General features: G+C 35.7%; 3 protein-coding genes, 3 long non-coding RNA genes, 1 other non-coding gene and 1 pseudogene across 8 annotated transcripts in view; 4 read left to right on the plus strand and 4 right to left on the minus strand.

The window, feature by feature from the left end:
• The first annotated feature begins 13684 nt into the window (after positions 1–13684).
• On the plus strand, positions 13685–15243 carry LOC146937020 (F-box/kelch-repeat protein At3g23880-like). The gene has a single exon (XM_085757755.1). The coding sequence runs from the start codon at positions 13972–13974 to the stop codon at positions 15127–15129; it is 1158 nt and encodes a 385-aa protein (XP_085613881.1). The 5' UTR covers positions 13685–13971; the 3' UTR covers positions 15130–15243.
• A 4426-nt stretch (positions 15244–19669) lies between these two features.
• On the minus strand, positions 19670–34254 carry LOC146937021 (uncharacterized; annotated as a pseudogene).
• A 312-nt stretch (positions 34255–34566) lies between these two features.
• LOC146937022 (U5 spliceosomal RNA) lies at positions 34567–34681 on the minus strand. Its single transcript, XR_015033903.1, has one exon. It is a non-coding gene; the product is annotated as a U5 spliceosomal RNA (small nuclear RNA).
• A 62-nt stretch (positions 34682–34743) lies between these two features.
• On the plus strand, positions 34744–40950 carry LOC146937023 (putative disease resistance RPP13-like protein 1). 2 transcript variants are annotated; one of them, XM_085751534.1, is made up of 4 exons: positions 34744–38629; positions 38750–38894; positions 40118–40211; positions 40424–40950. In XM_085751534.1, the coding sequence occupies exon 1, from the start codon at positions 34768–34770 to the stop codon at positions 38611–38613; it is 3846 nt and encodes a 1281-aa protein (XP_085607660.1). In that variant the 5' UTR covers positions 34744–34767; the 3' UTR covers positions 38614–38629; positions 38750–38894; positions 40118–40211; positions 40424–40950. The 2 variants fall into 2 exon arrangements, with proteins under 2 accessions (XP_085607660.1, XP_085607661.1); XM_085751535.1 differs by having other exon boundaries at positions 38750–38847.
• A 2389-nt stretch (positions 40951–43339) lies between these two features.
• LOC146937024 (uncharacterized) lies at positions 43340–44192 on the minus strand. Its single transcript, XR_015033227.1, has 2 exons — positions 44100–44192; positions 43340–43798 (listed from the first exon to the last, which is right to left on the minus strand). It is a non-coding gene; the product is annotated as an uncharacterized LOC146937024 (long non-coding RNA).
• A 4227-nt stretch (positions 44193–48419) lies between these two features.
• LOC146937025 (uncharacterized) lies at positions 48420–49315 on the plus strand. The gene is made up of 2 exons (XR_015033228.1): positions 48420–48544; positions 49253–49315. It is a non-coding gene; the product is annotated as an uncharacterized LOC146937025 (long non-coding RNA).
• A 19409-nt stretch (positions 49316–68724) lies between these two features.
• LOC146937026 (uncharacterized) lies at positions 68725–69748 on the plus strand. The gene is made up of 3 exons (XR_015033229.1): positions 68725–68889; positions 69000–69041; positions 69241–69748. It is a non-coding gene; the product is annotated as an uncharacterized LOC146937026 (long non-coding RNA).
• Positions 69749–69966: 218 nt separating this feature from the next.
• Positions 69967–72089, minus strand: part of LOC146937027 (uncharacterized) — a 4451-nt gene continuing 2328 nt past the window's right edge. The window contains exons 7-9 of the mRNA XM_085749318.1: positions 70657–71669; positions 70150–70605; positions 69967–70064 (exon numbers count right to left, since the gene is read on the minus strand). Coding sequence (XP_085605444.1) covers positions 69967–70064; positions 70150–70605; positions 70657–71669 — 1567 coding nt within the window. The remainder of the gene's footprint in view (positions 70065–70149; positions 70606–70656; positions 71670–72089) is intronic.

Below are 72089 nucleotides of genomic sequence, written 5' to 3' on the forward strand. Positions count from 1 at the left end.
AAGCAAGTAAAAATACAAGCGCAAGCGTGGAAATAAAGACTAGGCGTAACTCTCGAATCCCCCCAGCGGAGTCGCCAGCTGTTTTATCTTGGTTTTCGGGTGTCAAACATTGATTACGTTTGAACCTTTTAAACCGGTGATATCTTATTTTTTCTTGGGAAGGGAAAAAGTAAGCAAAACCCTTGAGAATCGAGGTCCGGGAGTTGTTTTCGCTACGGAAAGGTGTTAGGCACCCATAACGACTATAGTAACCTATAGGAACCGTCTTTAATTTCTACGCGCGCGCTTTATTTTTTAAATGCTATTTTGAAAGAAAATATTAAGCCTAAGAGTGTCTAAGTGAAGAATTGGAGGGAGAAGAATGTGTTTGAATTTTTATTTTAGTTGAATTGAAGGAATTTTGTTCCTTGCCTACGTACCCGGTTAAGGGATCAAATCCACCGTAGTTCTTTCTCAAAAAATGTTTTTGTTTTTGTTGGTTGATTTTAAGTTTGAAAATGGGTTTTGAAGAATAGAAAGAAGCCTCAAAGGCATGAGATTAGGAAATAGTGAGGTTGAATTAGTGAATTGCAAAAGAAGTCAAAGTTTGATTATTTTCATTGAAATTTGATTAAGAAAATGGAAAAGAAAATACAATGAGATATTGGATCCCAAGGTTTATTAGGAAAAGATTTGTGTGAAGTTGTTCACATTTGTTTGAAAAATTGGTTTTTTCTAAGTATGAATCCTAGGCATTCATCTAAACATACAATCCTAAACATACATCTAAACATGCATATTCTAGCTACTTAGTGATGTGTGTGCATGTGTCGGTGCTTGTGTCGGTGTACATTTTTAGAGTCCATTGTCCTTTACATTATACCCTAGATACATTCTATGGCCTCTTTGCCAAGAGAAATAAAAGCATGAAAGAATATTACAAAAATTTCCTAAGTGTTTACATTCTAACTTTGGTACAAATCAAGTTGCAAGAAAGAAAATAGAGATGAAAATGGGATGCAATGATGGTGCTTATGGTGAATATGAAATATGAAAGGAAAATGGTTAGTAGCATAAGGCAATGTCAAAGAAGTGAAGTAAGAGGAATATTAGGATGTAAAAGGTAGAAAATAAGTGCAAACATGGCTAAAATTTGTTCATAAAATGCAAGAACCAAGTGACCTATAATCCTCACATTCCAATTACATTTTAAAGGTTTAGAAACAAGTATTGGAACGGGAATTAAGGCTACATGGTTTACTTGACATTTTAAAACAAGTTTGAAGCATATTTACATTATTTATTTGCTTAGTGACTTGCAAGCTAAGTAACCTACCAAGACTCACAATTATGCAACAATATTAAACACAAACAGCAGCTAAAACCTTATGAAATCAAGTGGCATAGGTCACTAAAATTTAGCAAGCACCTTGGATTGAAATCAAGCAAAAGATCCACTTATTTTTAGCACAAAATATGACAAAAATAGCAAGAAAAATGATACCTAATTTTTTTAACCAATTTTAACATGTGAAAATTGTCACAAAATACTACAAAAAATATCAAGAGATCTACATGATTTTTTTTGGAGATTTTTTAAAGATTTTTGGACTAAAAATTGCAAGAAAGTTGCTAATTCTAATAAAAATGAAGAAAAAATGCTATGCATATTTTTTCAAATTTTACCATGTAAAATGTCATAAAAAAAAAACTAGAATATCATCAAGAGCCTATGGAAATTTAATTGGAATTTCTAAAAGATTTTTGAACAGGCAGGGGGTGCAAATAACAAGAAACAGGGGTAAGAATAGCAACAAAGCAAGGAAACACGCAGGAAACTAAGCCCAAACCCAAGCCCAAGGGGTGAATGGATCCTGGATCCTTCAGGAATCAACGAAGGCCGCTGGATTGATCCAATTGGATCAACCCCTAGATCTAACGGCCAGGACATAAAGCTGGTGAACCAAAACTGAACCAGACCGGTTCAGTCACCTATACAAAGGCTATTGGACCGGTCCAGTCCATTATCACCATTCGTTTCTCTCTCTTCTCTCAGACTTCTCTCGTTCTCTCTTCTTCTTACCCTAACCCTAACGGCGCCGTTCATGGCTTTCACACATCAAACATGATTTTGGACTATGAACTATGAATCAATACACAAATCAAACATAGAACAGACATGAATCACTTCGATCTTGTTATTTTTCTGAAGAAAGTTGTTTGAACCGTTTGATTTTGATTTGATTTTTTGGAGAACAAGAGTTCGAAACGCTTCGATCTACACGTTCTTTGAAGACGAGCGTTCAAAACGTTTCGATCTACATGTTTCTACAGGTTTGATTTCGGATTCTTGTGTTTTTTAGGGTTTCAACTTTCTTTTCAAAATTTTTTGAACCAAAACCCTAATTCGAACTACTTTCTTCATTATTCATGGATTTGAAACTCAATTGATGAAATAAACGGTGAATTTTGGACGATTCATGTTTCTAGGGTTTCGTTCGAACTTCTTCGAATCTTTTTCAAAATCTTTCTTCAATTCACCGTTTATTCTTGATCTCAAACCTTCGATGATGATTTCGAAACAAAAACGAGAAGGTTTTTCATGAATATACCTGGATTTGTTTGGAGATTCGAACAAAAAGATCCACGCAGCTTTGAATTTTTCTGATAGGCTTCGAAACCGAAAATAAATCGGTGTTTTGATCTTTCTCTTCTTCGAACTGTGATCTTGCTTCAATTCCTCTTCTTCTCACTCTCTTCGAACTGTGATCGCACAATTGTGCTTGAATTGCAGTTTTTCAATTCGATGATGATGATTCCTTCGAATCTCTGAGAATTGCGAAACCAAATCACCTCAATCTTGAACTGTTTTCATTGTGCATTCGTTGAATTTGAGTTTTCTGTGATGAATTTCTATGGATTTTGGTTATGAATTGATGAATTTGAGAAACTTTGTGGCGGTGATTGATTTTGATTGCGGTGGTTTTAGTTTGTTACGGTGGTGATTGAATTCTGTTACGGTGGTGATTGGAGAGAGAAATTCTGTTAGAGATTTTTGATGGTGATGTGTCACTGAGTAATTGGGAAAAGTTCTGTGTAATTGGTGATGTGGCCTCAATTTATAGGCCAAGTGTAATGCTCTGGACCAATAGCCTTGTGACACCTGGACCTGGACTTGGAATAATTCGGCCTTGGACTATTTTTTGGACTGAGGGCCTTTCTGCAAAATTGAAAGTTACAAGGACCTATCTGTAAAAATAATAAAAGGACTGAAGAAATAAACTTGGACAAAAAGGACTAACTTGCAAAACTGTTAAGTTTCTGGACTAAAGGGTAATTGACCAAAAGATTTAAGAAGTTTGACTTAAAAAAAAAACAAATAAAGAAAAGGACCTAAAAGGAAATAGAGTGACTTAGGGGATTGGAATGCAATTTTTGGAATTTTAGGACTTAGGAAAAAAAACTAAAATAAAATTGGAATAAAAAAAGAAATCTGACTAAACGTAAAGTGAAACGTCTAAAATTGACAAAACGGACTAAAACGAACCAATGGCCTAAATGAGGTACTTTAAAGTACCTCTCTGCCGAAATTTCGTGTGAAATGACCAAAATGCCCCTGGGGCTAAAAACGACTAAAAATGACTCAGATGAAATTTTAAAAGGATTTTTATCAAGGAATTGAATCAAAGACTCCTACAAGCAAAATTAAAAGACTCAGAGACAATTTTTAGAGTTTAAACAGTGACTTGACACTTGAAAAGACTAAAATGCCCCTAGGGGCAAAACTGACCTAAAATGACTTCAAATGCAAATTTTGGAATGGATTTTGACATAGAATGAAACAAAGACTTATTCACCCTATTTGAAAGGACTCAAAACAAAATTTTGAAAGACTGAGAGAAATTTGACATAGGAAATGACTAAAATACCCTTACATGTGAATTTTGCAAATAACATTGAAATAAAATGCAGAGAAAGATGTAATTGATCAGAGACAGTTCAAATGACTTATAATGCAAGAAAAGAAAGATTGATTATTATTTTTAGGTCCAAAATTAGGGTATAACACCTCTGCGATAAATGCCAGCGACACGGGGACATGCACCTAGCACCTCCTGCTGAGCTAACATCCTTGGTCTCACCTTGGCCTTTCGCATGGTGGGGCATCGACCTTCTGGGACCATTCCTCAAAGCCGCTGGGCAACTAAAATATCTGGTCGTCGCAATCGACTACTAAACCAAATGGATCGAAGCAGAACCATTGGCCAAAATCACAGCTAAAAACGTACTCCGCTTCTTCAGAGAAACATCTTAGCAAGATTTGGAGTGCCAACATTAGTGATATCCGACAATGGTACACAGTTCACGGACCAACGGTTCCAGGACTACCTAAGGAATATCGGCATCAAACAAAGCTTTACCTCCGTCGAACACCCTCAAGCCAGCGGCCTCGCCAAGACTGCAAACAGGGTAGTTCTGCGAGGAATACGAAGGAGGCTAGACGCGGCCAAAACACAACGGGCGGAGGAATTACACGCAGTCCACTGGGCCTACAGAACTCATCCCCATTCCACAACTGGCGGGTCACCTTTTCAACTCACGTACGGGACAGAAGCGGTCTTACCCATTGAGTTAACTGAACTCACATGGCGTACGGACGCCAGCACTGACTTCCCAGCCAACACGGCAAATCTGCGTGAAGAGCTCGAATTCGTCGACGAAGTCAGGATAGGGGCAACCTTGCGAGAGGCAGCACTGAACCAGAAAATAGCTGCTCGCCACAACAAGAAAGTCATCAAAAGAGAATTCGAAGTAGGCGACCTCGTCCTTCGCCGATACCAGAAGGATTCCGAAGAAGGGAAGCTCGCCGCCAACTGGGACGGCCCCTTCAGGATCCGGATGAAGACCGGGACAAGAGCTTACGGACTCGAAGACCTCCATCAAAATGCAATTCCAAGGACTTGGAATACAGAAAAACTCAGAAAGTACTACACTTAGATGGCAAAACAACGCCAACTAACTCTAATGTACGTACTTAGTTCGATACAACGAAATCATCGCTCCCCGTTGAGCAAATAAACGGAAGAGGAAAGTCGTGCCACTCCGAATCCAAAAAGAAAAAGGATGAGAGGATTTTACATAACAAATTCTCTTACTCCTCAGTATGTACGCTTACCGCTGCGACATCACTGCTCGACATGTTAGGTAGAACCCCAGCTCGCGATGGGTGTTTCATGCCTCAGTGGAGGGAACTTAGAAAAAATTCTCTCGTTCATCCGCTGTTACACGTCCATAACTTTGGACACACATTCAGATAAACAATCTCTTGGATGTGCAAATACTTCTAACTAATACTCCGCGTAAACAGTTAGAAAACTTCTGGCCTGAGCTCTTCCTTGCAAAAACTACGCAAAGGTAAAAACTTTCCAAGCAAAGTAAATCATTACCTGGAAAGAAAAAGGCACAACTTTGATTTCATCAAGTCAAAGCCACAAAACGCTAGGCGGGCATGGAAGACTCTCCAGTCATTAAGTCACTTCGTCGAAATAATGGCTGCGAGGGGTAGCCCATCCCGCCACACTCAACTTAAAGAGCTTCGCAATCCGAAAGCATACAAGTTCACAAGTTAAACAACTAAGAGTGCACGAATTATTGCAATCTGTCAAAAACATAAGGCAGGTAGATAGTTCGCTCACGACAGCAGCTAAGAGCGTACGAATTATCGCAGTTTATCAAACATACAAGGTAGATAGATAATTCGCTCTCAAACAATACTTCAAACAGCATCAAAAAGCCTCACACAACGAGCATGCAAAATTCAAAACATCATACTTGAAAGTAAATCATGCATTTCAGAAACAAGTATAATTGAGAATAAAAAAATCATATTATAAAGGTGCTAAAACCACTAAGGGCGCACAATGTCATTACAAGATTTTGAAGATGATATTAATTACAAGGCCTCATCAGGCCTGGGCTTCATCAACATGCCCGTCTTCTTCCTCAGGAACAGGAGGCGGAACGATCACCCCGTCTTTCACCTCACTAAGAGGATGAATTCCTTCGACATTCAACTCAATGCCAGGGTTCGTCACCTTCAACTGGGCCACCGCCCGATCAAAGCCAAGCTGGAGGGCCTCCACCAAGCTTCCTTCCAGCTCACCAATCCTGTCCACAAGGCCGGCGTGCCGCATGACAGCAAGGTCTTCCGCCTCATCCTCTCCAGGGAGGTCCGCCTTCTTCAGAGCCTCCTCCAAAGACGCCTTCTCCTCCGCCAGCTTCCGGGAGGAGTCGGTTGCTTGTTCAAGAGCAGTCTGAGCTCCAAACAACTGCTCCTTCAAAGAAGCTAGCTGACGGTCACGCTCCTCAGTGACGGACCTCTTGCTCCTTTGATCCTCCTCAAGAGCGGCAACCTTGGCGGTCAAATCGTCCCTCTCCCGCACCAGAGCATTGGCCCGAACCTCACTGTCTAGAGAGGCGTTGTTCAGGGCAGCAGCAACCTCCAAAGCCTTCATAGTGGCAATAACCCCATCAGTTATTGCCTTGCTCCGGCCAGCTGGACCCAGATCCTGGATAATCCTTAACTCTGAATCATCCAAGAAAAGGGTTGACTGGGAGCCACACAGCTCCGGCTCGGACCACACCCTCGGCGACTGGAGGAAGTATCCCTTCTTAGAGCGAACAGGAATGGCCTTGATCGGCGTGATTGGATCCTCAGAAGGCACTCTCACCCTCTGCCTCATATGGCTCCTCCCCGTCCAAATCCACCACAGGACCAGGGGTTGAGGTAGGACCAGATCCAAAAATCAGATGCTCCAGGGACTGGACGTTCTTGTGCTTTTTCTTGGCCGAGATCTTTTTGCTCGCCGCATTTACAAGGGCTCTCAAATCCTTCTTCATTTTCTCTGCAAACACAAAGACAAAGGAGATTGTGTCAGTTAGGAGAAACAAGCAAGAAGGCAACAAAGGAGACATGAGCAAAAAGAAAGCAATAAACTACCAAGGCAGGTATCAGAATCGTCAGAGGTCAACAACTCATAAGTATTGATTAAGCGGGGCTCTGTTACTGGGTTCCCGTCCGCATTCATCAAAGGGTCCCCCCGTCGGTCAGTCTTAACCCTTTGGGGAAGGGACTCAATGAAAGCCCAGAGTTGCTGACGAAGGCCTTTCTCCTCGTCAGTCAGAGTGGCAACGGTTCGACCGAAGTCCTTCGGTTCATAAGCAAAATGGTCCTGAGACCAGCACAGGTGGAAAAAAGGACGGCGCTCCTGCCCGCCTTCCTTAGCAGCCTCCAAGAGATTTTCCAGAGCAGCCGTACTCTTAGGCCGAACCAGAAAGAAGCGCTCTTTGAAACTCCGGATCTTCCCAACAAAGGCCTCAAACATCTTCTGGGTCTTGCGAAAAGAAACCCAGTCTGTACCCCGTTGTACGGTGAAGAAGGAGAAAAAGACGTTCTTGGAGGCAGGGATGCGAAGATAATCGCACAACAGCTCAAAAACCCTCATGAAGGCATAAGAATTTGGATGAATCTGGGTAGGTGACAACTTGGTCCAGCGAAGCACCTCCCGCTGGAAGTTAGAGAAAGGGAGCCAAAAACCCATGTCCTTGAAAACCACTACATACATGGGAAATACGTAATTTTCATACTCCGAACACACCCGATTGGACGTGCTCGGCAGAATCAGCTCCCAATCTCTACCTTCACCAATGAGGTCAAAAGGTGCTCCGTTCACACCATCAGCGGTAAACACCGATTCAGTTTCTAAGGGTTCCTCTCCGGGCCTCATAACGACGGACGCAACAACTTCCTCGTCAGCCATAACAGATCTGGAAAAAGCAAGGGAAAAAGTGAATCTAACAGTCAGATCCACCCTTCCTTCACCTATCAGGTCGGTCATGGCAAGGAAGGGATCAAATCGCTACCATAAAAAAGCTAAGAGGTCTAGAAACTCAAACTCACGCATCGAGGGAATCTACCCTCAGCGAACAGACCTAAAGCTTATGGAAGGAACCGAAGCCTGTCGCCAATGTTTTTCTAAACACTAAACAGAAAACAGACAGCATATCTACAAAACTCTTTGATGCACGGTGGAAACCGCCTAAACCAACGGCGGAAACCACCGAGTCAAACTACTCCAGCCCTAGAAGCATGCATTCCTACGGTTTCTAAAGAAGAACAGAAACTAAAATACAGAAGTAAAAGAGACGAGTCAACAGAACTCTACCTGTGAAGAAGAAGAGATTGAAGTTACGGTTAGAATGCGAAAACTCGGAAGAACTTTGCTTTTGGAAACTGTGGGAAATCTCTGAGTCTCTGAGAAATTCAAAAATGCAGTGACTCTACAAACAACAGTGGAACTATTTATACCCATTTCACAAACCACCCAAAAGTCACAAAGTCTATCCGGTGCATCCCTTCACTCGCTACTCCTCCTCTAAAGCGCTGCTTCGACGGTCCAGATTCAATCATACCTCTTCATCCAAGGGCTATGATCCTTCACTACGGTTCCTCGAACGTCAGGATTCAATCAACGGTGATGATGACACCTCAGAAATACCACCCGAGAACACGCTGGAAACTATAGGTACTCAAGTGCTACTAACAGCGTGCACACGTGTCACTCAGAAACCAAAGGTCATGTCCCCTCAACTTCTCCCTCGAGACGTTGGCATTAATTACGGAATGACATCCGACCAAACTTCCTGGCGAGGGAATGTTTTCATCCGATCTCATACCGCCGGACATACCCACGTCGGAGTCCACCACACAGCTAGGCGAACTTACATCGTTAGAGGGAGAACAAACGCTTCGAGATAGGCGAGCCTAGTCGGCCCGAATTCTCAGCATTCTCAGTCCACCTCGCAAACAATTCTCCAAGTCAAGGCATGCATAAGTCCGCTAACGAGATCCATCTCTTCCTTTAGCACGGGGATACATACCAACTGAATTCTCCTTGAGGTCGGCTCCTGACGAGCAAAACGCCCGCACTTAAGTCATCACTCTTTATAAAGAGCAACGACTTGGGGGGCTACTGTTCTGGACCGGCCAAAGGGATTATTGGCCCATTTACTTAGGCCCAATATCACTCAAAGCCCAAACTCCACGTTTCGCATTATTGCTCGCAACATACCCCCTCTCTTGAAGGAGGGTGCACGAAGCAAAGAGACCGGTTCAAACGAACCCCAACGTCTCTCTTGCACGTTGTGCACGTTCTCGCAATAAAATCTCTGGCGGTTACACTTCCCACGATTTCGTAACCGCCAGAGCCAGGTGTGCCTCCTCAACGGCTCTGCAGCTCTCCACCTCTATAAATAGGGGACTCACCGCAGTCCCCAATGTAGAACTCTTCTCTTCCTCTAAGCCCTCACTCTCTGATCTCAACTGGCTTGAGCGTCGGAGTGCCTGCAGGTACACACCCCCCATCCGCTCCAAGAAGCATTCTGACGTATTCCACCACCGTCACATCCACCGCATTCAAAGCGCCGACAGTCTCCTTCTGATCAGGTACGATCATAATTCTATGTACGTTTGAATGAAATTTTGGCATATGTCACTTTCACATAGTGTATCTATCTAGATTTCAAATCATCATTCTAATGTAATCTGGAAAATTTATTTTCTCTTTTTTTTTTTTTGAGGGATCTTTTTTTTATCTATAACAAGTATAAACACATGTGCTATCGTGTGGGTTTGTTACATATTACAGTGTTTAATTATTCAAAAATTATGAAATTCGTAATATGTTTGATTAATTAATGAGTGAAAAATTGATGCCACATTAAGGAAACTACGGGAGAAATCAAAAGGAAAAAAGAAAAAACAATTCATTAAGGAAACAAATGCTCATCAAAAGAATCTTAAAAAAAAAGTCATAAAAACCTACTTGGGTTGGTCAGACGGTATTGACTTGACCTTTTCAAGTTCCATTTAGGAAAATTGTTGTTCACACTTCAAGGAATGCTAAGAAACACCAGTAAATTACCGGTTTAACCCTTCAGTAGTTAACTCCATCGGTTAGTTCCATTGATAATTAACTACCGAAGTTTATTTCGGCAGTTAATTGAAATTAGTGGTCAATTTGTAAATTTCAAAAAAATTTAGGGGTCAATTTATAATTTTTTGGGCCAAATTGAAGGTTTTGAAAAAATGTAGGTCCAAAATGCAAAATTTGAAAGATTATAACAATGAAATTTTTTGAAATTCTTACCTTTTAGGTTGGAGCTCCAATAATAAAGAAAAAAGAAAGAAACTAAGTAATGAATTTTTTAAAAGGGCATGAATCAATGATTTGTTATAATATTGTTAATTCTTAATCAAAAAAGATGTCTAGATAAATTTAGAAGAAGGAATAGAAGAGGACCAGGATACTATCTACCAAAAAGGGGAAGTTCCCGTGATTTAAGGTTTCTGGATATCCTACCCTCCCTAAGACGAGAGGGTTGGGCTTAGAACAAGACCCAAGAGGAATGGGAATGTTCATATTATATTCCGGATGGATGGTTCTAGTAATGCCATCCCGTGGACGAGTGAGCTTGAGCTTCGTGTTCCAAAGTACATACGAAAAATTTCTATCAATGGTAATCCTTCTGGTTTTAATTGACATCTAATAAGAATTTTAATTAATTAATTAATATACTAATAACAAGGGTTGAATATGTTTATAGTTCTAATTGAATGAACAATGTTGTTGAAAGGCTATAGACTAGGGGTCCTTTAGCCTGGACTCTAGAACTGAATACCACAACTTAGACCCTATAGAAACCTTTCTAAGGTATAACCTCAAGGTCTCTCGTTCAAGTCCAGAATGGCCCAGCTGCACCAAGGAAAAGAATAAAAGCTTGATTTGACTCCTTCATGCATGCTCCAACTTGGCTCGGGGGGATATAGCTCAGTTGGTAGAGCTCCGCTCTTGCAATTGGGTCGATTTGAAATTCTCTAAATTTAACTTGAACAAAATACTTCAGAAATTCGAATCATTTTGAAAATTCTTCAACCAAACAATTAATCGAATTCACCTCAAAGTATTTGAATTCCCTCATAACATTACATTCTCTCAAAACATTCCCCCATCCAAACACACTCTTAGGGTTTTATGTAAGGAATTAGGGAACACTTCATAAGATTACTAGACCTACATCAGTGCGACGCACGGGTTGGATCTTGGATCTGATGTATTAACTAATATTATTTTTTGATTCATTATTTATAAAAATACTAATGTTTTTGTTTATATTAAACTTACATTTGGTGATAAACAGAAACAACAAAAATTACAAATATATATAGGTAAACATGATTGGTCACATATTTCTAAAAATTTATCTGTAAATTCGTGCGACACACGGGCTTTTCTAAACCCTGAGATAAATTAAAAAATTTAGCCCATCAGAGTTTAGCATTACAAATTACAACAGAAATTTCATGCAGACATCCCGCTAGAGTTTGTTTCCAACAATAATCATAGACAATATTGTTCCAAAAAAAAAAAAAAGTAATCATAGACAATATATGAATTGATAGTGTGTTATTACATATTTTGTTCAAGAAGATTTGTTGTCATGATAAACCGTGTATCCTTGCATTTCTAATGTCAACGATGTTGATAGTAGCTTGGGTTCATATCAAATTCAATTACAAAATAGACAATTCAATTGTGATTTTGTAATAATAAACTATAGGGATTTAAAAAAAAGTAGTTACACACCAATACATCAATTCATTCACTCAATTGATGCATTTCTAAAAGTATACATTTTAGAAGTATATTTTTTGAAATTCTATTTATTAATGAAATCCTCTAGAAAAAATAAAAAATCTCAAACCAATTGAATTACACAATCTCTCTATATTTTTTTTTTTAAAGATAAAGGAAATTGTAGCAGCAGCTACAACCATATTCGATAAAAAAAGAGAAGCAAAAAAAGAACAAAAGGGGGGACAACAAACCAAAACCCTCAAGGAGCTAACAAAATCTAAAATTAGGAAGACCTAATCTATTCCTAGAAAAGTCTAGCCCAATTTGAGAAGGCAGCTGAGTAAACCAAAAGTGAGAAGACACAGATAAACCAATGTTAGCTAAGAAAAACCAATTTGAGAAGGCACAGAGATATAAACCAATGTTAGCTAAGAAAAACCAATTTGAGAAGGCACAATCTCTATATTTAACATTTGTTTCTCTAAGAAAAATTTAAATCCACCGGATATCCATTAGAATTCTTTACTTACACAAAAGGAAATATTAGAACATTCTATTTATTTTATAAACAATTGTTAAAATAGTTACCAAAATATAAAAACACATAGCAGCTACCTTGTTGTCTTCATCAATCAAATCTTGAACTTTGCTACAAAAAAACTGATTTAGTACTCGATCAAACAACACAAAGGAAAAAACTAAAAACACAAAAATCATAGATCATATAAATGGAAAACATGAAAGAAAAAATATATGGAAAATAGTGATATTCATACCTTTTAGGTATAATTGTAACAAAAAAAAATACATTTTAGGTATAATAACCACTTTGTTGCACCAAAACTTTCACATAAAATGTGTATTTCTACTTGGTATATTTACATTGTTAAAAAAAATTTATCAAAGTTTTTCGGAGTGTTGGTCTATATGACCAATAAAATTATAAGCTAGAGGGGAAGTGAATAACGCTTTGAAAAAGTTTTTCGGAGTTTTAGTAAAAAGTGAATTGAATTAAATTGACTATTGGATACACACACGAACAATCACAACAATAATCAAAAAAATAAAACTATGAGCTAATAAGATTCAATGTAGAATTGAGTGATTCCCAATACAAATCTTATTACAATCAAAACTTAATGTTACTTGAACAATTTGCAAAACTTTAGACAATTTCAAAACCAAACCTACATAAAAATATACCAAGCTATCAATTAAAAATACAATGCATATGAAATTGAAGAATTGAATAGAAATTGAACTCAATTGATCCAAGCAAAAATTGTTCAAAACCTAATTCAACGATTTAGATTAATCTTTTGAAGAAAAACAACTTAGATCAATACAAGCTTCTATCCTAACAATTATTCAATTAACATATGCAATAATCAAAAGTAAAGAGTACAAGGAAGAGAGATAACATCGATATTTTTATAGTAGTTCACTCTTTTCATGCTCGCTAGATCTACGTCTACTCTTGTTGATGAAGTACGCCTTCACCAAGGTCATCCACTAATAGTAACAATGTTAATTATAATGTGTTTACAAGAATTCTTTGAAATTAACCTCAACTTGAATATGCTTCTAAACCTTGTGATTTTTAGCGTTTTTTTGAGTTTTCATCACAATCAATAGAGCAAAATTACGTCAATCTTCACTAAACTGGATGATGTCTATTTGTTATACAAAAAAAAAACAGGATAAGTGGTCAACAATCTGGTAGTTATCTACCAGAGGTACATAATGGAATTTTTAAAATGAACATCTGACAGTTAGACAATGAAACTTTTTAAAATCAACATCTGGTAGTTATCTATCGGATATACAAAATGATATTTTTTTTAAAATTAACATCCGGAAGTTATCTACAATATGTGTTATTAATGGCAATTTTAGGAAGCCTAAAGAGATATTTTAGGGGCCTAAAACGAAATCCTCAGAAAACAAATGCTTATCAAAAGAAATTGAAGAATGAATGTAAAAATTAAATGATAAGGAGGGCAATTTTGAAATTGTTAACGATATGTTGGGGTGAAGGAACAAACGTATAGATATAGGATATAATTTCCTTTGTTAATAAATAAAAAATAAAAAAAATAAACCGTTTTCACTCTTAAAAGAAAAAAAAAAGAAAGAAATATACCCGTCTCTATTCCTTTTCAGTGTTAAAAAAAATTTTTTTGACAAATTTTCGGTGTTAAAACTTAAAAGTGTTTGTGTTTGTCTTATTTCATGATTACGCTGAAAACGGCGGAACAGTGACCTAATTGACGCCATTTCTTCTTGTTGTTCTTCAATGGAGAAAACAGCCACCACCACCACGAAGAAGAAACATTTGAGCACCTTTATCAGAACCCTAACGTCACTCTTACCTTCACTCTTCCTCTCCTTCAACCCACCGCTACTACTCACTCTTCCATTTGATCTCGTTGTTGAAATTCTTTGTAGGCTCCCCGTCAACGTCCTTTTACAACTTCGATGCGTTTGCAAGTCATTCAATACCTTCATCTCAGATCCTGATTTCGCTAAGATATACCTTCACATGTCAACCACGCGCCACCACCTCATCTTAACCTCCACAGATGTGTTAAATGTAATATCTTACCCACTTCACTCCATTTTCAACTCCGATACGATTAAAGCCAACCAACTACATTTCCCTTTCAACAATCAATCCTATTACGTGGTCGGCTCTTGCCACGGTATCCTTTGTTTGGTTCATGACCGATCATCTATTATTTTATGGAACCCTACCATTAGGAAATTAAAAAAATTACCTTCTATGGAAATTTCAATAAAGTGTGATTGTGCTACCTATGGTTTCGGTTATGATTCTTCAATGGATAATTATAAGGCGGTTGCTGTTTTTAGCTATGTCTATGGTTATGGAGTTCCAAAAGCTAAAATAATGGTCCATACTTTAGGTACTAATTCTTGGAGAATGATTGACGGGGATTTCCCGGTTTCGTCTGGTTTATCGCTTAAATACGTGAGTGACACACTTAATTGGTTGGAATATATTGATAATGTGTACTATCTTGTTTCGTTTGATCTGGTGAATGAGTCGTATCGAAAGTTTTCGCCTCCTAATTATGGAGTGGAAGATGTGGATGATGTGATTTTAGGTGTGTTGAAGGATTGTTTGTGTATCTCTGGACATACTCGTGCGTTTTCGAGTGTTTGGATGATGAAGGAGTATGGAAATGAAGAGTCTTGGATTAAATTGTATAGTGTTCCTTACATGAACGATCCTTTCCATTATGGCTATACCAAGCCAATATGGATTTCGGAGGATGATCAAGTGTTGATGGAGTGTAAGTCATGGCACACGGAAATGAATTTGATTGTTTATGGTGTCGAAAAAGGTACTTTCAAGATTCCGAATACTGATAACATCAATGGTTGGATTACCCCTGTAGTCTGCATCGAGAGTTTGGTATCTCCTTGTTTCTAACTTTAGGATGTGGTGCTGTACGACTTGAACTTTAGACTCAATTTCAACTTATATGGTTATTTTTTGGACAAGTATTTAAATTCAGGTTAATTTTCGTTTATGTTATTTATTCTCTGCTTGTTCTAATTACTGGTTACTCCATTGATCATTATTAATTAATGGTCGATTATATTTATAGCTTGATTCTCCGTTCATGCATTACCTTTAAATGAGTTGATTCTACCTCTCCTTTTTGTCTCTGAAAATGATTTGTTTGATCCAACACAAACGAGTTTGAAGTACTTATGCGCTAACAACTTTATTTTGTTTTGTTTTGTATGTCAATAGTTTGAAATGATCTTCTACTATTATTCAAAAGCCGAGCTTTGATTCCAGCCCTTAAAATCAAGGCCAAATCAACTACCACTAACAAATGAGACGGTCAGAGCAATAGATGAAATGTAATTGTAGATATCTCAAAAAAGAATAATTGCAATCTCTTTTGTTTTTAGTGGTACCATTGATGGCTTCTATGGAACTTTATGTTCATATCATGCAAGAAAGCATGGCCACTTATTATTTTGTTTGACATGTTTGAGAGAAAACTAGTATGAGTAGAGGGATGCTCAAACTATTTGGTTTTATGAAACATGTTTGTACTGTGTACCACCTGCCCACAGTTGAGAGAAAACTAGTATGAGTAGAGGGATGCTCAAACTATTTGGTTTTATGAAACATGTTTGTACTGTGTACCACCTGCCCACAGATGATGAATTGGGAAGCCTGCATGAACAGCCTGAAACTATAGATGAGACTATAACACAACTAAGGGCCAAAAGAAATGTGATGAATCCTAAATTTGAGTATGCATATACACTTGATAAAGAGAGAAGGTTAGAGCATATTTTTTGGTTTCTTGCTTCTTGTTTTGATGGTATGAAAAATATGGCGATGTTGTTGTGTTTGATACTACATTCAAGGTCAATTCTTATGAATTGCTATTTAAGATTTTTGTGGGTATGAATAGCCATGTAAATACCATTCTTTTGGATGTGCTCTCTTACAAAATGAAACAATGTCTGTTTTTTGTTGGTTAATGAAGGTAACTTTCTTTATATCATTTGTTATTACTCTTTCTTTATATTGAAGGTGAAGAAAGCACGGGGGTGTTAAATTGTGTTTTCTTTTTTATTTTTCTGAGTGTTTTGCACTGGTTAGAGTCTGATGAGTTCAGAGTCTGATAACAGCGGATAACAAACACAAAGATAAAGTGAGAAAGCGAAAGCAGACACAAGCAATTATATTGATTCCTCCTACAATCCAGAAGTAGTACAGTCCCCTTGCACTTCCAAAGAATATTCACTATAATCACAACTAGTTTGGCGGTTATGATGTTATATGAGTTTATTCTGGCTTTGCTTGGTAAGTGGTGGTGGAGGATGTTAGAGAAGCAGGATAGTTTGTGGTATTGGGTTCTAAGTGCTCGATATGGTAAGAGGGGGGGGGGGGGGGGGGTGGCGCACATCTTTTATAACAATGGAGGGGGATTTGTGTGGTGGACGAATATGAATAGGGTTAGGGGGGTGTTGGTGTTGGAGTCATGAAGTGGTTGTTATATGGTATCGGGCGTGTGGTGGGTAACTTTGTTTTGGAGGGATCCTTGGTTGGGAGGAACTATGTTGTGTGATAGGTCTAGTAGATTATATGATTTGGCAAATAATAAATTGGCAACAGTGTGGCCGAGTTACATAATTTGGGGTGGGGTGTGAATGGTGAAACGTAGAAATGGCGAAGGCATTTGTTTGCATTTGAGGAAGAGCAAGTGGGAAAAATTAAAAATTTGTGAGTTGGTAATATCTTTTGTTTTGCAAGAGGCTGAAGAGGATAGTTGGATTTGGCAATTCAATTCGGCAAAACACTATTATGTGTGTAGTGTGTATGATTACTTAACTCCATTGGGTGCTAATGCCATTATTTAAGACATTTATAATATTTGGTAAAATGTTTTCCCTCTTAAAGTTTCATTGTTTGTTTGGCGTCTGCTGTGTAATCGCCTTCCTACGAAGGATAATCTTTTAATAAGAGAAATTATTTCATTGAATGAATGTCTTTTCTCAGGCGGGTATGGCATGTCTGAAGATAGGGATCATTTATTTGCTAGATGCGATTAATTTGGTAGGTTATGGTCTTTGGTTGCTAATTGGTTAGACGTTGCAACAATATGTCATGGTTGTATTGTTGAACAACTTTTGCATTTTACTGCTTTATGTGGCTTTTCTAAAAGGAAGTGGATTTCATTGAATATTGTTTAGTTTTGCACGATTTGGATATTTTGGAAAGAGCACAATTCTTGGATTTTGAAGCAAAAGGAGGAAAATTTGCAAACTTTATGCGAGAATATCAAACTTCAGTATTTTTTTTGGTTGAAATTAAAATTCATTACTATGGATTTCAACAACCAATTTTGGAGACTTATTAATCGTCACCAATGCTTACTTGTAATCTCTTAGCTGTTTTGTAATTTGTGTTTTTTTCCTCCGATATTATTTTAACTTTTTATATCTTTTGTGATCTTTGCCGGTACGTCTAATGTTGCAGATACGTTAATGAAATTTCATTTTAGTGTGTTAAAAAAAACAATGATATTGGTCGTATCCCTGAAAAAAATGCTATTTTTTTTAGTTATTTTATTTATTTATTTTTGTCAGAGTCGTATGGTTATTATACTCAACAATTCATATTCATATTAGACGCCACGTATATGAACCTCATCAAAACCTAGATAAAGAGACTATAAAACTTCGGGGGTGCCTCTGGTTCCGCCTGTGGGGCTGAAGGTGTTTCTTTTTTTCTTGGTGTAATACTTGGGATTAAATCCCCTTATTTATAATATATATTTTGCCATTCAAAAAAAAAAGTTTATAAAACCTAACTTGGCGTTTTCCTCTCAAAATCAATAATGGTTTCTTTTAAAACTAAAATTATTGACAATGTTGCATACATACAAACATTATGGCTCACTATCATATTTTTCACATTATTTAGATTAGGACCACCATTATAAGTTATCAATAATAAGTTATAATCAACTAAGTGAATTATAATAGTTAATGAGTTTTATTTATAGACAGAGGATAATTTTTGGTTAAATTTTATTTATTTTTCAGTTGAATTTCAAATTACTATGACCACTTTTTCTGAAAATAAGAGCTTCAAACAAAACAATAGAAAACTATGGTTTTGATTCTATGCCTAAATATACTTTCTTTCTTACGGAATATTAATAATCCTTAAAAATCTACGACTTTTTATTTGTTTTTTATCGTTTTTTATTCATTTTTATTCGTTTTTATTGTTTTTTTAATAATTCAAGCATGTGTCTTTTTGTTTTTTTTTGTTTTTCTTTTTATTTTCTTTCTTGCTTTGTTTTTCTTGTTTTTCTTTTTCTTTGTTTGAGAAGGTTTTGGTTTATGTCCCCCTTCTCTCTGTCTAGGGTTCACCATTTGCACATCTTTTTGCTTAAAAAAAAAATTAATTCAAGTGTGTGTAGTACACACACAAATTATATTATTGTTTGTTGATATTGAAGAGATAAAAAAAAAATGCTCTATATTCTTTTTCTAATGTAAACAAAACAATAAGGGCAAAAGTAAGATAAAATGATTTTTTTGGTTGCTGGAACAAATCAAAATGGAATATATTGCCCAAACGAAAAGTGATTCATAAGAGTGATGAATCACACAATATCTGTTACAAAGTCAAGGCACCTAACAATTGGTTGCTGACACCCCAAAAAAAATCAATGAAAATTACTTGACACCCATACAAAGGAGTGGGTGTCTCCTCTAATCATGAAAACCAAAAGCAATAGGAACATGGTTCGACGATAACCATAAAAAGGAGTTCAGCTTCACTTTTTCCAAAATAGTGTTAGGATCGATTACCGTATTTTTGAAGACATGATTGTTTCTTTCCTTCCAAATAGCCCAAACAGAAGCAAGCCAAATAACCTTAAGATATAAATATGAAGATCGTGGTACACCCGCCAAATTAATAAACTTAAGATAGTGGTCATTAACCCATCCTGGACAAACAAAAGAAATGCCAAGCCAATGACAGACTAAGTACCAAACACTACCAAAAATATCACAACCAATGTAAAGATGATCCGCCGTCTCGATAGTGCCACACCGGCCTACACACAAGTTGTCGTTATGTTGAACCACATGTCTTCTCACCAACCAATTATCAGTCCAAAAGAAAGTATTCCGACCATTACCTACCATCCTCCTAGTATTGTCATCAAACCAGCTCCCTAATCCCGACCCTATCCCCTCCCTCACGCAGCACATCATATGCCACCACCTGGAAGCATTTCTGCCCCCTTCAAGAATTTGTTCGCCGACTTCCCTATACCTGGCCTTTAACACACGGTACCACATCCCATCCTTATAAACCAACAACCTCCAGCACCACTTCCCTAACAGAGAAAAATTAAATTCTGCTAGCCTCCTAACCCCTAAACCACCACGATCCACAGTTAAATAGATAGAATCCCACTTTATCCAAGCAATTTTTTTAGAGACCTCGCAACCCCCCCAATTTTTTTTTTAAATATAGAAGAAATTATACTTGTAAGAGCCTTGAAAAATGAAAGAAAGTAAACCAGAAGAGAGGACAGGACAGATTTCAGAAGAACCAAGCGGCCACCAAACGATAAAAATTTATTGTTCTACGACGACAATCGAGCAATTATTCTATCAACCACAGGCTTCCAAAAATGGAGTTTCCTACCATCTCCACCAATTGGCAACCCCAAATACATAAAAGGAATCATACCCGTTCTACAATTCAAGACTGAAGCAGCTTCTGACAACCATGTCTGAGTAATATTAACACATGTCAGCATACTTTTATTAAAATTAACTTTCAACCCTGGCAGATCCTCATGTAACAACAACACAGCTCGAATCAAGCGCACATTCTGCCAACATTTTTTACCAATATTAAGAGTATCGTCCGCATACAAAAGATGGGACAACTTCAACTCGACTTGCCTCCCAACATGAAATAAATTAGTCGACACCAATGCCTTCATCAAAACATCAAACACTTCAGGTGCTAACAAAAATAAGAAAGGAGAGAGTGGATCCCCTTGTTGAAGCCCCCTCTCTAAAGGAAACTCCACCATCAGACACCCAATATCCATTTTTGCCAAAGAGTTGGAAAAATCATATTGACTAACACCGAATCAAGGTACTTGTGATCCACCGAGTCATATGCCTTCTCAGAGTCTACTTTAAACAACAATTATTCATTTTTCAAGCGTTTTGCCTCATCAACCGCCTCACTTGCAATAAGGATACCATTAAGAATCTGTTTGCCACAAACAAAAACAGACTGAGCATCTGAAACGACATACCCAGTTACGGAACGTAACCTATTCGGAAGGAACTTTGCCAACACTTTATACATGTAGCCGACTAAAGAGATGGGACGATAGTCAGCATGCCTTTGTGGGTTGTCCACCTTAGGGATTAAAGCAATGAATGTCGAATTCACTCCTTTCATCAGTTTTCCGTTTCGATGAAAATCATTCAAAAACTTCATGAAATCATCTTTCAATTCTTGCCAAAAATCTTTAATGAAACCAAAATTAATTCCATCTGGCATGGGACTTTTAAAACTCTCACAATCCCAATTCACCTGTTTGACCTCCTCCAATGAAAAAGAACACACCAAACTACCTGCCTGAGTGTAAGATAGTTTTCAGAAATTCAACCCTTCCACCCCCGGCTTAACAACATCCGAAGCACGAAAGTGACTGGAAAAATGATTAAAAACAGCCGCTCGAATATTATGAACCCCTTCAACAAGAACCCCATCAACATGGACCAAATGAATTGCATTTCACCTTGTCTGCTAGACATCATATTATGAAAAAAAATTAAATTTGTGTCTCCTTCCCTAACCCAATTCATCCTCGCCTTCTGCCAATTCATGGACTTATATATATTGTTTAGTAGCAAAGTTCTATTATTTTATTTTTGGAAAGATACAAGATGATATGTAATATCCTTTAAAACAAAATAGGTAAATTACAAAATTCGTTTTTTAACTTAATTTTATGTAATTCTATCATCCTTTATCTATTTTTTTCCCAATTTAATGTCAACATCATTATCATTTAAAATTTCATCAAATCAAACAAATTTAAATCTTCATCCTACTAACCTAGAAACTCAAATTTCTTTGAAATAATCCCATAACTAGGGGTGGGCATGGTTCGGTTAACCTAAAAAACCGAACCGAACCGAAATTTTGAAATGGTTCGGGAAAACCGTGTTGGAACAAAATGTGTTTAACAATGAACCTTAAAGGGTTTTGATGATAACAAGGTATTAAAAATTGTAAATTGGACTAGCTAATATTTGTTCAAGTGTACAGGACCATAATTATAAAGTTACATCATCATTGGTTCTGAATGAGCAAATAAAGAGCTATGGAAACAACAAAAATTTGAAGCTTGGACGCTCCTGAAGGCAACTTGCTACTGAAGAGAAAAAGCGCTCCTGAAGTCAAGCTGCTCCTGAAGAAATAGCGCTCCTGAAGTAAGCTGCTCCTGAAGAATAGTGCTTTTGAAGACAAGAGGTCCAGAAGCCACATCATCAGAAGCTGCGTCATCAGAAGCTGCAGAAGTCATATCATCAGAAGCTGCATCATCAGAAGCTGCCTCATCAGAAGCCATTTCACCAGAAGCTGAATATCAACTGGATTTGCAAAGAATCAAGAATTGAAGAATTATCAATGCAAAAGCTGTCTATTGGATTCGAAAACACAAACAAAGGATTAGTGGAGTTTGCAACGGTCATTTCAAAGGTGTTTGAAGGCGTGTGTTTGCAATTTGGACGAAAGCGTTGACATTGTACTTTGTACGAATTGTACAACCACGTTCTCCACTACTCTGTTTTGTGTCCGCGCTACAGGACAAGAAAACAGCTCCAGAATACGGTTTCGCCTGCATAGATGTTCCTTTGGATAAGGAATGGATTTCAAATTTGTTCTTCATAGGACAACAGCCAAATCAGGCAAAAGATTATTGGTGAAAGATCAAGCTTCAACAACGACTCTTTGGTTTGCTGGCAATTTCACAACGTCTCTCTCACACCTCTATATAAAGGAGTGAAGACCTAGAGAATTGGCAATGCAAGAACACTGAACGAAAGACTCACAAGATTTTCACAAGTACCAAACCTCTGCTGAAATTGTTCTGCATTCACTTAGAATTTCTGTGTCTCAAAGTCATATCTTAGAAATTCTTAAGTCCATTGAGTCTGTATCTGATTTGTATTGTGAGCACCTCTGATTGTATATCAAGTGTTCAACCTTAAACAATTTTCTGTGTAATTTTGTTTAGTTAGGAAGTCTCTTGCAGTTGTGCTTGAGCAGGAAGTCTCTTGATTGTGTTCTTGAGCAAAGGAAGTCTCTTGCTTGTGTGCTTGAGCATTGGAAGTCTCTTGCTTGTGTGCTTGAGCATTTGTAATCAGATATTACTCATAGTGAAATCTCCTTGGAAGTGCAAGGGGGACTGGACTACTTCCGGATTGTGGAAGGAACCAGTATAATTGCTTTGTGTCGTTCTTCTTCTCTCTCTATCTGTTTTATTCCGCTGCATTTAGATTCTGATTATCACTTCAGAAGCTGTCTCGCTTAGCTTCTGATCAGTGTGTTCAGTTTTTAGGAGAAACGAAGAATTTTTCTAAAACACAATTCAACCCCCCTTCTTGTGTTTTTCTCACCTTCAATTGGTATCTAGAGCCTTGGTCTGTTGTGTAACACTTAACCGTGCAACAGTCAAAGATCTGAGAAAAACATGTCTACTCCTACTCCTACTGGTCCTGGTGATACTAGCTATAAACATGTCTCACATGATTATAGTGATAGTAAGAAAACCAGTATTGGAAAAGTTCCAAAGTTCAATGGAGATGCTGAAGAGTTCTCTTGGTGGAAGACCAACTTTTACAGTTACATCATGAGCCTAGATGAAGAATTATGGGATATTCTGGAAGATGGTGTTGGTGATTTAGTCCTTGATGAAGAAGGAGCTGCTGTGGATAGAAAGAAACATACTCCAGAACTGAGGAAACTTTACAAGAAGCATCATATTATCAGAGGAGCTCTTGTCACTGCCATACCCAAAGCAGAATACATGAAGATGAGTGACAAATCCACTGCTAAAGCTATGTTTGCTTCTCTCTGTTCAAATTATGAAGGGAGCAAGAAGGTCAAAGAAGCAAAGGCTCTCCTGCTTGTACATCAGTATGAGTTATTCAAAATGAAGGATGATGAAACTATTGAGGAGATGTACTCAAGGTTTCAAACCTTAGTTTCTGGTCTACAGATTCTAAAGAAGAGCTATGTTGCTTCTGATCATGTAAGCAAGATACTCAGAAGCTTACCTGCCAGATGGAGACCAAAAGTGACTGCCATTGAGGAAGCTAAAGATTTAAACACTTTAAGTGTCGAAGATCTTGTTAGTTCTCTCAAAGTTCATGAGTTAAGTCTTAATGAACATGAGTCTACTAAGAAGAGTAAATCAATAGCTCTTCCATCCAAAGGCAAGTCATCAAAAGCTCTCAAAGTGGTTGAATCTGAAGAGGAAGAACAGTCAAGTTCAGACTCTGAACCAGATGCTGCAGAAATGGCCATGCTCTCAAACAGACTTCAATATCTGGCCAAGAAGAACAGAAAGTTTCTCTCCAGAAGGGGTAACTCCAGAAGCTCAAGGAAAGAAGATCAGAAGGGATGCTTCAACTGTAAGAAGTCAGGTCACTTCATTGCTGAATGCCCTGATCTTCAAAGAGAAAAGTCAAAGGACAAGTCAAAGAGGTCTACATTCAAACCAAGCAAATTCAAGAAGCAGATTAAGCAGAGTTTAATGGCAACCTGGGATGATTTGGGTAGTGAATCTGGATCTGATAAAGAGGAAGCTGATGAAGATGCAAAGGTAGTTGTTGGGTTGGTAGCAACAGCAACTTCAGACGCTGGGTCAAATTCAGACTCAGAAGATGAAAACGAGGTATATTCCAAAATTCCCAGAGATGAACTTGTTGAGTCACTTAAAGAACTTCTTACACATTTTGAAGTAAGAACCAATGAGTTGAAGGATTTAAAAGAAAAATATGCTGATTTGGTACAACAGCAAAAATCAACTTTATTGGATCTGAAAGCTTCTGAACAAGGACTTAGGGGCTTTGACTTCATGTGTAAAACATATGAAGATCAGCTCAGGTTCTTATGTCAGAAGCTACAAGAAAAGTGTAATGAAAAACCTTTAAGTAACCATGAAATTGCTCTTGAAGATTTTATTATATCTGGCATTGACAGAAGCAGAGTGGCTTCTATGATTTATAGCATTTACAAGAACAATGGCAGAGGAATTGGTTTTCCAGAAGTGAAACTGGAGAAAACCAATCTAAAGTCTTGTTGTGAATGCATCAAGGAAGGTCTGAAAACATTCTTTGTACCAGAAGGGGCTGAGTTGGAAACTGTTGTTCAATCAGAACCTGAAGCTTCTAGTTCTAAGGCTAAGATTACTTCAAAGCCAAAGAACTCTAAGTCAAAGGCTATGATCAAATCTGATTCCAAAACTTCAAAGGTTAGGATCCTGAAAAGATCAGAACCTATTCCTCAGAGTCTGGTGAAACCAAAATCTGGGGTTCTGAAGTCTAAGTTTCAGAAGAAGACAGTTACTGCTTCTGAAGTACCAAAACCTAAGGTGATGGTTAATCAGAAGCAACCCAACTCACAGCACAAGGTACAAGAAGTGAAGAGTAAAGCCTTAAGTACTAACCTTCCAGGACCCATAGAACAATGGGTACCTAAATCTAAAAATGTCAATGATGCAGGTATGTCTAAGAGCAGTGCCAAAGCAAAGATCATGGTACCTAGACAGTGGTTGCTCAAGACACATGACAGGAGACAAGTCCATGTTCCTCAGCCTAACAATGAAAGAGGGAGGAAATGTGAAATTTGGAGGCAACCAGTCAGGCAAGATCATAGATAAAACTTCAAAGCAAGGTGAAAGTTTTGCAGAGATACAGGTTCCTGAAGCTACTCCAGAACCTGATCAGATAGCTGAGTCTGAAGATAGTCCAGAAGCTGAACCCACATCAGAAGCACAAGATGAAGCTGCTTCTGATGAAGCACAAGATGACTCACATCAAGAAGATCCTCCCAGAAACACATTCAAACACAAGTCTTCACATCCTGAAGAGCTAATCATTGGAAATAAAGATAGTCCAAGAAGAACAAGATCACATTTCAGACAAGAAGAGTCAATGATTGGACTAATCTCAATGATTGAACCTACAACAGTTGATGAAGCACTTTCAGATGATGGATGGATCCTAGCTATGCAAGAAGAGTTGAATCAATTTCAAAGAAATGATGTGTGGGATCTGGTACCCAAACCTCAGCACAAGAACATTATTGGAACAAAATGGGTATTCAGAAACAAGCTGAATGAGCAAGGTGAAGTAACAAGAAACAAAGCCAGACTTGTTGCACAAGGGTATAGTCAACAAGAAGGCATTGATTACACTGAAACGTTTGCTCCAGTTGCAAGATTGGAAGCAATCAGGTTACTTCTTTCCTATGCAGTTAATCATGGCATAATATTATATCAGATGGATGTCAAGAGTGCATTTCTCAATGGTGTCATAGAAGAAGAAGTGTATGTTAAGCAACCTCCTGGATTTGAGGATATTAAATATCCTGACCATGTTTTTAAATTGAAGAAATCACTATATGGCTTGAAACAAGCTCCCAGAGCTTGGTATGATAGACTAAGTAATTTCTTAATCAAAAATGATTTTAAGAGAGGACAGGTTGACACTACACTCTTCAGAAGGACCCTTGGGAAAGATATTCTTGTTGTGCAAATATATGTTGATGATATAATATTTGGTTCTACTAATGCATCTCTTTGCAAGGAATTTTCTGAGTTAATGCAGGATGAATTTGAAATGAGCATGATGGGAGAGCTGAAGTTCTTCCTTGGCATTCAAATCAATCAATGCAAAGATGGAGTCTATGTTCATCAATCAAAGTACACAAAGGAGCTTCTGAAGAAGTTCAAACTTGAAGATTGTAAAGTGATGAACACTCCAATGCATCCTACGTGCAACCTGAGCAAAGAAGATGAAGGAACTAAAGTAGATCAGAAGCTGTATAGAGGTATGATTGGTTCTTTGTTATACCTCACTGCATCTAGGCCAGATATTTTATTCAGTGTATGCTTGTGTGCAAGATTCCAATCAGATCCTAGAGAATCTCATATGACTGCTGTCAAGAGAATCTTCAGGTATTTGAAAGGAACAACCAATCTTGGACTCCTTTATAGAAAATCCTTAGATTATAAGCTAATTGGATTCTGTGATGCTGATTATGCTGGTGATAGGATTGAAAGAAAGTCAACCAGTGGCAATTGTCAATTTCTGGGTGATAATCTTATATCCTGGGCTAGCAAAAGACAAACAACTATTGCTATGTCTACAGCAGAAGCAGAATACATTTCAGCTGCAAGTTGTTGTACACAACTACTTTGGATGAAACATCAGTTGGAAGATTATCAGATAACTGCTAACAGTATTCCCATTTATTGTGATAATACTGCTGCTATTTGTTTGTCTAAAAATCCAATTTTGCATTCAAGAGCGAAGCACATTGAAATCAAACACCATTTTATCAGAGATTATGTTCAAAAAGGAATTTTAGATATACAATTCATTGATACTGAAAATCAATGGGCTGATATATTTACTAAGCCTTTAACTGTTGAAAGATTTGATTTTATAAAGAAAAATTTGAACATGCACTTTGTATCTGATTAAATGCTTGCTTGCTCCTGAATAGGATTTTAGGTTCTGAAGTTAGTTCAGAAGCAGTAGTCCATCAGAAGCTCTTTATTGAGGTTCTGAGGAAAACTCGCTTCTGATGATGACGTCAGCATCTGAAGTCCAGAAGCTGGATTTATTGCTTCTGAATAGTTGAATTAGTGGAAACGTTGGAAGTTACCTTTTAAAAAGTAACTTTTGGCCCACTAACTTGGTAGTTACTCTGTGAACTTCTTACGTGGCCTGTATGTGTTGGTGTATAACTAAAAGGGCAATGATGATTTAAAAGCTCTGAAAGTACTTTTCACGCGCCCCCAATTTTGTCATTAATGTTATGTTTGTTTGTCTCTTTTGAATTGCAATCGTTTTACTTTTAACACTTTGTCAATTCACACACTACTCACTCACAACAAACACATTTGCTCTCAAACCTCTTGCGAAGTAAGCGCATTCTCTCAACCTTAGAACCCTAAAATCTTCATCTTCTTCAAATCTTCGTAAATCATCAAATGGCATCATCAAGCTCAAAAGTTTCAGAATCTACATCAAACAAGCAAAGCGTATCAGAATCTGGGTCCATCTACAAAAAGAAGACTATGGATATTCCATGGGAATCCTTAATAGTTCAAGTAGAGTCACCGGTGGATTTTGCTTCACTCAAGAAGTATGAAGTAAACATGGAAGGTTTGATAGAAACTCAGATGATGTCTGAGTATTTCAAGATGCTAAATGGGCCAACATATGTGAACTTGGTCAAGGACTTTTGGTTAAAAGCTGAAGTGTACAATGAAAAGCCTGCAAAAGTCGTAAGCAAACAAGCGGGGTCAAAGAAAGGGAAAATGGTCATGGATATGAATCCTACATCATTTGATAGCTTAGAAATAAGGTCTGAAGTGATGGGCATTCCTATAACCATCACTGAGGACGTTATAGCTAAAGCTTGTAGGATGCATGCAGAGGGAAGATTCCAAGAAATAGTCAGGAAGGAAGATGTCCTGCTAAAAGGTTACTACAACTCTCTTCTGGGTGGGAAGAAAGATGCCAAGCCTTCAGAGATGGAGATTCACAACAGAATGTTGGTGAAATTCAGTAATGATTGCTTCTTTCAAAGAGCAGGAGGGTCTGACCAACCCAACAACCAACAGAAGCTAGCAATTTATTTCATGACCAATCTTGAAAAGATAAACTTCCCCAGATATGTAATGGATCATCTCTGCTGGGCCATAAACGAAAGCACTACAAGAGGAAGAAAACAAGTACCCTATGGAAGATTGCTTTCTGAAATCCTTCATCAAGGAAGGGTGCTGGAGTTCTTAAAAAGGACAAGGAGTGCTTCTGATAAATGTTTCGAAGTTTCTACTGCTGAAAGGACTATCAGTAGCAGGAGCTTATGCTCTATGAAGTTCATCAAAGAAGCCCCTAAAGATGAAAAGTGGTTAGAGATGACAACTGCTGAAACTGAGATAATCAGGGACTTTCCTCCCATCTTTAAGGAAAGTGACTCTGATTTCCTAGTTCAATCAGTAGCTGAGTACGTCTTGGAGGAAGATGCAAGGTCTCAGGAGGAAGCTGCTCTTGCTAAAGGGAAAGGCAAGAAGGCCAAGGCAGTTGCTGTGTCAGAAGCTGCTGTTTCTGAGGCACCTGAAGGGAAAAGGGCCAGAACTAGTTCTGAATCAGAAGCTGCTCCTACTAAAGGAAAGAAGGCCAGAACTAGTACTGAGTCAGAAGCTGCTAAACCTGTTTTTATCAAGGAAAAAGGAAAGATGCAGAAGGTTGGTGCTGTTTCTATTCCACAGAAGAGGAGAAAAGGTAAGGCAGACTTGGTAATCACTCAAGAGCAGCTGGATGAAGCTCTTGAAGAAATAGAGAAAAAGGAGGCTGATCCCAAGCTGAAGAAGAAGAAGGCTCCCCTTCAACTTGTGAGTCCTATGGTTGAGATGACTCGAATAAGGAAAAGGATGGCAGATGAACGTGCTGCTGATCTTATATCAGAAAGAAAGGATCAAAAAGCTCAATACATTCATCAAAGAGATGAAAAGCTCAAGGCTTTGGGATTGGAGGACTGTGATAGGTTCTACAAAGATAAACTGGCTGAAGTAAGAGCCATTGCTGGTAAACCTACTGAAGACAATGAGGAAGACGATATGATGCTCGTCTTTGAAAATGCTCCAGAAGAGGGAACTTCAGAAGCAGTTTCTCAATCTGCTGATCCACAGAAGATCACTTCTGAAGCTGACCCTGCAGATCAGGTAATCCAGATTCCAGTCACCTCTATCCCCACTTCACCCTCTTCACCATCAGCACCTGAACAAATAGAAGACACTTCTGTCTTAGACAATCTTGCTCTCCACTACTCAGGTGAATTACCCATAGACAAAACTTCAGAAAAGGCCTCTGAAACAACTCCAGAAGCAGCTGCTTCTGAAAATGTTGTTTCAGAAAACCCCCATCAACAAACACCTGAACCACAAAAACCCACTACACCCCCACAATCACCAATAGCCATCATTGACCCCCAACTCAACAATCAAACAACAACTTCACTACAACAACCACCAACTGAAACTGAATTTCAACCTTTACCTGAACACTCTCCAGAACCAACTCCCATGGATGTTGACATCTCTCAAGTCAATGTTCAAGACTCAACCTCCGCCACACACATTGATTCTGACCAGCCTTCGTCTTCAAACACACAAACACACCTTACCTTTCCAATTCCTAACCCCATTCAAGATTTAGAAATCAGTGATTCTGATCTTGAAACCCTTGATCATCCACCCACAAACATCCTGGAATCTGGATATATTACTTCTGAGCTTCTGACAATCCTTAGTCAATTGCATAATCTTGTGGATCAACGAAGGACAATTGATCTCACAAGTGCATATGAAGACTCCTGGGCATCACTTCAGAACCGGGCAACTGAGCTAATTGAAAGCTTAAGGGCTAAGTGCATCAGAAGCAAGGAAGCTTCTGTCAGGAAGTTAATGGAGCATCTGAATCAGAGTCTCAGAGTAAGAAGTTCTACACTGCTCCTGGCAAACCAGCCTTTCTTCTCAGAAGCGGACTACTTGACCAGAGAAGCCAGGTTGTGTAAGCTTCTGAAGAAACAGATGGCACAGCAGCAGCAAGAAGCCAGAGAAAGGGAACAAGCTCTTCTCCAGAGGCAACAACAGCTTGAAGAAATGTTGCAGAAGAAAATTGAAGAAATGGAAGAGATGAAGAAACAACAACAAACCAACCCTTAGTTGCACACCCTTGTGTTTTTCTTTGTTTGTTGTCTGTTTTAAAATTTCTTAGTCCTTGCTTCTGAAACCATCTTGTCTTATTTCTCTTGCTTCTGAATGCTTACTGATTCTGACTGTTTAGCTGCTTCTGACAATTGATATACATGTTCATATATTTTGCTCTGACTTATTTAGTTCACTTTCTTTTATACTCTCTCCTGTTTGAGTTTTTCTCATATCTTTTTGTCTTTTATGCTTAAATTTATTTTAATTTTTTTTGATAATGACAAAAGGGGGAGTATATGTGACAAGTATTTAAAGGCTCTGAGCCCCATTAATGGCATTTGAAATTTTTGAAAACCTTCTATCATTTTTTTTACCTTATTGGTATAAGCTATGAACGAACGAAGGAGTATCAAAATTCAAGTAAAATTAATTGAACCATTCTTCTTATCTATAAGTTAATTCTTTCAATGATTCAATTTTGTTTTTAAGCTCTGATAATATTATTGCGCGAAAAATGAATTTAATTAACCTGGATAGAACTTAGGGGGAGCTTACAAACCTCACCTTAAAGACTATCAGACTCAGGGGGAGTTTGAGCTTACAAACCTCAGATTCTGAGCTTACAAACCTCAGAACCCCAAAGTCAACTTGTTAATTAGATTAACAACAATTGATCAATTTTAAATACTTTTGTTTGTCATCATCAAAAAGGGGGAGATTGTTGGAACAAAATGTGTTTAACAATGAACCTTAAAGGGTTTTGATGATAACAAGGTATTAAAAATTGTAAATTGGACTAGCTAATATTTGTTCAAGTGTACAGGACCATAATTATAAAGTTACATCATCATTGGTTCTGAATGAGCAAATAAAGAGCTATGGAAACAACAAAAATTTGAAGCTTGGACGCTCCTGAAGGCAACTTGCTACTGAAGAGAAAAAGCGCTCCTGAAGTCAAGCTGCTCCTGAAGAAATAGCGCTCCTGAAGTAAGCTGCTCCTAAAGAATAGTGCTTCTGAAGACAAGAGGTCCAGAAGCCACATCATCAGAAGCTGCGTCATCAGAAGCTGCAGAAGTCATATCATCAGAAGCTGCATCATCAGAAGCTGCCTCATCAGAAGCCATTTCACCAGAAGCTGAATATCAACTGGATTTGCAAAGAATCAAGAATTGAAGAATTATCAATGCAAAAGCTGTCTATTGGATTCGAAAACACAAACAAAGGATTAGTGGAGTTTGCAACGGTCATTTCAAAGGTGTTTGAAGGCGTGTGTTTGCAATTTGGACGAAAGCGTTGACATTGTACTTTGTACGAATTGTACAACCACGTTCTCCACTACTCTGTTTTGTGTCCGCGCTACAGGACAAGAAAACAGCTCCAGAATACGGTTTCGCCTGCATAGATGTTCCTTTGGATAAGGAATGGATTTCAAATTTGTTCTTCATAGGACAACAGCCAAATCAGGCAAAAGATTATTGGTGAAAGATCAAGCTTTAACAACGACTCTTTGGTGTGCTGGCAATTTCACAACGTCTCTCTCACACCTCTATATAAAGGAGTGAAGACCTAGAGAATTGGCAATGCAAGAACGCTGAACGAAAGACTCACAAGATTTTCACAAGTACCAAACCTCTGCTGAAATTGTTCTGCATTCACTTAGAATTTCTGTGTCTCAAAGTCATATCTTAGAAATTCTTAAGTCCATTGAGTCTGTATCTGATTTGTATTGTGAGCACCTCTGATTGTATATCAAGTGTTCAACCTTAAACAATTTTCTGTGTAATTTTGTTTAGTTAGGAAGTCTCTTGCAGTTGTGCTTGAGCAGGAAGTCTCTTGATTGTGTTCTTGAGCAAAGGAAGTTTCTTGCTTGTGTGCTTGAGCATTGGAAGTCTCTTGCTTGTGTGCTTGAGCATTTGTAATCAGATATTACTCATAGTGAAATCTCCTTGGAAGTGCAAGGGGGACTGGACTACTTCCGGATTGTGGAAGGAACCAGTATAATTGCTTTGTGTCGTTCTTCTTCTCTCTCTATCTGTTTTATTCCGCTGCATTTAGATTCTGATTATCACTTCAGAAGCTGTCTCGCTTAGCTTCTGATCAGTGTGTTCAGTTTTTAGGAGAAACGAAGAATTTTTCTAAAACACAATTCAACCCCCCTTCTTGTGTTTTTCTCACCTTCAAACCGAACCGAACCGTTTCAGGTATGGAGCAAACCGAACTGAACCAAAGTCATGGTTCGGTTAACCGTTTTCTTACCTATGAACCGAACCGAACCAAAACCAATAGTTTGAACCGAAATGTATTTTTTTTATCCTTTTGTGAATTTAATTGTGTTTTTTATCCTTTTTTTTTATCCAAAATGCAAAATATTTTTTTATTTACTTTTTTTAAGAATATAATTTTTTTTTTTATTAAAAACAGCTTATTTTATGAAAATACCTTATTTAAAAAAAAAAAACTGCTTATTTGAATAAGATCAAATAATAACCATTTTTTCCTAATATATCATGCAGAATTCAAAAGTACTGCAAAATATGACAATTCACAGTAACCTTTTGAATGTTATGTGGATGGAAATGCAATATTTTGAATGTTCTACGGATCTAAACTCCGTTGACTCTTTTCGATTTTATTTATGTAACCTTTTCATTTAACTCCTCCTAGCTCTTTGTCCTTTTCTTTTCTTATTTATGTAACCTTTTCGATTGTTTCGTATAGACATGAAAATTAGTGAGAAAGAAAGGAATTGTTTCGGAATACATCACTATTGTTGAAGTTACTTTGTTTTGTGCTAGTTTTATTTAGTATAGTGACTGTAATCCACTGGCCATTGAGGATTTGTTGTGTGATAGACATAGTTACATCGTGGTTTTTTTGCTGCCAAAATAGTTTAATCATTGCCCGTTAATTTTCAGCTAAGCATCTCCTGCAAAATTCTGCAGTGTTACGTTCTTCCCGTCCTTGGTTTCGTTCATGTTTTATTCACATTGCGACACAATTGGTATTTCTGTTGCCATATTTATATTATCCAGGACAGTTTGAAACTTTGCTCTTCTTGTTAAGAGCTTGTCTTCGTTTTATTTCAAGGTTATATGCCTCTATATATATATATATATATATATATATATATATATATATATATATATATATATATATATGCAACAAGGCTCTTCCATCCTTCATGCAATTGAAACCGATGGCTTTGAAAATGTTAATGCATAGAGAGAAGGGACATACTTTGTTTTATGTTTAGTGTATGTCATATTAATTAATGAATCATGGCTTTAATGAATTTGGCCTTTAGTATAGTATTACAGTGATGCTATATCTCCCGACTTGTATCCTCGCGAATATATCACGAACCTGATTTTAACACACAATATACTACTTCTCTATGATAAATATTTACCATAAGATTAAAATATTTACCACTAACTAATAACCGTTAAGCTGTTTTGAATAAGCTGTTTTTTAAAATAAGGTGTTTTCCATAAAATAAGTTGTTTTCAATAAGTTGTTTTTTTTTTAAATTAGTTGTTTTGAATAAGCTGTTTTTCAAATAAGCTGTTTTGAATAAGTTGATTTTTTAAAATAAGTTGTTTTCATAAAATAAGGTGTTTTGCATAAAATAAGCTTTTTAAAATAAGCTATTTCAAATAAATTGTTTTTTTGGAAAGATCCAACAAAGAGTTCAAGTGGTAAAAAAAAAATTCAAGTGGTTTGGTTCGGTTCAAACGGTTTGGTTTGATTCAAGATGGTTCGGTTATGGTTCAAGAACTGTTAATAAATTAACGGTTCGGTTCGTGAACCATTATAATGGTTCAGTTATTTTTGGTTCGGTTCGGTTCGGTTCACGCGGTTCGGTTCGGTTCATGGTTCTTTTTGCCCACCCCTACCCATAACAACTGATACGATATCGACATTTTATAATATAAAGGAATAAATTGGGAAATACGAAGATAGATGAAGGCACACGATCTGGTGTGACAATCTTAATTACCTGCCGCCACCATTATTAATTATTAATGGCAATAAAAAATGCAAACTGGTTGGACTTTCATTGTGGTGAGGTCAGGTTAGTAGTACTCTATTATCTTTTAACATATTTTATTATTTTATTGTTGAATAAAATGTTAGTACTCTTTTACACGTCAAATGACCAGCCAAAATGAAGACCAGTATTTTGTACAAATAGTCCAGGTGCTCACCAATCAACCTAGTATTTGGTAATAATTTGAGAAAAAATTTATTGATTGAAATTAATTAAATGTTTCGGTTTCCAACGTCGACACGTGTGAGACAGCGAAAATACTTTTGATTGGAAGTGTCGGTGATAAAAAGCTAATAAATGAATTAGCGCGTGCGGCTGTAAGTGATGCACACACGGAATTCTTTAGAAAAAGGTGAAAGAATAGTTTGCTATGCCTTCATCATACGGCTCAATAATAAGTTTGGTCAGTTTGTAAAGACTATAAGGTGCAGACACATTCCATTTTACTTTTATCCTTTCAACTCTATTATTGATCATGACAACTATTGTGGCAGAAGCACTCATATCAGTTTCTGTGGAGGCATTATTGGAAAAAATTGTTTCTGGCGACATCGTGAACTTCTTTCGGCGCACGAAGCTTGATTTTTCACTCTTGCAAAAGTTGGAGATAACATTGGTGAGTCTTCAAGCTATTCTTAATGATGCTGAGGAGAAACAGATAAAAAATCTTGCTGTCAAGAAATGGTTAGAGATGTTGCGAGATGCTGTATTTGAAGCTGACAATTTGTTTGACCAAATTAACACCGAGGCATCGAAGTGCAAAGTCAAAGCCGAATATGAAAACCAAACTGCTACTGCTCAGGTGCTAAAAAATCTTTCTTCTCGTTTCAAAAGATTTAATAGAAAGATCAATTTCAAATTGCATAAATTATTTGAAAGTTTAGAACATTTAAGAAAACAGAAACTAGGCTTAAAAGAAGGTGTTTCGAGTCATGTTTGGCATGGAACTCCTACAAGTTCCGTTTTGGTAGATGAATCTGCTATTTATGGCCGAGAAAATGATAAAAAGAAACTTAAAAAGTTTTTGCTGTCGAAAGATGGTAGTGACGGTGGAAGTAAAATAGGAGTGGTTTCCATTGTGGGCATGGGAGGGCTAGGAAAAACAACAGTAGCTAAACTTCTCTACAATGACCCTGAAGTGAAGGATAACTTTGATCTGAGAGGGTGGGCATATATCTCCAAAGATTTTGATGTTGTTAGAGTCACTAAAACCATTCTAGAATCTGTCGATTCAGAAGCAACTAAGACTAATGACTTGAATACTCTTCAAATGCAATTGCAACAAAGTTTAAGCAACAAAACTTTTTTGCTAGTATTGGATGATATATGGTATGGAGGATATGTTGGTTGGAATAGTTTGAATGATATCTTTAATGTTGGGGAGATGGGGAGTAAGATCATCATCACAACACGAGATGAAAGAGTTGCGTTACCCATGCAAACCTTTTTCTATGTCCACCACCTAAAACCTCTTGAAAGTGAAGATTGCTGGTCTCTACTTGCCAAACATGCATGTGTTGAGAGTAACTACCAGCAACAATCAAACCTGGAAGGAATTGGCAGGGAAATTGCCAATAAATGTCATGGTTTACCATTAGCAGCAACAACACTTGGGGCCCTACTTCGCATCAACTTGTCCATGGATTATTGGAATGACGTATTAAAAAGTAGCATTTGGGAATTAACAGATGATGAGGTGCAGCCGGCTCTGCTATTGAGTTATCGTTATCTTTCAGCTCCTCTAAAACGATGCTTCGCTTACTGTTCACTTTTTCCAAAGAACTCCATCATAGAGAAAAAGATGGTAGTTCAGTTGTGGATTGCAGAAGGCTTAGTACCTCGGCCAAAAATTGAGAAAAGTTGGGAAAAAGTAGGAGACGAATACTTTGATGAACTAGTATTGAGATCGCTAATACGTCGACGGTCTGTTGATGATGAGGAATCAGGCTTTGAAATGCATGACCTTATCAATGATTTAGCTACAATGATTTCATCTCCTTATTGTATTAGGTTGGACTGTGATGAACAAAAGTCACATGAAAATTTTGAAAGGGCACACCATTTGTCATACATTAAAGGTGAATATGACACATACAATAAATTCGATAAATTGTATGGATTAAAAGATCTACGTACCATTCTAGCTTTACCATTACAAAAACAGTGGTCTGATAGTTGGTTATCGAACAGGGTAGTACATAACTTGTTTTCAACAATGAAACAAGTGTGCGTTCTGTCTTTGTCAAACTACAGAAGTATCACAAAGCTTCCCAACTCTGTTGAAAAGTTGATATACTTGCGATACTTGAATCTATCTTTTACTGGGATTGAAAGGTTGCCTTCCGGAACATGCAAGCTTTACAATCTGCAGACCTTGTTGTTGGCTCACTGCTGGAATCTCGCTGAATTGCCCGAGGAGATGGGGAAATTGGTGAATCTACGACACCTTGATATCAGTGGTACTGGTTTGAAGGTGATGCCCGTACAAATAGCCAGACTAGAAAATCTCCAAACTTTGTCCGACTTCGTTGTTAGCAAACATCATGATGGATTGAAGGTTGCAGAGATTGGAAAATTTCCTCATCTACAGGGGAAGCTTTCTATCTCACAACTGCAAAATGTTACTGATCCCTCTAATGCATTTCAAGCAAATTTGAAGACAAAAGATCAAATCGACAAATTGGTACTAAAATGGTCCACCACTACTGCTTCAGATTCACATACCCAAAGTCTTGTACTAGAGCAGCTGCAACCCTCGACAAATTTAAAGAATCTCGTCATAGAAGGCTATGCTGGACACAACTTTCCAAATTGGTTGGGTTATTCTTTATTTGGCCAAATGGTGTTTTTGAAGATCTTGAATTGTACTAATTGTTCGTGGCTGCCACCCCTTGGACAAATAGGTAATCTGAAAGAACTCTTTATTGGTGAGATGAAATCACTAAAGAGTATTGGTACTGATTTCTATGGGAGGAGTAATTCTCCTTCCTTTCAACCATTTCCCTCGTTGGAGAATCTAGACTTTGATACAATGCCAGAGTGGGAGGAATGGAAGTTCACTGGTGGTACAACTACAGAGTTTCCTCGTCTAAGACGACTGTCTTTACGGCAATGTCCAAAACTCAAAGGTAATTTACCCCTTGGACAACTAGGAAAACTGAAAGAACTCATTATCGAAGGGATGCAATCAGTAAAAACAATTGGTACTGAATTCTATGGAAGTAATATTTCTTCAGCATTTCAACCATTTCCCTCCTTGGAGACTTTGCGCTTTGAGGATATGCAAGAGTGGGAAGAATGGAAGTTGGTTCAGGATACAGTTATAGAGTTTCCGAGGCTAAAACGTCTGTCACTGCAACATTGTCCCAAACTCAAAGGAGACATCCCAAGCAACCTTCCAAGTCTTACACATCTTTCACTTGAAAAATGTTTGGAACTCAAAGGAAACATACCTCTACCCAAAACATTAAAATCTCTTGGAATCTATGAATGTAAGAATCTGGAGTTCCTTCCTTGTGAATCCTTGCACAATTACACATCACTTGAAGTTTTGACAATATTCAGTAGTTGTAATTCAATGACATCATTGACCTTGGGCTCTCTCCCTGTCCTCAAGAGTCTGGATATTTACGGCTGTATAAATCTGAAATCAATATTAATTGCAGAAGATGCATCGCCACAAAGTCTCTCATTTCTTAAAAGCATCACAATATGGGAGTGTCATGGATTGGAGTCATTTTCTCCAGGTGGATTGCGCACTCCGAACCTCATTCATTTTATGGTGCGTGGGTGTGAGAAGCTTCGTTCAATACCTGAACCGATGACTACTCTGGTTGACCTTCAAGAATTAGAAATGAAATTTCTTCCGAATCTACAAAGTTTTGCAAAAGATGGTTTTCCTGTCAGTTTACGAGAACTGAGTGTTGGCCATCTTGGAGGGATTTCGCAAATGGGAAGTTGGGAACGACTCAATTGTCTTTCCGTATTGCGAATTGCAGGTGATGATTTTTTGAATGCGGTGATGAAAATGGAAGTGACATTGCTACCAGCTTCTCTCGTTTCCTTATTCATTTCTAATCTTGATAATATAAAATGCTTGGATGGGAAGTGGCTTCAACATCTTAACTCTCTCCAGAACCTTGAGTTTTCATTCTTTGACAAGCTTAAGTCGTTGCCAGAAGAGGGATTGCCTTCTATTTCTGTACTGAGGATCATGCATTGTCCATTACTTGAAGCAAGTTTGCAGAGGAAGAGAGGGAAAGAGTGGCGTAAGATTGCTCACATTCCCTTCGTAATTATCAATGATGAAGTGATCACATGAGCGCCGTTGATCATAGGTGCGTCCTTGAAATACTTTGAGAATCCATGCTTATCTAAGTCTTTACTTTTACAAGCTTTTTCTCATGAGCTATCTCTGCTGTAAGTTTGTTTATACCAGCTTTTGTGTCTATTCCCAGGTTCTCGCGCCTTTCTCTGCTTCCATTATCTATGATGATGAGGTTGTTCTCTTCTTTGTTTCTAGCACCGACGACCTGTTCCAGTCCTCTAGTTATGTGTATGTGTCTCAACTTTCTAATATTGTTGCACTTGCCGATATAACTGGTAACTAACTTTAAGAAGTTACATTCCATTTGATTAAATGGTATTTTTTTAGCTTTTGTTCACAGAAATGCATGGAAAAGAAAAATGATGTTTTGTTTTTGGTAATAGAATATTGAGGACGTGGTGGTTCGTAGTTTATATGGAAGGAAAAATTAAACCAACACTTGGTCTAACATGGTCCTAAAATGAAATCTGATGACTGTATTTATCTTGATCTTTCCATATGCAAAGATAATGTGTAGTTTCTAAATATGGAAGAAATGTTTTTTGAAATAAGGTAGATGAGTAACTCAGGTAGAAACTAAGTCTTTTGCGTTCATATCCATTGACCAACATGGTACTCATGTTAAAGATCTGAAGCATAAAAGCTTAGCAAAAAGCCAAAACCTGCCTCAATTAAGAGATCAGTTTTTGATGGATTGACTTGAACCTGATACAGAAATGTTGTAGGCCATACTATGTATTACACCTTTAGATCTAAAGTAAAGATTTGAGATGAGGAAAACCTGAAAGAATCGATATTTTCAGTTCTGAAAATCCTATGATTTCTGTTTTTTTGAATGAATAGTATAATAATATGTTACAGGGTCTGTTAGATAATTTTTTTGGTATTCTTGTGTTGTTTTGTCATTTAAATATCATACATAAAAGATAAAAGATGTTGTTTTGTAACAGTAAGTTATCATGGATTTAATGAAGATGTGTAGATAAATTAGAATCCTTTCTTCCAAAGCATGGCAGTCTTAGAAACCTGTACTTTTACCGCCAGCACCTCCTAGCTGTGAGTGTTCCTATTCCACCCTCACCTAATCCATTTCCTTTAGAATGATGGCTGGTTAATACTAAGAATTTAAACTTATGGTTTAAATTTTGAATCATGTTTGTCATTTCTATTAATTTGAAAGACAAATGACGTTCATGTAATAGGTTTTTAGAAACACCATGTTTCGTCCTGAAGGGCATCCTCGACATTGATGTGTAAGGCTTGCGAATTATGCATTTTGATGTCATTGCAAACACAAAATTTTCAATCAATGATAAAAAAGTATAAAGAGTGGAACTACCTTGTTGTAAAAGAAGCCTCATATGGATTTGAAGATCATATAAGCTCTCTTACTACTGCCTTTTAGATAGTTAGATGTTTTTCTTTTACATGCATGACGATAGCGAGATGTGGGAAATATAAAATATAGGTGCTCATTGTATTTTGAAACTCCAAGCAGGTTATGAAATTTGGAAGGGATGCTGTCCTCTATGTTGAATCACTAATTGTTTCCGCGTGACTCGGAAGGAGGATTTGGTGCCCAACAGAATAAGGTAAATAATTTTAGTTAAAAAGTTAACTTCATTTGTGAAAATCAATCATAAGATTTCGTCGGCTTCTTCCAGAGCAAGCAGCTTCATATAAATCTCCAAAAAGGACTCTTGGTTTACATTTCTTTAACTGGACATGAAAGCTTTCCTGAAAATAATAGTTCTATCAAAATGCATGTTATACTAATTTCGTGCTAAATGTTTGTTGGAATTAGGCCGAACTCAGCTTCTTCTACTACTGCTGTGAACATGGTGAAGCGACGCAAAGGACAGGGTGTCAGGCTCCACGTAAGGGGTACAATATTTGCGTACAAACGATCCCAATAAAACAAGTACCCAAACACATCTCTGGTTTTAAGTTGATGGAGGGAACACCAAGGAAGAGGTATGTTGGTATGCCGGCATATGGGGCAGGCTTACAAGGCCTTATGAAAAATTCTAGTCAAATCTTCTTCCTAAACCAATGGGAGCTAGGGTAGGAGAAAACATTAAAACCTCATAATGTTGGAAAAAAAAGTACTTTTATAGCATCTCTTTTCTCTCCATTGATTTATACGCTGTCCATTTGAAAGATTTTTCTGTCTCCTTGGGTTTCTCACGCAGTTGTAGCCAAACATCATGTAAACAAAAATTGTATACTATCAGTGCATTTTAATGCTCCTTTTATAGTGTGGCATTTTGTGTTATACCATGTTTTGCTATCTTCGAGTCTTAATGAAGTTTTAGTGAAGCTCTTAGTTAATTTCTGTATTTTAATGTATATTGACCATTTCTCCTTCCAAAGGCCATAAATTGGGATGTACTTATTTAATTAATTGAACTTTGTGAGCTTGTGTTGGAAAGTTATTAAGCACAACGATAACTTATATGTTTGATCCAAAGCGAACGATTTAAAACACTTTTTTTCAATGCTTAACTGCACTCTTCACCCCAAGTTTCACAATTGAGCGATTTTTGCCTTAAAAATTTAAAATTAGTGATTTTAACCCCTCAGTATTACCTTTTTTACACTTACTAGTCTCCTATGTACAATTTGATCAATTTTGACAAAAACCGCTGACATGAATAATTTGAATGACCTCACATCTCCATGTGTTTCACAATGTAGATAACACTATTTTTTTTAAAAAAAATTCCACCTTATCCTCTTCTTTATTCATCACATCCATATGAAATCCAATTGGGTTCAATATGACAGTGTTATCAGCTAATCTAATAATCATCAACCCAATTGCATGATGAAGCAAACTATCTTTTTCTCACTCCTAATACTATCATAATTATGTTATAGCCAGAGACATCGTAGGAAACAGAAACAGAGAGGGGTGCAAAAAAAAAAAATTACAAACTAAAGAATTTCTCTTTAAAAAGTTGAATGCTTATTTCGCCTTAATTAATCTATGATGTCAACCATTGATGAGAGTGAGTTTTGAAGAAAAAGTTCACTATTCCATTCCATGATTATGGATTTAATTTCTTTTTTTTCTAATATCAATGATTTCAATAAGACAGCGAATTGAGCTCAACCTTCAACAACTCTGGAACTAAGGAAAAAACCTAAACAATCAACAAGTAATTAATGTAACTCGTAATTTTTAAAACAGTCTTGTAATTAGAAGTGTAAAGTGAAAATGAAAAGGAGGTTTTTCTGGTCAAAGATTCAATTAGAAAGTTCAACCAGCCAGTTGAGTAGAACCAATGTAGTCTTTGCAGGATTCCACAAACTAATTAAATCAATATTAACATGTTTGATAGAAGAGAAATTGCTCTTGCAGTGGCTTCCATGAAGTTTCTGAATAGGAATACAACTAAAAGCAAAGGTACAGAGATTTGTAGGATCAGCATAACACATAGTTATAGTGAAATTGACAATTCTGGTACTTGATATGCAAATTTGTCGTGCTTGTGCATCCAAGACTTCACATTTGTCAAGGATCAAACTATTCAACTTGTTTAATGTTGAGAAGAGATCAACATGGCCATCATTGCCTACTTGGAAGGCGAAAGATCGTGTAGCCAAGCAGGTTAATGTTAGGAAATTGAGAGAATTCAAAATAATGTTCTCATAGCATAAATTCCAGGAGGGACAACAGAAAGGTAAAGAGATGTTAAAGTTTGACAAGAAAAAAGCTAGGTGGGAAGTGTTGACTTCACTAGTAAAAGAGATATGTAATCTTTGTACATTTTGTTAAGCATGGGTTTAGAATCCTAGAGCAGTGAAAATCAAGGGCGTGTAAGTTAAGGAATTTCGAAGTGACAAAATGTGAGACATGACTTCGGTGAATTCCTTGAAAATACCTGTTTGAAGAACTTAATGTAAGGGTGGGAAGACATTTCCAGATATTCTTTTATCTTTTGGACAAAATGCAAAGTTTGAAAGATGTAGACGGTGTTAAAGAAATGAGAGTATGTGAAGTAGAATATAATCCGTTAAATCACTGAATATGTCTTCATTATTATCTTCGTTTTCAGTATGGTTCTATACCATGTAATTGAGATTTCTTAATTAAATATGTGACAGATTGTACATTATATCAAGATGTTCTTGTGATGTGAGTGGTTATTTTGTTCAAAATTTTGCTACCAATTTCGATTTGATGTATAGGAGCATTGCGAAATACCCCTTCACACCCCTGCCAAGTAGAGACTAAAGACTGTATCTTATATGAGACGGGACAAAAGAAAAATAGATGACTGCATCTCTTTTCACATTCAAAACGAAAGACTCATGAGTTGTCATGTCTCGGCTGCAGACTACCTTTGGCCGACTATCTTAAACCAATTCCATGCATCAATACTTGAACAATAAACAGAAGAGCGCATTCATCCTAGAAAAGTTAGTGTTTGTGATTCTTGTTAATTACTTTCTGAGTATGTTTGCCAAGTTGCCAACAGTTAAGTCTGCAGACTTATAATTGCATTGCAAGCATTGCAGTTCCCAAAATATATTTAATTTGTACAAATTAAGGTCTATCTTCTACGCAAACTCTGAGTAGTAAATTCACAAAATATAATGTTAGAAGTTAGATATAATGTTTGAGCATGTGGATAGCTTTTTTAATCACGACAACTATTTGCATCTACACTGAGGAATCAAACTACGTACCATAACATAAGGCAATACAGATTAATTCAGGAAATAACTACTATGAAATTTTATGATTTTTCAAATCAATATTATCCAAGGATGAAGAAGTTGACAAATCAGAATCCAGTAATAAAATTGATACTTGCATTGCCAATCTCTTATAAAACATAAGGACCAAACAGCAAACAAACAAGCAATTTACACAGCCTTCCTTCTTACGTTTACCCCTTTACACAGCCTTCCTTCTAACGCTTTTGTTCTTCCTTCAGACATGCGTTTACACAGCCTTCCTTCTCGCGCTTATGTTCTTCCTTCAATTGTGCATTTTGCACATTAAGATCAGCCAATTCGCTCTTTTGACTTGCTATTTCAGCTTCATAATACTTGAATAACTCTTCTTGAGTATCATAAACCTTGTCCATGTCTTCCATTAAATAATGTAAATTGTTGAAATTGTTCTTCAGGGAATGGGTGCTCAACTTGAACTCGTTGGAGTCCATACCTACATTTTCATTTATTAATTATTATAAATTAAACAAGCAATTTCAGTAAATTTATATTGATCAATCAACAAAGGAACCATGTGTTACTATAAATTTTACTTAAGAAACCAATTATGGTTCGAGAGAATCCGAGTTCAATCCTAATAAAACATTCTCGACCATACTCTATTGATTGAATAATTTATATCAATTTTATTGGATTACAAAGGCTATTCTACAGAAGCTGGAGCGCTAACACAGAAAAATATTAAATCGATTGGGAAATGAACAAATCAATTAAAAGAATAGAAAATCAGGTACCTCGTTCAAAGTCGTTCTGCGGTTTTGCTTGAATACTACCGTATGAATCGACACTTCTCGTAATAATTAGTTATATTTTTTGTTTGAGGAATTAGGGTTATATACATACATTTAAAATGTTAGGTTTTTTGTCCAAAAAAAAAATGTTAGGTTTATTTTTTTTTTTTAGGAAAAAATGTTAGGGTTATATTTATTCAAAAAATTAATATTACCTAAAAAAAACCAAAACTCTAATTGGGCCTAACTATTGATGATACAAATATATTATCTACACCTCCCCTTTTCTACCATATTATTGGAGATATATATTAGATAGTAGTATAAATAGCATGCAACCATCCAATTAGTGGGCAACTTTCTCATCTATCCTATATATAAATAAAATAAACGAGTTTGGACTCACATTTTCATTACCTATTTTACTCTTCATTTTAAATATATTATTTACTATTTTATACTTTAATAATATTATTTTAAATTTTCATTAAAAATATTAAATTCATTAAAATAGGAAGTATCCCACTACAGTAGCAACACTATTATCTATACTATATATGAAGAGGATGGAGATTTTGGGATGATTTTTTTAATTATGAAGGGGATAGTGACTTTGGGATGATTTTTTTTTTTTAATTTCAATTATATCATTAAACAAATTTTCATATATTATTATTATTGTATTGTTGTTGGTATTAAAAAAGATATAAATTTATATTATATTGGTTAAATTACTGTTGTCATTGAAAAAAATAAATATGGTTTTATGTGTTTGTTATAATTTGAAAGTCACAAATATTTGTATTTATAGTTTTAATTAAAATCAAAATTTATATATAAAATAATGTTCATAATTTACACGCTTTAATTACTTCATTGTATATACTGCTATGGTTTATTTTCCAAAAAGGTGATAAGTTTTATGAACAATCAGACACAACAAACTTTGCTTGATCACAAATCATGAACAGAGAGACTATTATAAGATATGTGATAGCTCAATCACCAATTAGCAAAGAAAGTAAGTAATGTTCACTCTCTTTGAGAAGGAAATGGTATCAATTTTATCTTGTGATGTGGCAATAGTTTCATAATATAAGGAAATACAATAGTGATAAGATCATAAGAGTAAACTGTACACAAACAAATGTAGAACAGATCAGCTGGAGCTTCATAATGGTCAAAACAACAAAATGGTTTTACATCAATGTCAACTTCTTGAAGTATGGTTAAAATTTCAAAAACAACTTAATCATATTTCTTGATAACAGCCAAATAACAACAATGAAATAATTACATATGGCCATGTTTGAGCCAAGAGACTTCTGCACGAGTCACTTGCTTGGATGCAGGTAAAAGAAAAATACATCATTAAGGATCTAGAACTCTGTATGGAACCATGGAACATAATGGACTAATTGATCAATAAGTTAATTTTTCAAACGCTCGGATAAATTGGTTCATGTTTGAGTTGGTGCTAAGTTTGGTGAAATCACAATGCCGTTGTGATTTTGTTGAATCTCTAAAGTGTAGTTTTTATCAAAATTAAGATGGAACATCATATTTCTACTAAATTTACCGTCAATTGAAATATGCACACAATAACATAAGCAGACAATGAACACAGAACAGAAGCAGAGAGTAATTCCACATCTTTGCTAAGAAACCATATATTCAATACAACCAACTGACCAAGGTTGTCAAAATCGGGACTTTACTTCAGGTCGAAAGGGAATAGCAAAATCGAGACTTGTAAAATCGCAATCAAAATTGAAGGATTTTACTCAATGACTTTTGTATAATCGATATAGAAAATTGTAAAATCGCAATCAAAGTCGATGGATTTTACCAAAACATAATAATACTAAATATATGTTATAAATGGTATATAGTCATAAATGACTTATAGTTTATAAGAAATCGTAAAATCGCAATCAAAATCCATAGATTTTGCTTATTTTAGGATTTTACTATGAATTTAAGTTGTTGAAGGAATGAGAGAATGAAGGAAAAAGTGGAAAACTTGACTTATATACTAGCATGAATAAAACACATAAATACATCCCCGTGAACTTAGCTCAGTTGGTAGGGATATTGCATATTATATACAAGAGCCGGAGTTCGAACCCCGGACACTCCACTTCTCCACAATTAAATCACGGACACTCCACTTCTCCACAATTAAATTAAATTATGTGAGCTCTAGTCATTGGACTACTTGACAAAAAAACTAGTCATTGGGCTACTTGAAAAAAAAAAACACATAAATACCGTTCCTGAAATAATCCTTCCAACATAATCGGTTAACACCGCACTCTGTTAAAAATTTATTACGCGGGTTATCTATATAATATAAATTTACGACCTGTTTCAAGGCTTTTCTCTTCTTTTCATGACAAGTGTCACTTAATTTCAAGGTTTTAAATTCTTTCAAATAGCGACATGTGGCGCTCTATTCTTCTTCTATTCTCAAGCATTTGCTAGCAAGGTTTTATTAATGGTATAATATGATATATGGATGTTATTAATGAAATTCCATATTAATGTTGTTCCATAATATTAATGGTAGTCTCACGGTCCCATTTGATATAATATGATATAATATAATTGGTCTAAAAAAATGACATCGCATCGCATATTATATAGATTTTATTAATGGTTAAAAAAATATAATTGTTTTTCAAAAAAAAATACGATTTTATTAATGAATTCTAATTTAATTGTTTTTCTCATAATATAATTGTTAAATCATAATAATCCCCGTGCCAAGTATAGTGACCGTGATCCACCATTTTTTTTTTTATGAATTCCGTTGAATTATTCAATATTTACTGTAGGAAGGAAAAAAAATATATATACTTTATTTTAAGACCTGAAAATAATTGGATTGGAGGTATGTAATTGGAATTAAAAATGTATCATTAAAAAATATCGAAAATATAATTTCAGTTGATTCTATTTAATGGTCTTGCTAAAATAAACGTTGAACCTTCCCTAAAAAAAATAAAGTGAGCCTTAAACCAAAAAAAAATCAGAATTGTTTAATAGCTAAAAATCGGATACTTTTATGAAAGAAAAAAAATCGGATACTTTATTTTAGGACAGAGCAAGATTTTATTAATGGTATAATATGATATACGGATGTTATTAATGAAATTCCATATTAATGTTGTTCCATAATATTAATGGTATTCTCATGGTCCCATTTGATATAATATGATATAATATAATTGGTCTAAAAAAATGACATCGCATCGCATATTATATAGATTTTATTAATGGTTAAAAAAATATAATTGTTTTTCAAAAAAAAATACGATTTTATTAATGGTTAAAAAAACGATTAATTTATAGATATATTTCACAGGATGAATTGGTAAAAAAAAAAACCATTAATTTTTTTTTAACATAAAGTTTAGAAGAAATTTTACGTTACAAAAAAAAAAATTTGCTATGTTACTTTTTATACCATTTATGTCAAATGCTTCTACTATTATTTTTGAAGATATTTTTTTGGTTACAATTTGTTTGACTAATTTAAACTTTAATGCTAAATTTCGGTTACTATTTGTTTATACCATATATGTTTACTATCTACATTATTAGTTTGGAAGAAATTTCGGTTACAGAATTATTTGCCATGAAGCAACTTTAATGTCAGATCTTTGTTACTATTTCAACACAAAAACTTTAATGGTAAATTTTGGTTACTATTTTTTTGAAAGGAAAATTTTGGTTACTATTTGTTTATACCATATGTTTACTATCTACATTATTAGTTTGGAAGAATTTTCGGTTACAGAATTATTTGCCATGAAGCAACTTTAATGTCAAATCTTGGTTACTATTTCAACGCAAAATGTCGATTACAAAAGTAATGTTCGATCACTACCAATTTATTTTTCTGAACCGTTTGATCACCCTTCGCAACTAATATGCAAGGATTCTTTGAAAAAAAAATCAATATGCAAGGGAAATACTTAATAAAAACAAAATATTATTTAATTTGATTTATTTGAACGTTAATATATCATATTTTATGTTTATGAAACAGTAATAAAAAATTGGATACTTTATTTTAGTCTATTTAGTTTTTTTCAAATGCAATCATTTAATAAAAAAAAATTATATTTTGCTTAATAGCTAATATATGAGCTCAAATTTGATTGGTTAAGTTACATGTTGTTGTTTTACGTAATTATCCTCTAAAAGCTATTATAAATTAGACCCTTTGGCCAACACATTCTTCACACCACAACTCCTGCTTTGCAGTTGTCTTTCATATTCATTTCTTTTTCATTACGTAATCTTCGTATCTGATTTCTGATATATCCCCTTCCAAAGAAAACTGGAATATCATGGTTCGAGTCGTTAGCCTTTGGTTTGTGAGGGATATGAAAAAGGATCAACTTCCTTACTCCTTGGAAATGGTTCTAATGGACAATAAGGTAGTTTGATTCCATTTGTTTTTAGTTTTTATCTTTCTTTTTTTTATCAATAATTTTTTGTTTTTTTTTGTCAAAACAATAATTTTTTTGTTAAGGTCGTGTGTAACTGTATCAAGGACTTCAGTTTTTTATAAAGCAAAGAGCGATTATTGTGATTTTTTTTTTAGAGTATGCGATTATTGTCAAAACAATAATTTTTTGTTAAATTGATTCTTTTTTTTTATTATTCACAGGATGAAAAAATACGATCCTATACTATAATTTAGGAGCAATTGAAAACTTATTCACAGGATGAAAATTTATATTTTTTTTGATCCCACGTTAGAAGCAACAAAAATATCTATTTTTCGTCCTGTACTATATACGTTCACCGTCCTATACTGAAATTTTTCACCGTCCTATACTAATCCAAACAAAAATACGATCGGTTCATTTTTTTTTTTATATATATCAAAGATCGATTATATCAATAATTTTAGAAATTGTATCAATAAATTTTTGTTTGGGTCCTTGAAATTTTATTTGTTTATATACAATTGATTGTTTATATTTTTTTGTCCGGCTGTTTTTATTTTTCGTTCTTCTATTATTTTATCCCTAATTGTATTAGGTCAATATTCGTAATTGTATTGTTCTCTAAATTAATCATATAACTTATTTATATTATAAAATGTTTTGTTATCTAATTTAAAGTTTTTTATTTTATAGGGTGACCGAATCAATGCGTCTGTTAGACGTACTCTCATATACAAGTATGAGAAGGAGCTGAAGGAGGACCGTGTATTCTCTATTGGAAATTTTAGTGTTGCTTCTAATGTGGGTACAAAAATAAAACAATGTGATGATAAGTTTGTTCCTGCTGACATCTACGTGATCGGTGATCCTCGCGAAATCTTTCAATCTGAATATGATACTGATTACTTGATCGGTAAAGGAATCATTTTTTTTAATCTTGGTTGATATTCTTTTCAGATGTTATGGGTATGCTGACAAAGGTGTTGTTCAATCCAACTTTCAGTGCTGCTCTTCTATTAAAGAAGAGGTAATTGAACGAGGTTATGGTTTTTTGTATTCGCTAAATGAGGTTGTGATGTTAAGGCGTCTACATTTAAACAAATATGGATTCAGTTATGCTAACAAAAAAAATTGTACAGCGAGTGAGAACTCTTTGTAATTTATCAAACTTTTATTTCTTTGAACTGATTTTGTTGAAATCACACCCACGCTGAGTTTTGAGCGCCTCATACACTGGAAAATAGAAATGTCATAGAAATGTCGTAAAATGTGGTATTGGAATGTTGCGTATGATTATCACTTTTTCATTTTTCAAGATCAAATTCCATGTCAATTGTGATAGGCCTGTCATGTATTCAGTGTGGTTGGATGCTGCGAAGCATTTCATGTATTTCTGCAAACACTACAACATTCACTTATCTAACTTATTTCGGTTCCTAACACTTTTTTTAACTAATAAGGGATACTTTATTTTAGGACATAAAAAAAATTGGAATTGGAGGTATTTAATTGGAATTAAAATCGTATCATTAAGGAATATTAAAAATATTATTTCAGTTGATTCTATTTAATGGTCTTGCTAAAATAAACGTTGAACCTTCCCTAAAAAAAATAAAATAAGCCTTAAACCAAAAAAAAAAATCGGAACCTTCCCTCTAAAATCACAAAGACCATTAAACATGCATATTCATTGTACTTAAAAGTGAGAATTCTGTGTTATTTTCTTTGATTCAATTTGATTAAAAGTTATAATTTTATTAATGCATATTCAATGTACTTCCATTTTTCTTTTTCTGTACTAAAATAAAAATTGAACAGTTTAATGAAATTTCTTCAACAAAAAAAAACAGTTTAATGAAATAAAAATGTGAATAATATTTGTTTTATAACTATTAGTTTTTAAGATTATATTCTTTGTGATAAATTATAAATTTGATAATCTTTTTAATAAGTTAAGATTATATTTTTGTGAAATAAAAATGTGAATAATATTTTTTCTGTGTGAAGGAAACATGATTTTATTTTTTTTAAAATAAACACATACTTTGATAATCCTATTTGAAAATATTCATTGAGACAAATCAAACAACATCTTACATGCTAACATTTGTATTTATATATTAGTTAAAAAATGTGGTCAAAGTAAGTTATGTGAATAATGTATATTGTAAAATTGTGAAATGTATTTTGAAACGGTTGAAGTATTAATGAATTGTTGAAACTTTGACATGTTGCAATCAAGGATATCTTAAAAATTCAAGGTATTCTTTAAGTCATTTAAGAATATATAGCAAGTTTTCCGTTTTCCATAGTCAATCACCAATGAATAACTTTTAAACCATCATAAAAAAATCCTATTTTATTTAAAAAAAATAAAACTCATGAATTAAAAATTAATTGCATTAAAGGTAATCAAATTGTAGAAAATTTGAAATGCTTCAATCAAGACAATCACAAAAAACAAATTCAAGGAATATTTTAAATCACTCAATAATGAATATGTATGTCTTCTTAAAAAAAACAGTCGTGCTATATCCAGCAAAAATAATTTCGCAAAGATATCACGAGTGTATTACTTTTAACATGTACTAGCCTACCCCTAAAAAAATCATATGATGGCTTTCAATTTTTTTGTGCAAACTAACATTCAGCTGTTTAAGTTATTTTTTTATTTTGGATTTAATTTGTATACATCTACGATATAATTTTTTGGGTTAAATATGTTTTTTAGTCCCTATAAAATTAAAAAATTTCAAGTTTAATATTTACAAAAAATTTATTCATTTTTAGTCTCTGTTTGAATTTTATAGGGACAATTTTGGAGGACCACAAGTGTCCATTTTTTGTAAAAAGTTTTCAAAATAAGGATTATTTTTACCAACTACAATATTATAAAAGTCTAAAATTACCGCTAAAATTTTGTAGAGACTAAAAACATATTTACCTCAAAAAAGTTTTACACATGCATGCTATCAAATCATTATATGATGTCACATTTTTAAATAAGCTCCTAAAATATCTTAAAATATATTTATTTGTAAAAAAATAATAAAAGATATTCTTTAGGATTCTTATAAAATATCATAACATTACATTGAATAATTGGATATACCCATATCTTATAATTGGAGCTCCTAAAAAAAATTACATGATGGGTACATATATTGTAAAAGTCGTGGAGTAATAAACCGCTTTGACACACTAAACCAAAACGCTGCATTTAAAGAAAAAACTTGCCTCTATTGCCAGTCGTGAACATTTCGTGGAATATGTGTCGCGATATCAAGCATTTTCCAAAAAAAAAATGAATATGTATGTCTCATTTTCTTATTTCTATTTAATCTTGACCCTCATCCCGTTCTTCAATTCATGTTTCTACTATTCTTGGTAAACAATAGATCATTGAACAATCATTAAAAAAAAATCAAACCAAGCAAGTTCTCGGAATCAATCAAAGTATGAAATACAAATTTTGGGACAAATAACTTATTTGATATTATGTGGTTGCTAATTTAAAATTCAACAGAAAAAAATTATGGTCAACCTTAAATTTTAAATGAAAGTTAAAAATAAGGTAACTAATTAGTTGTGGAAATTTCTACTATACTTATAAATGATTATTATAGTTTTTTATTTACAGGAATTTCGATTTTTATTGTTTTTATTATAGATTTTTTTATTATAGAAATCATTAAAAAAATATTGATTTCTATAATCCTAATGTGCATTAAATCATAATTAAAAAAGATATTTTATCAAAAGATAAAGAAAGACAATTGGATATTTAAATGTTTGAGTTTTAATAAGGAAAATAATACATAATAAAAGAGAGTACAACAAGTAGTCTAACTCATATTATACCTATTTTTTGTCCTAAAAAATAACCTTTTTTAAGTAAAAGTGGGATGATCACTTTCAACAACTCATTGTTTTTTAATGAACTGAAGCGAGTTTCATTGATGAGGGAAATAAAATCAATCAATAGTAAATGACCACTAACATAGAAAATACAATCATTTAATTCCTTCGTCGTTTGTAAGAAAAATCATTCAATAAAAAAAAATTAAGCAAACATAAGTTTATGATCATCATGGGTATAAAAAAAAGTTAATTATGGATGATGATACCTATTTAAAAAGAAATTAAGAAAACATGATTCAGCATCCACGCCTACAGGTGTTCACGGGATGAGTCGGTTTTCATTGTAATCTATTACCCGATGCAATCAAGTTTCATTAGGTTTGATCAATAAATAATTACACGTAACTTTTAAAAAAAATCTTAAAAATATATATAATTAAAGGACATTCTATATTATAAAAATTTGAAGACTTGGACTAGATTCTACTAATTAAAATTTGAACACTTGAATTTAATTAAAACACTTTGAATCTCTATGACATGGACTGAGTATATAATAGTGTGAACACTGGGTCACTGCGTAGAAAAAACGCGTTGTATAGCTCAAATACAATGTTAAATGAGCAAGGATGGATACATCGCTGCGTGAATGCAGTAAAAAATAAGCAAAGGTCTCCACATCTTTGTGAACGAGTGTGGGTAAAGAAGTTAGTTAATAAGAGTATGATCCATTTTAGAACATGGAATAAAGGTACCCTTACTTGAACATATATGGAAATAGTTGACGCTATGACTAAAATGAAGATTAATTTGATGTGCCAACAAAAAACTATGTGGGTAGGTGAAAATGCGAAAGAATTAAATAGTTCAAGATTTAAGCATTGATAAACTGTAAAAGTTAGATCGAGAAATGGTGTGAGCATTATTGTGGATAAGGAATTGCAAAAGGATATTGTGGATGTAAAGAGGATGTGAGATTTGATTGTATCCCACAAATTTTTAGTTTAATAAGACATCTTTATTTTTTTTATTTTTTTTAAAGGAAATAAGACATCTTTAATGTTATGAGTATTTACTCACCTTAGGTAGGTTTGGAAGAATATTCTAAAGTTAAATTTTGGAAGGATTTGAAAGGTTTTTGAGCCTCAGTGCATATGATTGTGCAGAAACTAATGGGTTTAGGGGTGTTCGCGGTCCAGTTTGGATCGGTTTTGAGGGAAAAAGTCAACCGATCCAAAATAAAAATCATGTGCATCCGATCCGATCCGATCCAAATATATGCGATTTAATTTGGATCGGTTTTTGGACATCCAAAGTGCAACATGTATTTTTTTATTAATATTAATATTACACATACACATTAAAATAATAGGTTTGATACAAAATATAACACAAATGTATTTAAAAAGTTAACATTATACAATGAAAATGATTGATTATATTTAAAATAGATGAAGTAGTAGTAATATAAATTAAATTAATGCAGTATATAATACTAATAAACTAATAAATATGTATTAAAATCTACTTTTGCGGTTTGGTTCGGTTTTGAAAAGGTGATTCGAAATCCGATCAGATCATAGCGATTTTTTCAAAACAACATCCAAACACATCCAAAAATATTCGGTTTTTTGTGATTTTCGGTTTTTTTGGATCGGTTTGCGGTTTTATTTTAGATTGGTTTGGATTTGAACACCCCTAGATATACCACAAGGAGAAAATGATTTTCTAGGAGGGGATCTAAATGGGCATGTAAGGAGTGTTTGATAAGTTTTAAAGGCGTGAATGATGGTATAGCCTCGGGGTCATAAATGCATAGGGTAAATTTATCCTAGATTTTTTGTTGTCTTTTATTCTTACTCAAGGAAAATAAAAAGGAAATTTATTACATACAAGAGTGAGATTTCATTTTCTCAAATAAATTTATTTCTTATTAGAAATTATGGCAGAAATATTTGTTTGAATTTAAAGTTTTACATGGAGAGAGTGTGACTATCCAACATATAGTATTGGTTATGAATGTAAGGGTTAAGTTAAGAGCGGAGATGAGAGGCCATGATTGGGATACAAGGATCAAGTGGTGACATTTAAAAGATCAAAACCAAAGTGCTTTCCTACAAAAGATTTTGAAGGTTGGTTGTGTGAAGCTACATAGAAGCGAAAATGATACATGGAACAAGATGACATATGAGATTAAAAAAGTAGCAAAAGAGACACTAGAAGAATTAATAGGTTTTGGACCTAGCTAGGAGTAAAGAATCTTGGTGGAACCAAAGAGTTCAAATTAAAGTGAGAATCAAAACAGTACTTCACTAATAAAAAATAGGGATAAGGGTGATACATTTGAAGAATATTACACATTAAGAAATTTTGCACATTCCAACCTTGATGCCAAGGTTGATCTCGAGGGGTGTGTTTTTTAGGATATAGTAAAGGCTGATTAGAGTAGTTTAAGTAGTTAAGAGATACTTTTTTTAGGCTATAGTAAAGAAAAAACTAAAGTTACTAACTCTACGATACCATTCAACATTTTCTACATTTTTTAGGCTGATATGTTTAAATATAAAGGATTCTTACATAAAGCTAATATTTTTTCTTTCTCTTCAACATGCACACATATGCATGTAAAGGTGTTAATATTAATTTAGTGACTTTACATTTAATATGTAGATCTGCGTATCCGTGATGATGACTTGAAGAACCTTTGTTTGATTGAAATTGAAATGCTGCTTCAGGAAAACGGACAGTCTCTTACTGACTTCAAATCTATGCCTAGGCCAAACGCAGCAGACATGCCAACTTTCACAAACAAGCTTATCGTTGATGAGCTAAATTACAACAAAGATGAACTGGAAAAGACACACGCTGATATGTTACTGATGCTGATTGATGAACAAAGATGTATGCATGACAAGATCATGAAGTTCGTTGGTTCTGACTCCGATGGTTTCTTTTTCTTATATGGTTACGGTGGTACTGGAAAAACCTTTATATGAAAAGCATTGTCGGCTGCTGTTAGATTGAAGGGGTTAGTTGTATTGAATGATGCATCCAGCGGTATAGCGGCTCTTCTATTACCAGGTGGAAGAACCGCACACTCGACGCTGACAATCCCTATTGAGATTAATGAGGCATCATCGCTTACGATGGAAAAGGATAGTCCTAGGGCAGAACTGGTGCGAGCTGCAAAGTTGATAATTTGGGATGAGGCTCCAATGATGCACCGATGGTGTTTTGAAGCAGTTGACCGATCATTGCGTGATATCATGTCCAAGAATGATCCCCTAAACGCACTTAAACCTTTTGGTGGAATGACAGTAGTTTTAGGTGGTGATTTCAGGCAGATATTGCCTGTTGTTCGAGGAGGAACGAGGCCAGATATTGTTGATGCCTCAGTCAATTCGTCAAAGTTATGGGCTTATTGCAATGTGTTGAGGCTTACTGTTAATATGAGATTGGGTTCATCTTTGGTACCTACAGAGCAGAAAGAAATTGCTAATTTTGGCAAGTGGATACTCTCAATTGGAGACGGCAACGACGCTTCAGATGAGAATGGTGAAATGAAGGTAGAAATTCCTGAAGATTTGTTGATATCGGACACAACAAGTCCGTTGATGACCAGCTATTTTTCCAATAAAGGGGAATACTCGCACCAACGCTTGATTCAGTTGAGCATGTTAACGAATATATGATGTCGCTGATTCCATGTGAAGAGAAAGAGTATTTAAGCTCTAATTCTGTTTGTCGATCGGGTGAAAATTCTGATGTCCAAAGCGAGTGGTTCACAACGGAATTTCTTAATGGTATTAAGAGCTCTGGAATTCCAAATCACCGGTTGATACTAAAGGTGGGATGTCCAGTTATGCTGATGAGAAACATCGATCAGGCCAATGGACTGTGTAATGCTACGAGGCTGACAGTTACACATCTAGGGAAGAGCACGATAGTTGCTACCGTAATTACATGAAAAAGGGCAGGTACCAGGGTATTCATTCCCAGGATGAATCTTATTCCGAGTGATCCAGGACTACCCTTCAAATTCAGGCGCAGGCAATTTCCATTGACGCTTTGTTTTGCAATGACAATAAATAAAAGCCAGGGTCAATCTTTATCTCGAGTCGGGGATTATCTTCCTAAGCCCGTGTTCACGCATGGACAACTTTATGTCGCTGTCTCTCGAGTTAATTCTAGAAAAGGTTTGAAGCTGCTCATCCTGGATGAAGATAATAATGTTTGCAAGGAGACCACAAATGTTGTGTATCGTGAAGTTTTTCAAAAAGTATGATCATTGGTTATGTTTTAGAATTGTTGTTGCTATAATTTAGAAAACTAAAGTTGTGTATTGTTTGGAAGTCATTTTATTTTTTAATTTCTTTGTAAGGCGTACTACTCATTACAGGACATGCAATTTCTATATAAGCAGATCCTCCTGCCATTAACTTTTAATTGATGCACTTTTCAGGTTTAACAACCCGCGAAACCTTTTTTTTACATCGTTGTTACCCTAAAATACAATATTTACATCAGACAATTGGTTTTGTAAAAATTAAATACAAATAACAATCGGCGTTTCTGTAGCCCAAACTATATTTATACACACCCTTAAAAATTTAACGTTTGCATTTACCGACTACGTGTATGCATGTGACACTGACTGTTATATAAAAAAATCCAACGTTTGCTAAGATTAAGAATGATCAACATCTTAAACTACAAATAATTAGTATAAGTATAACTCCAAATACTTTAATCGTTATGTGCAATGTTTAGATATTTCGAAATGTATACAAAATAAACAAAATTAAGATGATATTTTTTTCCATATCAAATTTAAATTTTAACCACTCATAAATTTAAGTTAAAATAATATAAAATCTATACATTTGATAAAAAAAAAAAGTTTTTTATTTTCCCGTGCTTGGCACGGGTCATTACACTAGTTACATCAATCCAACCCCTCCATTTAATATATTTGAATAACAAAACATTTCTACTTATTAATTGAAACAATATAAAACTTAAGTTGATATCAAATCACATAAGTTGTCAAATCTAATATTCTATTATGTTTTCTTTACAGTTATTTATAAAATAAAAACATAACTTGGGTGGGTCTCACGGTGTTCCCTAACACACAGTAACACACATTATCTATATAGTGGTATCTAGACGTTGTACAAAACCATATATGAGTACAAGATTGAGAAAAAAAACCAATACTAAAATATAAGGAAGAGAAAATAGAGTAATGATAAGTTGTCTAAGTTCATGTTCATATTTTCCCACTCCATTCACGTCACATCACCTTTCACAAAACAAGTTTTATCTTATTCGGTTTTTTTTTTATTCTAACACTAACGTTGCATCACCTTCCACAACACAAGTTTCATCGTATTTGGCTTTTTTATTCTCACAAATCACTCCCATCATAGCCACAATTAGTGTGATTTGAATTCATTTCATATGCAAATCTCAATCTTCGAATCTTAAGATATTGATTGAAATTTTTTAATGTTTATTTATCAATAAGTGCTTTCATACTTGTGAGAATCTCTTCTAATCTGAAAAAACATTGATAAATAAACATTAAACAATTTCAACCAATATCTCAAGATTCGAAGATCGAGATTTGTAACGGAAATTTATCCAAATCACACTAATTGTGGGTAGGGGAGTGATTTGTTAGAATAAAAAAGCCGAATAAGATGAAACTTGTGTTGTGAAAGGTGAAGTGACATGAAGCTGTGGCTTTATAATATAGTATCATTACTTTGAACTTTTTAACTTCAAACCTATATTTTTTGGCTTTGAAAGTAAAGTATGCACTGATCTTGTTTTTAGTTTTCGTGCTTGAAGTTGCTTTTAACCATAGTCAGTTTCTTACTTTTTTTATTAGCAGAGCCATTGTGTAGGAAATAGTGACTTTCTTTGCCTTTGTGCTTTTGTTTATTTGGAATTATATCTTTGGATTGGCTCCCTTCCCTCATTTAAGGATAACAGTTTTGGTCAATATCTTTGGTCTGAAATGAAACCCACTATGGTAAAAATTAAGTGTATACATATGTTAGTAGTGGAAAACAATGGTAAATGGAGAAAACTGAGTTAAAACTTAAAATAGATTTAAAGTGAATAGCAGGCTCACAACCATATCACCTGGCATTTATACTTTTTTGGGTACAAAACACATGGTGTGTTGGACATGAGCCACAGCTGGCTAACAAGGCAGAATAAGGTGCTAAACTGCTAATTGGTTCATCAATAGTCAGTACTCTGACAATTTGAGAGTTAGTGTTAGTGAGGATGGAGGGGTACCGTTTAACCATGGATGTGAATGTCTCATCCTATGTGAAGATCACATGGATTCAACAAATTAATAAAGTTTGGTCTTGTCTTCAAGGTTTTAAGAAAGGTTATTATGTTGCAATTATAGAAAATACTATTTTATATTCAATCTAGTTATTGTTTAAGAAGCCCATTGGCGGGGATACCTTTATTTGTAGTTTAGATCAACAAGTGATGCTTGTCAATATCTCTGACACATCACAATGTTGGAATCATCTAAGTTTACTACTTTGCAGAATATACCTTTTATGCTTATGTATAAATGCACATTATATGCATAAATGTGTCAGTCGTCAAATCTGCACTTACACAATTCATCATTGATTTGGCCTGATCATAATGAACTTTTTGTGGCTACTTTATCTGATGTAGGTGCTGTTTGGTACTTTTAGTTTACATTCCTAATTTGGTTCCATATTCTGGTCACACAACAATACATGCTGAGTGATAGAGGTTTGGCAAGTGCACCAAATACTATCGAAGTAGTAAAAATATCGATCCCACGAGGACTGTTTTAACTTCAATAATTCAATTGCGTTATAAGAATAGGATGTGTAAAAGTTTATTTTGATTTGCCACTAGGCGGTAGATTTGGTTTGATTTTAATTAAATCAAGTAACAGAAAATAAAGATTTGGTTAAGAAAATATGGGAGAGATGAGATCAGATCCGTCGAATCCTCTAAGTTCCCCTAATTGGTCTACTGCACCTATTTGTTATGAACCCTCTTCTAGTTTACGATGATTAACAAGTTAGCCCTAATCAATCCCTTGAGTTAGGACCCTCTTCTTAAACTACAGCCCCTAATTCCTTAGGTGGTCTAATAATTCTTGAAGGTTTTACCGAACGTTAACCTATTATCACTAACAAACGATTATCTATTCCTAGACTAACCCTGTTTATTAGAACAATTCAATTAGGTCTAAGTTGAAAGCCATGGTCAGTGGTCATTCATTCTCACGAAATCAAGTTATATGTGATCAAGATATAAAAAGCATTAAGAACAATTGAATTGAATAAACTAGAATTGAATTCATAAACAAAATAGAGTTTCACAGCAACATGTGTCAATTAGGATTACAAAGATTCATCTCTGACCTAATCTCTGAGAGATTTAGCTACTCATAATCGAGTTTACAAATAGCATAATCAATGAAATAATTAAAACATACATGAATTGGTAAAAGGTTGAAGAAATCGCCCTTCTAGCCGTCTCCGATGTCTCAAAATCGCACTTTGCTCTCCAAAATCGTAACCCTTGTTCTTCAGATTGAGTGCAGTATTTATAGAAGTCATGGGCCTGACCCATCAAAATCGCGCCGCGCCTTGTATAATGGCGTGCCGCGATTTCCTCTTTACAGGAAGTGTGTAATTTTGCTTCAAAAATCGCAGCACGGCTTGAAATTGGCGTGGCGCGATTTCCTTCGAACAGACTTCAAATTTTAAGCTTTTTGCACTCCAGAACAGTATAAATTGCATGAGAACTCTATCAAAATGTCACAATAAGTCCCTAATATTACGTAATGACAGGATGTCATCACAACCCCAAACTTAAACCATTCCTTGTCCTCAAGGAATTTGCTTGCAACAGTGACAAACGACAGTAAAATAACAGTTACCTGACAAAACGATAGTACCCAAAAGTTCATTCTCCTTCTAGCTAAAGATGAGCTAGTTTGACTTGTTCGCATCCACCAATTCACAAATCCTCGCATCAAATTGAAACAGGGTTCTACCAGTCGACATGCAGGTCTACATATTACCATACGCTTGAAAAGTTTCTAAACATCAATCAAAGTCAATATCATTACACACTTTTGAGGTCTTTAGGGTTATAACGGGGCTTAGGTGAAAGGTGGGATATATTTGGATAAGTAGGCTACACAAAATTTGAGTTAGGCATTCCTACGGAAGTTAAAGCACAAAATTCAATCCTTCATTCATTCACCTTGTGGAAATACAATCAATGCAAAGGTACTAGAGAACATTTTTAACATTTAGGGACAATCGAGTTTGAAGTTACTCGGATTTTAAATGTTTTGTCCCTTTTTCATCATTCAATTTCTTTTTTTTTTCATACACCATTTTTGTGTATATTTTGCATGACAATTTTTCTTTTTCTTTCATTTTTTTGTTCTCTAATTCTCTAGTACCCCCACCCCAAACTTAGTTGGTTGCAAATTCCAATAGCAACCCCAAACTTAATCTTTAGCAACATACTACAATGCCTTAACTCAGAAAATACATTAAGGGACAAATCCTAAAAGTCTCTAGGCTTGTAATGTAGTTTGTCACCGAACAAAAAGTTCTAATCCTACCGGCTCACAATTGGTTAAGAAAGGATAAATTCAACAAATTAAAACAGGGTAGGCTTCAAAAAGGCTCACAGGACCAAGCACTTTTGCCTCAGTGTGTAATTGACAAAGACCAATCAATAATAGAGAAACAATGCAAGTTCTAGAAATGTAGTTGCATGGAAAACTAATCTAAATATAAGTAAATTGAAAAACAAATTTGGCAATGAACCTTATGGCTGAGATTTCTGGGAGTATGTGACTACCTAGCAACGCCGTACACTTCGCCTTTGAATCAAGTCACCCCTCCTTTAGAACTTTTGGAATACCGTTTCATCAAACAACTGTTACTAAACTGGAATAAGTCACATGAAACAAAACAAATTCATTAATAATAAACAAGTGCAGGAGCAATTACAATAGGGAAATAAGTTCAATGGACTTCGACATTAAAAAGAAAATAAAGAAAACAAAATAAATGTAGTGGGTTGCCTCCCACCCAGCGCTTCTTTATCGTCACTAGCTTGACTGCTAAGGATTCTCAGAGGTCATTCAGAATGAGTGCCACCCTTCCTTTTGGTAGGTCGCCACCTAGGTATGGTTTAACTCTTTGTCCATTTACTTTGAAACTTCGATCTCCTTCAGGTGTCACTAGTTCAACAGCTCCATATGGTGACACACTTTTGACCAAGAATGGTCCAGACCATTTTGACTTGAGCTTCCCAGGAAACAGCTTCAACCTGGAATTATACAACAAAACTAGTTGTCCACAGTTAATATCCCTAGACACTAAGTTTTTGTCGTGATACCTTTTTGTCATGGCTTTATAGATGAGCGCATTTTCATACGCTCTAAGCCTCATCTCCTCAAGTTCATTAAGTTTCAAAATTCTTTTCTTACCAGCGGCTATTTGATCAAAATTTAAGGCCTTAATGGCCCAATAAGCTTTATGTTCTAGCTCGACTGGAAGATGACATGCCTTCCCATAGACTAACTGATAGGGTGAGAACCCAAGATGGGTCTTAAAGGCTGTCCTATATGCCCACAGTGCGTCATCTAATTTCCTAGAACAATCTTTCCTATTTGACGCAACTGTCTTATCCAGAATCTGTTTCAGCTGTCGGTTTGAAACCTCTGCTTGACCACTAGTTTGTGGGTGATAGGGAGTTGCAACTTTGTGCTTAATGTTATACTTTTTGAGCACATTTTCAAGAAAATTATTGCAAAAATGCTTCCCCCCATCACTGATCAATACTCTAGGGGTTCCAAACCTAGTGAAAATATTCTTTTGAAGGAAGTTGACAACCGTTTTGGCATCATTAGCAACACATGGTATCGCTTCAACCCACTTTGTGACATAATCAACACAGACTATAATATGGAGATAAGAGTAAGAGGAAGGGAATGGTCCCATAAAATCAATACCCCAACAATCAAATGGTTCAACTTCAATGATTCCTTTTAAAATCAAGGGATATGTTACCTGTTTGATATGTTACCTGTCCTTTGGCATTTGTCACATCTTGTGACAAAGTCGTGGCAATCTTTGAAAAGGGTGGGCCACCAGAATCCACTTTGCAAAATTTTTGCAGCTGTTCTTTCTCCACTGTGGTGGCCTCCATAAGCTGAGCTATGGCAGTGCCACATGATACTATGTGCTTCCTCACCTGCAACACAACGTCTAATCAAACCGTCAGTACCTACCTTAAAGAGATACGGGTCATCCCACAAGTAGTGGTTTGCATCTTTGAAGAACTTTTTCCTCTGAGGGTAGGTCAGATCATCAGGAACTATGTTGCCAGCCTTAAAGTTTGCCATGTCAGCAAACCGAGGTCTTTCTCCAATAGCAAACAGCTGTTCATCGGGGAACTCGGCCTTGATGGCCTTCTCCTTCTTTGTTACCTCATCATTCTCCAGCCTTGAGAGGTGGTCAGCTACCACGTTCTCGACTCCCTTCTTGTCACGAATTTCAAGATCAAATTCTTGCAATAATAGGATCCACCTCAACAGTCGAGGCTTTGAATCCCCTTTAGTTAAGAGATATTTGAGAGCTGCATGATCTATAAAAACAATGACTTTGGAGCCTATTAGATAAGAACGAAATTTTTCCAATGCAAAGATTATCGCAAGCAATTCCTTTTCAGTTGTGGAATAGTTAACTTGATTTTCATTTAAAACCTTGCTTGCATAGTAAATTGCATGAAAAAATTTGTTCTTGCGTTGGCCTAGGACTGCACCAACAGCATAATCACTTGCATCACACATAAGTTCAAAAGGTAAATCCCAATCGGGTGCAATGATTATTGGTGCAGTTACCAACTTGTTTTTAATCAAAGAAAAAGCATTTAGACATTCAGAATCAAAATTAAACTCGTTTTCTTTGACCAAGAGGTTACAGAGGGGTTTGGAAATTTTAGAAAAGTCTTTTATGAACCGCCGATAGAAACCGGCATGCCCCAAGAAACTCCTCACTCCTTTAACGTTGACGGGTGGAGGAAGTTTCTCTATAACCTCTATCTTGGCTTGGTCCACCTCAATGCCTTTAGCACTTATTTTATGTCCCAAAACTATACCTTCAGTTACCATAAAATGACATTTTTCCCAATTCAAAACAAGGTTAGTTTCGGTGCATCTTTTAAGTACAGCATTTAAATGGAACAAGCATTGATCAAAAGACTTACCAAAAACAGAAAAGTCATCCATAAATACCTCAATGTTCTTCTCTATCATATCAGAGAAGATGGAAAGCATGCACCTTTGAAAGGTTGCCGGCGCATTACACAGCCCAAAGGGCATCCTTCGATAAGCAAACACTCCAAATGGACAAGTGAAGGCAGTCTTTTCTTGATCCTCCGGAGCTACTGCAATTTGATTATACCCTGAATACCCATCCAAAAAGCAATAGAAGGCTTGGCCAGCCAATCTCTCAATCATTTGATCCATGAATGGTAATGGAAAGTGGTCCTTTCTTGTTGCGGTATTCAACCTCCGGTAATCTATACACATTCTCCAACCAGTGACGGTGCGGGTAGGTATCAATTCATTTTTTTCATTTGCTACCACCGTCATTCCTCCTTTCTTGGGTACCACATGAACTGGACTTACCCATGAGCTATCTTAGATAGGGTAGATCATACCTGCATCTAGTAACTTCAGCACCTCTTTCTTTACCACTTCCTTCATTGTTGGGTTAAGTCTCCTTTGAGGTTGAACCACCGGTTTGTATTCAGCCTCCATATGTATTTTATGCATGCAATAAGCTGGACTAATACCCTTCAAATCAGAAATGTTCCACCCCAAAGCTCCTTGATTGTCTCTTAACTGCCTCATTAATTTTTCTTCTTCCAAAGGTGTCAAGGTATTGCTGATAATTACTGGTTTAGAGGCATCCTTAGTGAGAAAAACATATTTCAAGTGAGAAGGGAGTTCTTTTAATTCTGGATTTTTCTCTCCTTCTCCACTCAAAATAGGAGTATCCATAGAGTGCTTACCCATTAATTCTTCTATTTTTACCGGACCCAACTCTTGCTTGCTTGCTGCTAGTTGCTTCACACAATCACTTACTTCAAGATCTTCATCATCTTCACCTTTTTCTATAGAATTCACAATTGCACGTTCAAGGGGGTGTGTTGGTTGATGTTCATAAGAGTCATCTTTAACTATTTCTTCAACAATGTCAATCCGGTAACACTTGGGATTTTCATCTTTTTGCTTCATGGCCTCAAATATATTAAACACTACTTGCTCCTTATGGAATCTCAACATTAGCTCTCCTTTCTCAATGTCAATCAAAGCACGGCCAGTTGCAAGGAAAGGTCTTCCTAGAATGAGTGGCATATCCTCATCTTCAGCCATATCTAAGATCACAAAATCTGCCGGAAATACCAAGTCATTAACCTTGACTAGCACATCTTCAAGTATACCGAAAGGATAAGAGATTGACCGATCAGCTAAAGTAATGGTCATTCTTGTTGGTTTTGGTTCCCCACACTTAAGCTTCTTCATCATTGAAAGAGGCATCAGGTTGATACTTGCTCCCAAGTCACATAAAGCTCTTCCAATGTCTACCGGTCCAATTGAACAAGGGATAGTAAATGCACCAGGATCCTTCAGCTTAGGTGGCAGCTTCTTTTGAAGAATAGCACTACAATTTTCAGAAAGTGCTATGTTCTCATCATCCTTAGGCTTCCTTCGTTTAGTCAACAAGTCTTTCATGAACTTAGCATATAACGGCATTTGATCAAGAGCTTCGCCGAAAGGAATGTTCACCTGAAGTTGTGAGAAAAGTTGCATGAACTTCTTGAATTGACCTTCATCCTTTTCTTTCTTCTTTGAAAGGTGAGGGTATGGAAGCTTCACATATGATGGAATAACCTGTGGTTTGTCTCCATCTTTCAAAATTTGACTCTTCGACTTCCTCAAGATTGAATCTTCATCAATTAACTTCTCACTTTTTTCTCCCTCTATTTTTTTCTTCCTTTCATTTTCAACTACTCCATGATCATTTTCTTTTTCAACTACACCCTCATCATTTTTTTCAACTACATCATCCTCCTCCACCTCAACTACATCATCAACCTTCTTTGGAGCTTTAGGAACTAAAGGTGTCAAAACCTTTTTGCTCCTCAATTCAATAGCATTACAAGACTCATTCTTAGGGTTATCTTTAGTGTTACCTGAGAATCCGCCTTTGTTTTGTTCAGCCAACTGCTTAGCCAATTGCCCCAGTTGAGTTTCAAGCATCTTCCTAGCAGCTTCATTGTTCTTTCTTTCAGCTTCTTGACTCTTCTTCATCTCTTCAAAGTTGCCTTGAGTCATCTTCATGAAGTTCATCATAGTTTCCTCAAGAGCTGATGGCTTCCTTTGTTGTTGTTGAGGAGGAGTGAGCATCTGAGAGTTCAAAGCATTGTTATTTGAGTAGCTTAGATTTGGATGCTTATTGATGCCTGAATTGTAGTATTGATTCTGCCTTTGATAACCTCCCATGAAGTTAGCTTCTTCACTTGATCCTTCTGGAACACACTCACCGTTGGGATGTTCTTCACCACATAAGTCACATTTGATTGCAGCCACTTGTTGTTGTTGCTTATGAGCCAAAGTGAAGCCTTGAAACTCCTTAGTTAGAGCTTCGATTTGTTTATTCATAGCTGCTTGGTTAGCAAGGATAGCAGTTTGTTCACTCACCCCAAACACTCCTCTTTCTTTCTTTTTAGCTTGATCACGATACTCATTGCCAGCCATGTTTTCAATTAGAGCTTGAACTTCATGATCAGTTTTCCTTTTGAGACTACCTCCCGCGGAAGCATCTAAGAACATTCTAGCGTTTGGAGTCACCCCCTCAGTGAAGATTTGGAGGTATTGTTTCTCGGTGAACTCATGATTTGGGCATCTCTTAAGAAGTAAGTTAAATCGCTCCCAAGCATCATACAATGATTCACCTTCTCCTTGCTTGAAGTTAGAGATCTCCATCTTCTTTTCCCAATAATTAGACATAGGGAAATATTTCTCCAAGAACTTCAGCTCTAACTCTTCCCATGTTTGGACAGTCCCGTTTGGTATTGTTAGCAACCAATCTTTCGCTCTTCCCGTCAAAGTGAAAGGAAACAGCCTTAGCTTCTTTTGTGCTTCAGTCACGGTGGCTGGTTGCACACAAAACTCGCAGGTTTCAGCAAAGCGGCTCAAGTGTTCATGAGGACTCATAGCTTCAGTCCCATCGAATTGCTTGTCCCTCAAACCGTTGAGGACAGTTGTCTTGATGTCGAAAGCTACAGGGTTAGCTGGTTGAAAAGTGTGGGTCAGTTGACCGCGATGAGTGCCTAACCCGTCGTCTCCTAGCTTAGGTCTCGTGGTACAACTCCTTCTCCTTCCATAGTTGCAGATTTAGGAGAAGAGATCGTTTCAGATTCAGTTGAGAGTGGCTCCGGTATTTGTTCTCGAACACCCGGTGGAACGGACTGAGCTAACCTTTGCGATTGGACAGCTTTCCGAAGTGCTCTAGCAGTCCTTTCAATTTCCGGATCGTACTCTAAGTCGTCTGAGCTCTGTTTACCTCGCATAAACAGCAAAATACCTTAGTAGCACTGCACAACGCAGAGTAATCAAGTGAATATGGAAACAGAAAAATAAAAATTAAAAACAGAAAATTAAATTGCAAAAACCCTAAATTATAACGTAATTGCCTTGTTGAAATAATTCAACAGTCCCCGGCAACGGCGCCAAAAACTTGATAGAGGTTTGGCAAGTGCACCAAATACTATCGAAGTAGTAAAAATATCGATCCCACGAGGACTGTTTTAACTTCAATAATTCAATTGCGTTATAAGAATAGGATGTGTAAAAGTTTATTTTGATTTGCCACTAGGCGGTAGATTTGGTTTGATTTTAATTAAATCAAGTAACAGAAAATAAAGATTTGGTTAAGAAAATATGGGAGAGATGAGATCAGATCCGTCGAATCCTCTAAGTTCCCCTAATTGGTCTACTGCACCTATTTGTTATGAACCCTCTTCTAGTTTACGATGATTAACAAGTTAGCCCTAATCAATCCCTTGAGTTAGGACCCTCTTCTTAAACTACAGCCCCTAATTCCTTAGGTGGTCTAATAATTCTTGAAGGTTTTACCAAACGTTAACCTATTATCACTAACAAACGATTATCTATTCCTAGACTAACCCTGTTTATTAGAACAATTCAATTAGGTCTAAGTTGAAAGCCATGGTCAGTGGTCATTCATTCTCACGAAATCAAGTTATATGTGATCAAGATATAAAAAGCATTAAGAACAATTGAATTGAATAAACTAGAATTGAATTCATAAACAAAATAGAGTTTCACAGCAACATGTGTCAATTAGGGTTACAAAGATTCATCTCTAACCTAATCTCTGAGAGATTTAGCTACTCATAATCGAGTTTACAAATAGCATAATCAATGAAATAATTAAAACATACATGAATTGGTAAAAGGTTGAAGAAATCGCCCTTCTAGCCGTCTCCGATGTCTCAAAATCGCACTTTGCTCTCCAAAATCGTAACCCTTGTTCTTCAGATTAAGTGCAGTATTTATAGAAGTCATGGGCCTGACCCATCAAAATCGCGCCGCGCCTTGTATAATGGCGTGCCGCGATTTCCTCTTTACAGGAAGTGTGTAATTTTGCTTCAAAAATCGCAGCACGGCTTGAAATTGGCGTGGCGCGATTTCCTTCGAACAGACTTCAAATTTTAAGCTTTTTGCACTCCAGAACAGTATAAATTGCATGAGAACTCTATCAAAATGTCACAATAAGTCCCTAATATTACGTAATGACAGGATGTCATCACTGAGGTACCCGAGAGTGGTGAATATAAATTATTTACCACTTTTCCTTCAAAAAAAAATTATTTACCACTTTGTGTAGCTCTCTTGGACTGGGATATTCTTCAAATAGACCTTGTGGAGCTTTCTTGTTCAAAAACTAGACCCTTTTTTAATATCACTTCACTTCACTTTTTTAAATCAACCAGTTTCTTGTCATGAAGTGAAGTGAAGTGAAGTGAAGTGAAGTGAAGGGTATATATTCATGACAACAAGTGAAGTGAAGTGAAGTGAAGTGAAGTTTGCTATCTTTGGTTGATTTAATATCATTCCTTTTCATCAAGTAAACTTGTCTCTGAAAAGATGAGATAATATTTCTAAATTTTAATCCATGTTATTTATTTTTTTCTTAAGGTATTGTGCTGGAGTTTGTGTCTAACTGCCAATGGAATTCCTTGTTATTCGTTTTGCTGGTGTAACATGAGTATTTACTCTATCGTAATGTGAAAAGGTGATAAGAAATGTATGTAGTGACACCAAGGTGATCTATTAGGTTTAACAATTATTTGTTGATTTGAATGCTTGTTGCTTGTGAGAATTTTTTGTTTATATAGCATATTCATAATTAACTTAATACTATCGACGTTTCAGGTTATGTGAAGGGGGAGAGCTATTAGACATGATACTGTCAAGGTAATTATAATGTTGTCAATAGCATGAAATAGAGCCGCTATCGGCGTAGTGCCGTGGGTGACCTCCCCCATGCAGCGTCTCACCCCAGAAGTGAGCAGCGGCCATCATAGCCGCGTTAGCGGCGTTATTTCAATAATAAAATTTGACTTAGTAATTGCACCTTGCCACTTACTAGCCACATGATTTATTGCTTCTTCAGAGGAGGGAAATACTCAGAAGATGATGCCAAGGTTGTCATGGTACAAATACTAAATGTTGTTGCATTTTGTCATCTTCAGGGTGTGGTGCATAGAGATCTTAAGCCTGAGGTGAGCATATTCTTTCATTTGTCTTTCAGATGGTTAATGTCTTAGAGTCTGCTATAGTTAATGATATTTAAATATTGTAGGGTCATATTTCTCTCTTCTTGATGCCTATGCTTACGCCAAAGTTTCAGTCTGTTGTTGAGGATAGCAACAGATGCGGTACCGATAGAAGTGCATGGATCGTGTTTGTGCAGTCAGATATATCTATTGTAATGAGGCTCTTCAATTTTTTCGGCCAACAATATTTAGGAATATTACTTAATCTAATTTTTGGTAATATTATTTTGAATGATTACATACTAGTGTATTGGTTTTTCAATGTTTAAACTATGTACTTTATCTATTGTTTTGATTGTTACTCTTGGAAGAATTATATGAATGAGATTTTGATATTTTTAGTTATATATTTCTGTATTTTAAGTATTTAATAATATATTTATTTAAATTGGCAACAAAAACTGCCCCATTCAATTTTTTTTTAAACTTAACATTTGCGATTGTTGTGAAGGGTCGCAAGCCCCTTCAAAACCATTTTATTTTAAATTTTTTTTTAACATATTTTTAACATTTAGTAAAAAAATCTGTTATTTGAGCCTGAGATGTAACTGGAAGCAATTTCATCATGCCAGCTTGAAGTTTGTCCCATACATGATGACAATCAATCTGTAGATGTTTGGTGCGTTCATGGAATACCGGATTGGCTGCAATATGTAAGGCACTGTGATTGTCACAATAGAGCACATGCAATTTAGTGGTAGGAACATGTAAATCCTGAAGTAAGTAAAGAAGCCATTGAAGTTCACAGGTAGCAGCTGCAAGTGCCTTGTACTCTGCTTCTGAAGAGGACCTGGAAACAGTCAATTGTTTCTTTGTGCGCCAGGAAATCAGAGATTTGCCAAGGAAGAAGAACTGGCCAGAAATGGATCTCCTTGAATCCAAACAACCAGCCCAGTCAGCATCAGTGAAGCCAAAAAGCTGAAGAGCTGAATCCCTAGGAAAGAATAAACCTTTTCCTGGACATATTTTGAGATACTTGAGTACTCTCATAGCAGCAAAATGATGAACTTCAGTGGGTTTACTGAGGAACTGGCTCAACTGTTGAGTAACAAATGTAATATCAGGCATTGTGGTGTTAAGATACAAGAGTCTGCCAACCAATCTTCTATAAGCAGAGATATCAGTGTAAAGGGGACTGGAATCATGATGAACTTTGATAGAAGGATAAGAGGGAGTGGATACAGGCTTTGAATGGGTCAGGACTGAATCAGCAAGCAGATCCAAACAATATTTTCTCTAACGAAGTGAGATACCTTGCTGAGAATGAGCAACTTCCAAGCCCAGAAAATACTTAAGCTGACCTAAATCCTTGATTTTAAAAGCAGCATGGAGAGTGGATTTGATTGTCTGGAACTCAGATAAAGAATTTCCTGCTAAAATGATGTCATCTACATATACCAGAAGAACAATGAATGTAGTAGCAGAAGCCTTTGTGAAAAGAGAGTGATATGAGTTAGCATGCTTGTATCCTTGAGCCAGTAACAAGGATGTTAGCTTCTCATACCATTTTCTAGAAGCTTGCTTCAATCCATGGAGGGATTTAACCAGTTTGCAAACTTGATTGGGTTTAGATACATTGAGACCAGGTGGTAATTGCTTGTACACATCTTCTTGCAATTCACCATGTAAGAAAGCATTGTTAACATCAAGTTGGTGAATGAACCAATGATGAATTGATGCTAAAGCAATAAAAAGTCTCACTGTGGTAAGTTTAGCAACAGGGGAGAATGTATCAAAATAGTCTAAACCTTCTATTTGGTTAAAACCCTTGGCAACTAAACATGCTTTGAATCTTTCTATGGATCCATCTGGATGATGCTTAATCTTAGAAACCCATCTGCAGCCAATAGGTTTGATATTGGGAGGTAAATCAACAATCTTCCATGTTCCAGTTTGTACAAGAGCAGTAAGTTCAGTCTCCATGGCTTTCTTCCAGCAGTCAAATTTACTAGCTTCAGCATATGACTTTGGCTCAGTGTGTGTTTGAAGGGACAAAACAAAATGAAGATTTTGGTTAGACAATTTAATGTATGAAAGAGAGTCAGTAATAGGGTAACTAGTAAAATCAGTAGTGGGATGAAATGAAAATTTCTCTGGAATGTAAATCATAAAGAACAAAATCTTTGAAGCCTGACTTGTATCCCAAGAAAACACATTTTCTGGCTCTAGAATCAAGTTTTGATCTATGATCTTGAAGAGTGGAAGCATAACAAAGGGAACCAAAGACTTTAAAAGTGTTGATATCAGGTAAAGAATCATATAAAACCTGATAGGGGGAAAGATTATTAAGCAAAGGAGTGGAAATTCTATTAATCAGAAAGGTTGCATGATTAACAGCATAGGACCAAAAATGTTTGGGAAGTTTGGACTGAAATAATATGGCTTTAGCAACATTCAAGATATGTTGGTGTTTTCTTTCTACCCTACCATTTTGTTGAGGAGTTTCAACACATGATCTTTGATGTGTGATTCCTTTAAAAGCATAAAATTCAGGAATGAGGAATTCAGGGCCATTATCTCTGACAGTTTTAGGAGTGATATGATGTTGTGTTGCAATGGTATTAATGAAGTTTTTAACATGTTGAAAAACTTCTGATTTTGATTTTAGCAAAATGGTCCAAACAAATCTACTAAAATCATCTACAATGGTCAAAAATTATATGTGACTATGCACAGAAGAGATAAC

This window comes from Medicago sativa, chromosome 3, assembly GCF_051527215.1.
Source record: "Medicago sativa cultivar Bolivia chromosome 3, Bolivia_mono, whole genome shotgun sequence".
Lineage (NCBI taxonomy): Eukaryota > Viridiplantae > Streptophyta > Magnoliopsida > Fabales > Fabaceae > Medicago > Medicago sativa.

Excerpts from the sequence above, each read along its gene's own strand:
- LOC146937020 (XM_085757755.1), top strand. The coding sequence starts at position 13,972 with ATGGAGAAAACAGCCACCACCACCACGAAGAAGAAACATTTGAGCACC.
- LOC146937023 (XM_085751534.1), top strand. The coding sequence starts at position 34,768 with ATGACAACTATTGTGGCAGAAGCACTCATATCAGTTTCTGTGGAGGCA.